General features: G+C 45.2%; 2 protein-coding genes across 5 annotated transcripts; both read right to left on the reverse strand.

Moving 5' to 3' along the window:
- Window positions 1-27,765: 27,765 nt before the first annotated feature.
- Window positions 27,766-32,431, reverse strand: phlda1 (pleckstrin homology-like domain, family A, member 1). Of its 2 annotated transcripts, none has more exons than XM_040153477.1 (2): window positions 31,815-32,431; window positions 27,766-30,249 (listed from the first exon to the last, which is right to left on the reverse strand). In XM_040153477.1, the coding sequence occupies exon 1, from the start codon at window positions 32,299-32,301 to the stop codon at window positions 31,840-31,842; it is 462 nt and encodes a 153-aa protein (XP_040009411.1). In that variant the 5' UTR covers window positions 32,302-32,431; the 3' UTR covers window positions 27,766-30,249; window positions 31,815-31,839. The 2 variants fall into 2 exon arrangements, with proteins under 2 accessions (XP_040009411.1, XP_040009402.1); XM_040153468.1 differs by having other exon boundaries at window positions 31,801-32,431.
- A 1,024-nt stretch (window positions 32,432-33,455) lies between these two features.
- nap1l1 (nucleosome assembly protein 1-like 1) lies at window positions 33,456-57,770 on the reverse strand. Of its 3 annotated transcripts, XM_040145657.1 has the most exons (16): window positions 57,638-57,770; window positions 50,826-50,864; window positions 49,728-49,816; window positions 47,291-47,393; window positions 44,446-44,587; window positions 42,649-42,741; window positions 42,129-42,257; window positions 41,807-41,878; window positions 41,572-41,711; window positions 40,900-41,045; window positions 40,736-40,755; window positions 39,940-40,062; window positions 39,672-39,704; window positions 39,465-39,515; window positions 38,170-38,206; window positions 33,456-35,391 (listed from the first exon to the last, which is right to left on the reverse strand). In XM_040145657.1, the coding sequence occupies exons 2-15, from the start codon at window positions 50,840-50,842 to the stop codon at window positions 38,201-38,203; spliced, it is 1,164 nt and encodes a 387-aa protein (XP_040001591.1). In that variant the 5' UTR covers window positions 50,843-50,864; window positions 57,638-57,770; the 3' UTR covers window positions 33,456-35,391; window positions 38,170-38,200. The 3 variants fall into 3 exon arrangements, with proteins under 3 accessions (XP_040001591.1, XP_040001581.1, XP_040001572.1); XM_040145647.1 differs by lacking the exon at window positions 38,170-38,206 and having other exon boundaries at window positions 35,294-35,391; window positions 42,661-42,741; XM_040145638.1 differs by lacking the exon at window positions 38,170-38,206 and having other exon boundaries at window positions 35,294-35,391.
- Between the last annotated feature and the right edge of the window lie 14,319 nt (window positions 57,771-72,089).

The raw sequence follows: 72,089 nt of genomic DNA on the forward strand, positions 1-72,089 counted from the left end.
GTTTACCCGTATTTGCACGTGGACAGCGGCCGCGCGTTCACTTTTATACATCAGAAATATCTCGTCTCCCTTTCCTAGTCCCACAGGACTAAAGCATTGGTGTGTACGAGCAGGTGGTGTCTGCTTTGGCCTGTGTGTCTATGCGGGACATCGCTGAAGACCTGCCTTTGTCACCTCCTCATTCTCTCACCTTGTCCTTTCATCTCAAGCAGGAAATATGACTTCCCCAGATCCCTTCTCTCTATTCAGGCCAACCTCATCGCCAGGCGCTCGCCGCCAGTAGCAGTCGATCAGAAACCGTTAGCGTGTCGCTCTCCTCTGGGGAATTTGCCACACAAGTACAGCAGCGACCACATCCTCATAAGTCACGGCCTTCCCTGTAATTCTGTTGCAGGGAAAATGGCAGATTTACTGCTGCTGTGTGTCTGATAAGAAATTAATGAGGGTGATAAAGCAACTGTAGGCCTCCGTACTTCCTGAGTGATCAAAGGAGCTTCAGATGACTGCCCCGATGAGTCAGAGGGAGCCTTCGTCCTCACTGTGCAGCACGCTCAGCGTTTCCATGTGTCTGTCCGCCATGCTTGTCCATTTTGGGGGAATTTGTCTCATAAAGACAGTTCTGTGGAAGAGTCAGCGCTGACAACAAAAGACACACACGTCCCTGTACTCAGTATAATTTATGAGAATCTTCTATCTATACTCTTACTTTGATTTCATGTCCGGTTCAGTATCCTTTCTCCTACATATACAATATTCCTGTCTGTACACATCTTGCAGCAGATACACACATGTTTCGACCATGTGGCACCCAGTCCCCTGCTCCCTGTGGCGTGCGGTGCAGTGGCGGTGGCGGGTGAAGACTCCTACTGGCCGCACGTTTCATGACTCCAGCTGACAGTAACTGTAAACACATGCTGCTTCTGTCTTCACGGAGTCACAGACAGACAAAGAGACTGATACTAGTTTAAATAACAACCACTTCTCGTCTTTCTTCCCATTACCTTCCCGGTGGTCTTGAGTTCGTGAACAACTGCTAGTGACAGTGATGTGGAGCAGCTCATATAAACCGTATATGCTGGTGCACGCTGAGCTCTTCCTCACGGTACACTGTCAGTTACTCGTAGTTGATGAAATGAATTCTAGGTTTTGTGACAGTTCCTGTGATGCTGGCTGATAACCGAGTTTAATGTTGCAAGTCTGAAATTCAACATCAGAAGCTGAGCTCAAATGGATTTTCTAAAGACTTGTAACTGAAGTATTATGACCAAATCCCAAGCCCTTTCTGTTGCTATCAGCCCCAAGCCCATTGGTTCCCACTGAAGATGGAAATCTTTAAGAACAGGTCAAAAACATATCATTTTAATTACTTCAAAAGATTATGTGTCTGAAACGGCTGGACACTTTGGTTTTTAGCATGTTATTCAAGCAGCAATGAAGATTGCAGTTGTTGGGGGCTATTTTCAGCGGCAGATCAATATGCATTTCTTGGGCAAGTATTTCTGGCAGTAGGAAGGTGTGTGTAGGACTGAGTCTAAATAAACCGCAGTGCGTGTGTTCATGGCGATGAAGGAACACGTCACCTGGTGCAATGCTGCGGCTCACGGATGTGTTGTAAATAGTTTTTGGAAACAGTGGAGCTTTGTGGCATAGAGGAATAAGACACATCAGGATTTATACACTCACACGCGCGCACACACACACACACACACACACACACAGACACACACATACACACACACACACACACACACACACCCTGTTAAAGGGGCATTATGTAAGTATTAAGTTTAAAACACCTAAAATTTAGATTTTCAACAGAATGTGAAGAAATAACAGTTCTGACCTTGTGTCAGAGGCGTCTGTGTATCGTGTTGCAGAGGTATCTCCTGAAGTTAGCATGCTAACCAGCTAGCCCCGGCCCGTCTTGTAATACCACTTTTTAACCTCAAGAGGTGATAGTGAGTCACGGTAGCGTCCAGTCTGCCCTCAGTCCAACGGGAGAGGATGAAGAAGTAGTAGCTGTGATTGGACTGTAAACCCGTGGTGCAGTCGTCCTCTCTCGGACACATTCCTCCACCTTTCCATGAGCTCGGCTACTGATGCTGCTGCTCCAGCTGCTCTTCCTCTCCCTCGCCTTCCTCCACCTCTCGGGGCTCCTCCACCACTACATATTCCAGTCCTCTCTAACTGGGCAGACTGGGCGTGAAATCCTCGTTGTCATCAGTCTAACAACGACTGAAGAAAACAGCCTACCACTTACATAACGAGACCGCAAGGTAAACCTGTGTTGAAAACATTACACCCGTTCCACGCAGGTTTGGCAACACGTCAACAACTACCCTGTGCTGAATTTATTCAAGCTAACGTTAGCTCGGGGTGAGGGTGAGGGCTGAAACTTGGCTGTGATTGGCCAGTGAGCCCGGTCCCAGAACACTTCGAATGACAGGTACACCGAGAGAGCTGGTGAAAACTTTTTTTTGTTTGTTTCTTTGGACGGTCCGCTGGCCCATCGATGCCCACCGGGATTTGCCCTGGTCTGCCCGATGGCCAGTCGGACGATGGCACAGGGAAGAGGAGGGGGGAGGAGGGATCAAAGACTGCATTTCCTTGTTTCTTATGGCCTGTTCCCACTAAACCCCTTCAGATGTGGGAACTGGGAGGGTTGCGTCACACAACCTTTGTTGACTGGCCAGGTGTGCGGAGGTGAGAAGGTAGGCGGGGGAACTTCTCTCTGAAGCACTCTTTTTTCATTCTCCACACAACTACTTCTGTCACTTTTTGTGAGTATAACACCATGACTGTTTTAGAGGAGAGAGTCCTTTTGCACTGCTTTGAAGCGTGGCCGTTCTGAACAGATAGCACCGCTGTCTCAAGCCTAGCCCAGCCTTAACGCTGGACTCTAGACTATCGCTACAGGAGAACTGTGAGAATCCAAATGCGAGAAACTTGGCTCATTATTTACCAGACTAATACCAGGACGATGTCTTTTTAGTTGCCTAAGATTTGCATGAATATAGCAGACAGGTAGGTCCTAGGTCCTCGGTCTGCTGGTACATCTGTTTAATCCAGTCCCCAGCCAAACTGCTGCTCTCTCCTTCCATCTCCTGCTCTTCACCGTCCTGATTCTGATCACGATCGTGTTTGACAAAAAGCCAAGATGAAAGAGTGGACGCGCTGCTTCTTTATTAAATTACCCGGCTCGGCTCCACTCGGCCCACTTTGCTTCACGGTGGGCTGTGGTGAAATATCGATCGGAGCGAGGCCTCAGATGACCGCTGCACAGATAACAGTAACTAAATGATGGATCTTTCAGTAGGTTCCCTGAGGAAGGCCTTTAAAACAGATCTCTGCTGTCTTGCAGCCAGAACTAACGGCCTCGAGGATGTTAACTCTTATCTATGATGTATCAAGCTGTACGCGTGACTGCTAGCAAAGTGCTTTAGCCTGTGTTCCAGCGCCCCGGGGTATATATTCTCTCCGACTGTTCAGGCTGCAGACGGCTTCCTCAGATCTGCTTTTTTCCTCCCTCCTCTTCCTCCTCTCTCCTCCCCTTCTCTACCTATCAAACGCTGCAAGCTCCTGTGCTTCCAGCCAACACAAACGCCTGCTTGGTATTGATGGATAGAGACAGCTGTAGTGGAAATACAAAACGTTTCAGTGTGCGGACACACACACACACACACACGCACACACGCTGTTTACAGAGGGTGCAACCAGAGCTGCGGAGCAGGTTAACAGCTTTACTTCCCAATTAGCCCACTCAGCAGAGGAAATGGCTCTAACTGGCCTTCTGCTTCCTTTCTTCTCGGTGGATGCGTGCGAGTGTGTGTCGGCTCTCTCTGATCTAATTCTGAAGTGTTCAGCATTGCTGTCTGACAGCTGCCCACTGGCCAGTGGCTGTCACATGTTGCCTTCACTTCCTGTTCACGTCAAAGCCTTTCAGAGAACTAACACATGTCCGGGGGCCTGGATGGGGGGTGGGGGTCTGTGTATAGCCTGTGGCACACACGGTCACACAGTTCTGCTGTAGTTAGTGAAGCAGACTAGTACTTTTTTAGTAACATCTGAATGCAGTTAACTCTATTTTCTCCTTTAAAAATGCCTCTATTTTATTTTATGTTTAACTTTTATTTCATAGGGTCACATTTCAGTGTTGAGTCCTCCACCCCAAACCCTGTCAGCCTATCACTTGTTCCCAGCTGCTCCCGAGTACAGCTGCGGTTATCGAACCAGTTAGCTCCTGTTAGCTTGTCAAAGCAATAGGCCTTTCATAGCAGGCAAAGCACAGGTGGAACTACTAACATTATCATCATCACTACAATGTAATATAATAGTAAGCAAAACGTCAATAACACAGCATGTACATTAAAAGCGCCCTCAGAGGGGCAGGCCTGAAAGGGAACACTGCAGCCCTGTGACAGACTGCTGACCTGTCCAGGGATTACCCCGCCTCTCACCCAAAGTCAGCAGGGATTGGCTCCAGCCCCCCTCGCCCCGACCCTCGGAGATAACTGGCGTAGCTAATGGGTGGATGGATGGAAGGACTTACATCGACTGGGAGGAGGCATTCGAGGGGGCAGGCAAGCTCTGTCAGTCGCAATCAGGCGCTGACGTGTCAGAAACAAACCCTCCAGGCTGAGGTTAGTCTGATAATCCTCAGCTGTCCAGGCATTTTACCCACTAGAGTCGAGTGGACATCAAGGGATGGGGACAGCACTTATCACCTCCACAGAGCCGCTACGTTTCCTGGGGGAAACCCTGCATCTGGTAAATCCCATGCCCGGAGATTGGAATACCCATATACACACACGCTGGACATACAGGGGCATGGTGGAACTAAATACCCAGGAGCCCCGGTATGGAAAGGACCCTCAAAAGGCCTGGAATTGAACTATTTTTATGTTATTAGCACTATGAGTAATCTATTACTGTTGGCTGAATAAACAGTTTGCCATTTGCCATTCATCCTAAAACAATATTAGAGCCTCTTGGGTTCTGCTTCAGGTTCTCTAACAACACACAGATGCATGTGTTTTCTAGATTGAAAGGGGACTGTGGCCCACATTCTTCTGCTACCCCACTGCACACACACGCCGCCATCCGACTGCCTGTCAGGAAACTAGCTGCACCTGCTGCTGCGAACGCTGGCTCTACCTCTGACAACACGTGAAAACCCCATTAAGCTAATAATCGCCGCCTGTGCATTGCAGGACCGAACCGAGGGCCAATTAAACAACATCCAGTTTAGCGTCAGAACTGATGCCACAAGGCACATCACGAGGCGCAAGGGCGAAAGGAATGAATACGGTAACTTTACACGGTTAATTTGAAGCAATGAGTGCAGTAAATTTAGGCCGTGTCTAAATGAACATACAGCTGCTCCTCGGCTGCCAACACCGTGGTGGCTCCTCCCCACCAGATTGGCCGGAACTTCAGTTACTAACTGCAACAATAAGTTGATGCCTTTGTCATTTGAAGGGACCTATTAATTCAATTCAGAAGCGCAAATTATTTATTTGAGGTGACAAATTACTGCTTTTGCACACTAATTATCAAAAATTGTACCATTGATACCTGGTGGGCTGAGTAGTTTGCAGTCGTTTCAGCTCCCTCTGATAATTAGTCCGACGAAAATGGACTGAAAGAGATAAAATGTCAGTGTGAGTATGAGTCACAGAGCTCTGACGAACTGATTTTTTGACTGACAGTATTTGTTGGTGGGGTCTGCACCTGAACCGTGTGGTGAATATATTTATATTTCCCAGGAAGAGCATAAAACACCAGCTGTCGCATCCTTTTGTCTGTGGAGTAAAAACTCAGAGACCAACCAAATTTAACTGATATTGCATAAGCTTGAAAAACGTACACACCGGGGAGTCGAGAAGAAGCTGGAATCCTGTAACAGAGCAGTTTTGTTTCTGCTGAACTCTCCCCATCGCTCCTCCCACCCAGTTTTCTCCCTCTCTTTCCTGGGGGTATTCTCCTACCTCGTGAGGATCCCAGCCGCCCCTGTGCTGTCTGCCTGACAGTGTTCTGTCAAGCCCCGGCCTTGTCTTCCTCCTCTTTTGTTGCCATAGAAACCGGCGGCCGTGGAAAAGTACTAGTGAGTGGATTGTCTGGGAAAAGGACAGTGTGAGGTAGCGATAGTCTGCCACGCCACACTGCGAGAGAGCTGCCAAAACAATTCGAAAAAGAAAAAGAAACGGGTTTTTTTAGAAGGAAAATGCTGTTTTCCACTGCCGAGGCCAGGTTGATGGGATGGTGTCGGACCCTGATATTTCTGCTGGTTTTAGCCCAATAAGCTGTTAAGTGATAACAGCAAAACATAGATTCATTAGTCACACAACTTCCCCAAAGTCACAAACAATTTCAAAAGAGATAATAAACACAAAAAAACAAAAAACCCACATCTTTTTCAGAAGAAGATCCAGGAACTGTGGGAAGAGCAGAAACTACATGTGCATTTTAAAAGTTCAAGTCCATTCGTGCTTGTTTTGTCACGAGGCCACGGCAGAGCAGGAGGAAGCTGTCAGTGTGTTACAAAGATCTGCATGTTCAGCTCCTCAGTCTTCTACTCTAACATTTATGGCCCTTTGAAAGGAAGAGGAGGTTCCATTCCTGTGGTAGAAAAAAGGGGCGAAAGTCGCCAGACGGTCTGGGTGTGTACAAGCTACCCTCGATTTACTCACCTACACTATGTCCTTTGAAAGCCAATATGAAGCAAGGATCCCAGCAAGCTAACCTTCCAGCTTTTTTACTTTCCCAGGGACACTAGACGCCTTTACTTGCTTTTTGTCATCCGTCTGCAGCAGTGATGTTTCAGTAACGGCCCACGAACTCCGACAGTCCTAATCATTTTAATCTAAAGCGGTCGGTGTTCTCTGCTCATTCGCCAGTTTTCCCGGCAGGTGATCTGACCAGCAGAGGGGCGGGTAGAGCCACACAACCCCCGCTCCTGGAACATCAAACTCTGAACCACAAGGCAAACCTGATACACGCCAAGCAAAAGCCAAACTATACAGTCACATTTTAGCTCTGCCATATTTTGTGACGGTAGCAGGTTTCCAGCCACAGTAGATGTGGGTCTTTTTTTATGTATGGGGGGGTATTGTGAACTTATTCATCTCTGTCGTCTATCGCTGTGTGAGCAGAATTCTATCATGGGACTGAGATGTTGGTAATATTACTCTTCCTAGAAAATCCCTACGATGCATTTTTAAAAAGCAGTGGCGGCGTTTGATCGCTATATTCATCTGCTGAAAATGACTGCACGTCTGTCTCTCTGCATTTCCAACAGGTCCTTCACACATCACAGCTGCGGCTAATGAAGAGTCAGGCGTAGCAGTTGCCAAATCCTGACAATTAAGCTTGCCAGTGCTCAGTAACTTGTGTAAATCAGTCTTACCCGTAATTAATTACATTAGCTGCAGCTGTGTGCTCATGCTATGATGTAGCAGTAAACATTGTTAGAGATTTACAATATCTGTTAAGCGATTTGTGTGGTTTATTCATTTTTTAGGACTTTACACTCCAGACAGCCTCCTGGGGTAAAGCAATAGCCTGACATCGGGAAGTGCATATATTTGCTGGAAGAAGATCACCACTCTGTTAAGTATATGGCCGTAGCATGCAGTCCGTTAGCTTAAGGGGAACGTCAAAGTCTGTTTCCGGGTGTTTCCGGGAGTACGACTGCATGTGTGTAAAAAGTAGTAAAAAGCCTTTTGTGGAGAGCTGCGTGAATCTGACAAATGTCCTCAAGTGTTGTGACTTGAGTCAGCGTTGGTTGATTTACAGATTACATCTCGTTTGTTTAATCTGTACAAAAAAGTTCCTGTAAAAATGAGCAGAGCATCTGCGCTTCAGATGCGCTCGTAGGCAGATTTTGTTACTAGTGGAAAGGCGAGGTGACGTACTCTCACACTCGCTTTTCAAAATCCTACTTTTGTACTCCTCACTCTTAGGGTTCAGTGAAAGACCTCTGAAGCCTGTCTTCTAGCTGTCCATTTACCAAAATCCAGACGGGAGAAGCGCCGAGATGATCAAAACCTTCGGGTGTTACCACGCACCCACGGCATCTAGGCTTTACAAGCAGTAGTGAGTGATTTGCTGACTTCTTTTTGCCCTTTTTGCCTCTCAGACAACGTACAGGCTGCCCTACCTTGTGTGTGGAGGTGGTCGGTGCTGTATCCAGCTTGTGAGGAAGCCTGCAGACAAAAAAAAGGCTCATACTCTGCATTTCAAGAACAATTTAGCCGTTTTTATTGAAAAATTATGTCCTTAAAAAAAAAAAAGACACCAAAATAATGGTAATTTTATTATGTGCCCCACTCTTCCGAAACCAAACCTACACCCGTGATCTTCTAATCCAACTCTGCCAGAGAGCAAATAAGTGGTTTCAAAATGTCAATCAAACTATCGCTTTAGCATGGGCAGTAATTTCATCCGCACCCAGGGTGTTGCTTGAATAGCGTACTCCTGCTACGTGAACTTTCACAGCATATAAAAGAGGTTTTGGAGCTTTAGCCACCGAAGCCTTTGTAACTCAACAGTAGCCATCACAGTAGTCACGCCTCCATGCGCTTATGCTCACACTGCAGCCGGCGGGGCTTTTTTGGCAGGAATGCAGTAAAATCGAAGCTTGAGTATTAAGTACCCGGTCCGTGATCCCACTGAGCTGAGTTCCAGCTGAAAGGAGCGCAAACAAACATTTCTTCACAAAAATGGACGGAGAGTTCGGCATCAGTGCGGCAAGCCTGAAGGCAAAAGTGGATTTTCGATGATTTTCAACTCCTAATACATCATGGTTTTGAGCATTAGCAAAAAGCACATCCCAACAACAAGCTAGTGAGCTAACGAAGCTGAAACTAATCATTCCCTTTAAGCAAATCAGCTCCTTTTTCGAGACGAGGTTATCAGACTAATAGAGAGGTACCTGACTGGAGCTAGGTGTTACGAGTCGTCCTCATTCATAAAAGCCGGTAGTGACAGGAAACTCATCGGCGCCTCACAAGCTACACATTTGTTATGCAACCACACGTCTATTTAGGGCATCTTCAGAGAGGTTTGATCATCAATAATGAATGGCTTGCCCCTGTTTAAGAGTGGGCTGGTTTAATCTTGATCACACGTTCACTGTGGCTGCAGCCTGAGAGCTGATTTACCAAACACTAACTGTACCATAGAAACTGTAGTTGTGCCCAGAGCGCACACAAACAGCTACCCTCCGTGGAGCTGTATTTACAAATGTGCGAAGTTGTGATGTAACTGTCAGTTGTCCTATTTTTCATAGCGAGCGTTTTCATTTTACAGTGCTCTCTTGCAGCACACGATCACAGAAATAAACAGAGTAGATACAGCACAGCTCTCTGGTTAAAGTAGCAAACCACAGACAACACGACAATGTAATCGGATATTTCCAGCAGCAAAAGCTCATTCAATAATGAAACAGTAACTGTGGTGAGTAATTCAATTACCAGTTACTTGACATGGCTGAAGAGACCAATCCTGGAACCACGAGTTACTGTGCAGAGCGGGCTTGAAACAGGCATCGCAGGTTTATTTCCTCCGGGGACGCTCGCAGTGTGACCTCTTTCTATGTAGGGAGACTGGTGCACAGACGGTCCCTGGCCGAGACAGACTGTCGGTGGACCACCTTCCTCTGTCTGCTTCTACAGGAGTCATGGTCCACCCGGAAACTCCTCGGAATCAAACTCGGGACCAAAGGAAAACCGAAGCTTCTCCACCATGATGGGGTAAACATTGGATTTATTCTAGGACTTAAACATAGGATGAGCTACGTACAAGTTTGCATTTGTTGTGTTACATCAGACGTCCAGAACCTCAGGGGCTACCGAGGCCCGCTGGTTTACAGTCTTAACATAATTAAATTAGCACAATTAAAGTCGAACTTTATTCACCCACAGCAGGGAAATTAAAAAGTACTCATTTGCGGGGTGATATGCACCCAACTCTACAGGACAATATAAACTGAAAAGATCAGGATTTAAAGGCCACTGCTGCATTGTCAACAGATTTTGAGGCCCTGTCATGGAATGGGTTTTTAAAAACCTTCATAATTTCAGTTGATATTTTGCTTACATTGTGTATATTCCTACATACACTCACCGAGCACTTTATTAGGAACACTTGCACACCTCCTTATCCTAGCAGGTATCCAATCAGCCAATGGCGTGGCAGCAGTGATGCAGTGAAAATTCATCAAATCCAGCAGATCCAGGTCAGGAGCTTCAGTTAATGTTCACATCAAACATCAGATTGATGAATGGTCCCCGCCATCTTTGTACCAATCACCTATTTGGCATGTCGTGAAAGACGGCAAGCTATGATCAATCATGGTCCAACGCGTCGTGTCTCAGTCCAGTCACCCCAAGAATGTCCAACTCTATGATCACCTCATCTGACAACAGTGTTGTCTAATCTGATCCTGGCCTTCAGTTGACCAAATAATCTTAACTCAAGGTCCACTTACTAGCCCTTTTGGAAGCTTTTAACTGTATTTAATGGTCTTCGGTGGATTTAATTTACGTGTAGTCAGAGCCGATCCTGACCCCCCTGGGGCCCTAAGTAAAATTCTGCTGAGGGGCCCTCCAACCTGACCCGCGAGCCATGTAAACCATCATCATCAACTATAAAATGCTATTTACACTATCGCTTGGCTGAATGCCTGATGGTTGTTATTTACTGAGAGTTATTCATCCATATCTCCCAGTATGCCCAGTTAATCAACATTTTAAATGCAATATTTGATCAATAGTCAGTGTCAGTCCATCGTTTTCCACCTTGCATTGGTCCAGAGTTGTACCTGGGAGATTAGCTAATCATTGCGCCTATGAGGAGCTCCATCACGCCCATGTATTGTCAGGCCTGGCCTCCACAGAGGTTAGCGCCGGGAAGGGCGAGTGTCATTTCATTCGCTTGTTCACGTGAACGGGAACGCTTGTTCACATGCGATGCCATCATCTGTTCTGAGCTGCAGTTTCTAAACGCCGTTGCCTGCTGGGGTTAATCGAACGTAATGAATAGTTGTATTTAACCCTCAGGTACAGAGCCAGAGAACACAGCCCTGCAAGTGGCTGCTAAGTAGGACACAGACACACCGAGAGACTCACTGTCCATCGAGGTTAGAGACACAGACAGACCACGAGAGAGAGACGCACCCTTCAACGCATCAACTTAGCGTTACTTTTATTTTCTGACATCAAACCTGGAGTGGACAAGTTCACCTGACTGCTGTCATGTTGTTTTTTCATCTTTTTGTGACCAGAATGACAGCTCCCCTTCTTCCCCTCATTGAAGTTGTAAACCCTGACACCAGCTTCGATACGAGGTGGGGGCGGGGCCCTTGCGTGATTCGGGGAGCGCCGCCCAGCTCTGCTTCAAGCTCTCTCCTGGGACATTTCAAGCCGCTTTGGAGCAGGCCCTTAGTTCGCTTATGCGTCGGGCCAGCTCTGCATGTGGTCATTATATACGGGGACGTTGATTAGAGCAACTTTAAGTCGTTCTGAACTCACTCGCCCTCCAAGTGTATCCCTCTCTTAAATTCTTTTCCAACCGTCTGCACGGGCGGCTTTAACTTTCACTGTCATCCTTCCTTTTCTTCACACTGGACGGACAGCTTCAGCTCACCAACTGTTCAGCGCAACTCAAAACTTAATGACACACTCCGGCTCAGCCTGTGCGAGCCTACTGCACAGTTTATGGCAATAACCAACCAGTTAGCTTGGTGGAGAGGTACAAGGAAAACGGGCGGAAGAAAAGTATCCGGGTTCACTGAGCCGACTCCTCTCGAGCTACTACTCAAACAGTGTTGACAGCGGCAGCAGCCCTCACGGTGACAATCACAACATTTAAATTCACAGTCTCTTCTTCACTCTCGTATCGGCTCCGCTGTCTCCACAACGCTCATAAATGTGACAGGATCGTTCCTGGGAGAAGAATGCGAGCACCTGTCTGTGACACAGAATATTAAGAGGAAGGGGGTAAGAGAGCGAAAGGGAGAGATGAAGAGATGAGAGGAGATACCGGGGGCGGCAGGATTACAGAGTGAGGAAGTGATGAAGTGTGTTGGATTACAGGGTGACATTGAGAGAAACCTCTCTGTCCCTTTTTACGCCATTCATCTCTACCTCTATTCACTCACACCGCACTCCCCGCTTCCTACACATCATCCACCCTCTGACCCCCAGCCTGCCACCCCACCACCAGGGTTCCCCGGACGCCTGGCGGCACCGCACGAGCGCCCTTCAGAGTGTCACAAACATTTTCCCAAGGCGGGCATGAATGAGATCATTGTCCTTCAACGCAACGCTGCACGGCAGACTGCAAGGGACGGAGTGCGAGAGGGGGAGGGGAAGGAAAACAAGGAGGTGAAAAGAAAATGAGAGGAGGGCTGACAGGAGGAAATGAGAAAAAATAGAGGAAAGGACAAGGGTAAGAGGATAAAAAAAATTACACAGTTGAAGGAAGGGATAAGAGGGCAGGGAAGGAGATAAATAGAGGAACAAGGAGGAAAGTAAAGAGAGATGGCAAAAAAAAAGAAAAAAAAATGGTGAGAAAATGAAACAAGAAGAGAGACAAAGGGAGAAAGAGATCAAGGAAAGGAGGAAATGGGAAATGAAAAGGAGGAGAGACGTCAGAGGGGAGAGAAAGGCAAAAGGGAGGAACACGTGAAAAATCAAGGAAAACAGGTTAGACAAGAAAATAGGATACAGTTGCAAGAGAACAGGGGGATGAAAGGTCAAAGGAGAAATGAAAAATGAATCCAGACATTATTTTGAGGAGGAGAGAAAAGGGAGAGAAGGGAGGATAGGAAGCAGAGGTAGGTGTGAGGTCAATGGACAAAAAAGGAAATGGAAAAGGAAGGAAGGAAAGGCAGGGCAGAGAGAAGGTGAAAGGAAGAAAGGATGAGGATGATGAAAGCAGAGCAGGATACTGAGCTTAGCTTCCTGAAAAAAAGAAAGAAAACTAGAGAACAAGTGGAAAGAAAAACAGGATTAAAATAGGAGACGAGAGAGAGCACAGAGGGAAAGCAAGAGAGAGGAAGCAGTTGAAAAATCACTCAGAAACTTACATTTGGCCGCCATTTTATTTAGATAATGCGTTTTTTACCAATACTCCCGCATTAAGATTTATAAATATATATTAAAAAGTTGATATGAAGTAATAGATAGTAACACGTCCAAAGTTTGAGCAGGATGACAAACTTTATAGGTTCTTTGCCCCTGAAGAAAAATACTTACATGACATGTGGCGTTAGTTGTGGTTTCTTCTCTCACTGACCCGATATCTTGAGCAATAAAACGTTTTCTCGTGATGAAGGAAATCGTGGTTTTCTACAACCTTTTTTTCATCGTTTTGATTTTCATTTCATCGGTTCTCCGATAAAATGTTCATTGCTTTTACAACGTCCTCTAGACCGAGATGCTACGATACAGCAGCATACACAGATTATATCCACATCCTCACCGACAGACGGAGACGCCTTGTCGACAGGAGAGGTCAGAGGAGACTGGCCAGACTGGTTGGAGCTGACTGAAAGGCTGCGGTAACTCAGATGACCACTCTTTACAACCGTGGCGAGCGGGAAAGCATCTCAGAGTGAACAACACGTCCAACCTTCAGGCCGATGAGCTACAACAGCTGAAGGCCACGTCGGCCCCCTGTCAGCCAAGACCAGAAATCTGAGGGTCTGCAAACTGTGGCAGGTATTTTACAGCAGACAGCCCGGGCAGCGGTTCTACTCTTCGCCGATCGTATGACGGCTTGTGTTGTGTTGTCCTGTCTTTTGCCAGGGTTCCTAGCTCTCAGCAGATAACATGGTGAACACGATGTTAGTAATTACTAAAAGGAACGATGTGGAAAATATGACACAGGCTGGAAAAAAAACTGGAATTCCCCCTTAACAATGGCAACATCATGATCAGAAGGGAAGCACTGATGGGTCAGATAGGCAACACACACACCCCCGTGTAATATGTAAACACTGTCTTATATGCCAATGAGTTGGAAAGGGAAGAGGAATGTGCTTGCAACAGCGCTGCTGTCACACACCACCCGACCGAAAAAACACAGCCACCGATATCAGCGAAATATGAAGTCAAACAATAAAGAGCTGAATCTACTTCCCTGACCTTCCGTGCGTCTTTGCCAATGAAAGACGTCCATTGTTCCCAAATGATCAGACAACTGGCTGAGAGGAGGTGGTGCCAGTGCTGCGTGCTACAGCAAAACTCCCCCCTCCAAAAGTCCACTTCTTCCTCGAGCACAGTCTTACATCAGAACCACGTGACTCTCGGTTAATGAGATGCCACTGATTCCCACTGGAAAAAAAGGAAACCAGTCAAAGCGCTGGTGGTTCTGAGGTCAGCCGTCAATCGGACCTCAACTGACCGCTCCTGTTTCTGTTGATGGTAGCTACTGTTTTCAGAGAGCACAAACTAATGTCACCTCTGAACATTGGTTTTCTGCTTGAGTGCGGCAGAGAATTTCACGTGATATCCTTGCGGTGTTTTTCTCCAAATGAAATTTTAAGTTTGGGTAGAAGGATATTTTCAATATGGAAGTAATGGAAGTAGACTGATACTGCATATGAATATCCTTGACTCTGACGTGAGGTTATGTCGCTGTTTACTCAGAAAAACATCATCATGGAGTACCCTGGATGAGGGGGAACCTCTCTTTCTCGGTCCAGCCTTGAAGGCTTTGTTTCTGTGTATGTGGACAGGATGCCTGTGCCCTGTATGCTGAGGATTTCTTCCTAACAAGGCCTGACAAACACCTGAGAGCAAACCAGCACAATCCATCCAAAGGGGGGAAACGTGCTCTACTAGAGGCTCTGTATTGTGGAGACGAGTCCCAGGGCTACTTGGTCAACTACTGTGGCTGGCAAGCTAATGGCTAAACACGCTGGCAAGTGGGCGACGTGCCCCGTGTTGCGCTTCTCGTGATTGCAATTGCATCTGAGTCACAGATGTGAGAAGAAAAATAAATGATCTGCGAACGTTGAAAAGCCCAGACGGTTCTCGAACAGCACTACTACTCTTCTGTAGACATTTTCCGAATCTTCAGGCTCTTCTAACCATCTGGACGAAAAAGTACTTTGTCTTCTGCGCAATAAAAAAAGATTTTAAATCACATTGCAACAATATTTTCTATCCAACCGGCCGGAGATGACATAATCTCCTTGCTCATTTTACAAAACCAGAAACATATCTTTGGTATTAGAACGCACGACTGTACGTAGCTATGTATGACAATGAACACATACACAGTAACATGAATATAGACAAGTATCCGTGATGACAATGTTTTCATTTGTTTCACCTCCTAAAAGGTGAGCAGGGACGTACAGTGCGTCGGTTCCAGTTACCGTCTTTGTTTGTTTTAGTGGTGAAACTTGACAAACAGATATAAATCTTTCTCACTGCGAAGTGGACAAAAAAAAAAATCTTTGTGGATTCTGGAAATTTCTTCATAACAGCAGAATGTGCTGTTAAACAACCAAAGATTGCCACACAGACAGTTTGCTGTTGGTCAGCAGAGCAAATTCAGGTATCAACCAGCTCACCGGACAATTCATACAGATTGACTTGGCCCCCACAAACAAATCCACTGATTGCACAATTTTGTAGAGGTAAATCGATTTGCCCCATGATTTTGTTGCTTTATACGCTGATGTTACGGGGCCTTAACGGCGAAGCCCTTGAAGAACATATTTACATGTTAAAAGATCATGGATATCCATATCAATATCCATATAAAGTCAAATAGAGCCTGTAAGTTTTCAAAAATTACATGAACTTGGGTGAGTCACTGTATCATCACACAATTAGTCAGATGAAAATGTCAGTGATTATTAACGGATTTTTCCCATGAGGGAGTCTTTAAAAAAAAAAGGGGAAAAAAAGGTAGATGTGGAGGACAAAAGGAAATCAGTCCTGGGGCTGTTTTCTTCCCTCACGTTGTTTAGCCTTGAAACATGCGCATGGCAATGTCACAAGGAGGCGTCTCACTTTGAACACACACACACACACACACTCATTTTATAGTCTTCGCTGTAGGCTGTGAAAAGCCGCAGCCTTACTACTGTTACACCGGCCCAGCTGCTGACTCACTGGGTCGCGGCTCATTGACATTCCAGGTGACTGAACAATGTCCGCGTCCATCCAGAGGATATGCTAAACGTACGGGAGCCTCCTGCTGGGAAAGGTAATGGAGATTAACTGGAAGCGGAGAGGACTGAGAGGAAAATGTCAGGTCTGTTGTTGCCTTCCAGGGACAGAGGTTGTGTATTCATACAGATTTGGCAAATGTCAGGTCAGCTACTGTTGTCGCTGAGCCAGCACAGCCTAAAAGGACAAACTGCCACATGATCTCCGACGTCCGACTCTGTCTCACCTAACACACACACACACACACACACGCACAGTTAGAGCTCGCCTTTGCCCATTTTGTCTTTCTAGTAGTCACATCAGTGACATCGTTTTCTCAGAAACATCAATAAATAAAGCAACAAGACATAAAGCTGGTTCGCTATGTGTTTTACATTCCATGAATACACCCGTCCACTCGAGCGTTCCTTTACCAGTCTGTCACCAGCTTTTAGACCAGATCTTCAAATCCACATTCTGGAGCATCCTGGCTACCGTTCCTGTCTGATTCCTGTTACTTGTGGATACGAATCTGGTCACAGGAGGAGATACGAGTTGTCTTCTTCCTTTAAAAATGTACCTGTTGGTGTGTTTCCCGTTAGCTTCCACAATGCACAGGTACCGTAGGTGCTAAAGCAACCCAGGGGAAAACAAGTCGGATGAGCTGTGACATTGCCGCTACACCCGAAGCTCAAACAGTCGCGGACTCACGCCGTTCTCTAAAGTGAAAACGCAACACAACAGAAAAACACTCCCGTCTCCAGTAAAACGTTGGAGACACACAAAACAAAACAAACGGTGCAGAAACTACAAACATCTCCGCAGCCACCAAGCGATACATCCAAGACAAAAGCGACATAAAACTCAGAAGGACATCACGAGACTTAACGCAAAGTCAGCCACTTCCTGCTTGAAAAAACAAAAAAAACTTCACGCTCGGCCAATTTTTTCCTCCTCATGAAATTCATCCAGTTCAGAAGCTTTCATTTGATCCAGAATCTATATCAAGCTGCAGACTTCACAAGCGAACCTCCCTGCGGTTCAGAACAAAGGACTGGGCTTCTCTGAGTCTTCTCAGGGGCCACTCTCCCTCAGGCCACGTATCAGTCCAACCGAGTTTATGGAGCTTGGGAGCAGAGCTACACAGCATGATGGGAAACTCTATGGTCACCGTACAGACTCAATTTAGGACAAAAGGAATATCACAATCCGAACTGTCAACATTTGAACAGTATTTCCTGCCCAATCTATCCAATGAATTCAGTTCTTCTCAGTTTCTATTTTTGCACGATGTGTAAAATGTCTCCATCGTGAAAATCGAGTTATTACAAGAAGCAGGAAAAGGTTCTTTCCAGTCCAAAAGTAATGTAGTAATGCAGCTGGCTACGTCAGCCACCTGGAGTTACAACAGCCCCAGAAAACGTGACGTGAATCGTTCAACTCTACGCACACACACACACCGCAGTTTCCAGGCGTCTCCTGACTCCAGGCGTCCAGCTGCCCTGACCGACTCTTAGTGAATCTGACAGTCACATCTACGAAGGAGACTCATTCTAACTCTCTCAGCTCGTGTTTGTTGACAAAACAACATCTCTGCGAACGACGTGCGGATACTGGCCCTGCCTGCCGGGTAGCTAACGCTAGCTAGCCATCTGTCTACAGAGATCAGGCATCAAGACATGAAGACATGAAGAAACACAAGCAGCGGGAGACGAATGGCTGGACAGACGTCAAACTGATCGGTAAACCGTATGTCTGTGCTCTACTTCACTGAAGTATCTGCTACTCACAGTCCATAGCTGTATTTTGAAGATGCGCAACGACAGCCTTGCAGGTGGGGCGGTTCTTTATTGTTCTTTCTCAACCGTCTTACACATGAGGACCCAAAAATGGCTCTCAGTTATTCTTTAGTCTGGCTGCATTTTGCAGGGAAAAAAAAAAAAATCATGAATGGCCCCAGCTTGAAATAACTTGATTTTGAGATTTTAATTCAGCCCTGTTATGATCATCAGTCAGTGCGACAGTCACACTTGTCTTATGTTGGCTGGATGAAAGAACGGCACAAAAATGTCACAAATTTAAGCTGAGGTTTTTGGAAAAGCTGATTCACTTCTTTGGGGCTGTAGTGAGAAGTGGAGGGACGACTGCAAAACATTAAGAAACAAAGTGCAGCAGGAAACATCGAGCCGATCATTGACTTTACAGAGTTGCCACATAGGCGCCATGTAAACAATGAAAAGAAATGAAGTGTTTACTGAACAAACTACACCGTAAACCTGGAAAAACGACTGTTGGGTCAGTTTTGAGTGTCTTGATAAACTAATAACCATGTTCACCCTCCCACGGATTCCGCTGAAAACACTACGCTACGAAAGGAAGCAGCCATACACACAGACACAGTCCAGCTGTGGCTGAATGGTAACATCTCATGCACGGTTCCCGCCTCCAATCAGGCAATTTTTCACACCGAAGTGAACGCTGCGCTCGCTGCGTCCTCTCCTCAGACCCAGTCACTAATCTCAGTCCACGTGGTAACAGGCCCAAGAGTCATGCTGAGTGAGATTCTCTCTTTCTATTGCATTCGAGTGCACCTGAAGCACAGAGAGGGATTTTTATGAAGATGGGACCTTTTCAAGACCTCATCTTATTTTATTCTTTATGTGCTACTATATCGACTGAATCAGAAATTTGTCCATTCACTTATAAACATCAGCATGGATTTTTTTTTTTGCCCCCCGGGGAAATTGTTACTGAACCTCGAGTCATGTGGCTGAGTTACTGTGCAGTCTTAAAAAATGCGAGTCAGAGCAAACTGGGAAAGATGACATGTGAAAAATCACCTAATTGTGAACGTTTGCTGGCACGTTCCAGGAAAAAGAAATGTACAGCTGTCGAAAGGAGAAAGGAACAAGCGAGCTGCACAGTTAGCTGCCAAACCAGTCCTGGCTAGGGCTCCATTTTCCAGATCAGTTTGCCTGAGGTCCATTTGCATTGTTTTTAACTGCTGTTTAGCTCCTGGGAGAAGATAAATCCAGTGTAACAACGGCATTATCTCATGCAAAAGAGGAACTGAGCTTCTCACACAAACAGAGCGAGGTCAGCTATTGGCTGAGAGACAGCTGTCGCTGCCGGCCTATCGGTGACCTTAGGGGAGCGGGGAGGAGGCCAAGTCTGCTCAGCTGCCTTCCTGCTGTTGTCACTGGCAGACACCATATCACCTGTTTGTGTCTGTGCGTGTGTGTGTGTGTGTGTATGTGGGGGCCTGTTTCACTACATTCAGGGGGTCCGAAAAATGGGAACCCACTATACTTGTGGGGTCCGACAGCTTTGTAGGGCCAGAATTCTGGGCACCACTAGTTTAAAGGGCTGTTTTATGGTTAAGACTCGGTTTTAGGCTTAGGGTAGAATTAGGTTTAGGTCAGGGTTGGGGTTAGGCATTCAGGTGAGCTTGCTAATGTTAGGATAAGGGGCTAGGCAATACAGCATGTCAATGACGGGTTCCTACAAATATAGTAAAAACGAGGGTGTGTGTGTGCGCGTGCGTGTGCTTCCTTGTCTGTTTGGCTGCGTGCGTTTGCACAGACTGAGTGCATCTGTCTGTGTATACACTCAGGAGTCTGCAGCTTACACCACCTGCATATTCACACTGATAAGGGAGAGGATATTGACTATGTCAGTGTGTGCAACAGAAACACAGCACGACTGGTCTCCTGGTTGAATGGGAGGACATGTAGGTCATAAGTACACTTTTCTTCCCGGGTTTGCAGACCTCATGTTTTCTAACTGCTGACGACAAAGGAAATTTCGGGGAGGGGGGGGGCATAAAAACAAAAACAAAAACAAAAGCAAACAGACGGTGTCTAAGGTGTTTGGTGTACCTGCTGCACTTAGTTAAACAGCCTGAGGACTGCATGCAAATCCACACCCGCTCTGCAAATGGAATGAGATGTTTTGTAAGTTGTTGGATGGTAGTTAATGGACACTTCAACACAAGTTATCCTCCCGTTTTTTAGTGGCTCTCACCCTGGATGGGTTCAAGCTCGTCCCTTTAACCTGTTCAGGGAACTGAGCCGTAATTTAAATTTAGCAAACACTATTAAAATCTGATTCCCGCCCACAGTGGTACTATGTGTGATGTAATGAATGGATGATGCTAACTGGCGCACAGACGTTCTGTGAATAGACTGTCCAATCAGGGCTCACCGTAACTAGCGTTACGTAGGATCTGAAGACTTTGGATGGTACTGTCAGTGTTTTAAACCTCTTCTCCAAAACCAAAAACACAAGAGGAAGAGGGTCAGGATTGAACAGCGTATATCCGCTCTCTCTAATTTAAGCTGCAAACATTAGCATACCCGGCTAACTAGCTAGTGTTATTTCCTAGGCCAAGGAGCATGTCATCCATTAACCGTGTTATATTGTGGAACTACAGGTTAAATCCGGGCCATCCCTGAGGCTATCAGAGTTTCGGCTAACGTTAGCTGCTCTGGATGTGGATTCGTTCACTCTGCAGCGACCCCAGCCCAACTCCTTACCCAACCCAAAAAGGGAAATGTTGGAACGATGCTCTTCTTCTCTAATACTATGTCACTGCGAAGAATGTAAGGGAAAACACTGAATTATTGTAATGTGCTATATTGCCAAGTCTTACAGGAAGAAAAATGCTGCTCCGTATTTCTCTGTCTTCTACATGGATCAGCTGTTGACTTTACGTCTGGGACATGTAGCTTTAGCCTCAGTCTTTTAGCATGATATCATTTTATGGCCATCACATGCTTATTTAAGAGCCTTTTAAAGCAGCCTCATCATTTAGTCTGCCAGCTAAATCAAATCTACCAGCAACAATTGTCATTGTCAGCTAGAAATGAGAAGCTTCTTCTTCCACTTCTGTGTGAAATCAAACACCCATAGTTTAAACAACTCCTCAGAATTTGGAGTTGGTAAATCTGCCAGCGTCACTGTGAACTGCATATGTGCCATGTTAGAATGGAAAGCTGGACAGATGTAGCAAAGGTAACTGTGTTTGGCCAGAAACTGAAATACTGACTGGAGAAGGTACAGGTACCGAGGTGATTTCATTCAATCTAACCATCTTAAAATTCGCCTAAAAGATCCCAACATACGTTCTGTGTAAATACGGGATTTTCAGCTCATACGAGTGATCATCTAACTCACAGAGAGAGGCTAGTAAGGAAATGTATTCTCATAAAGTGCAGTTTTACAGTCAGCACAAATGTGTGTGTGTGTGTGTGAGAGAGAGAGAGAGCGAGCGAGAGGGCTTCGTTCGGGAGTTTTCAGAAGCCGCAGAGCCCAAGGTGACATTTCTGCCCTTATCACCAACTTCCTGCTCTAATCGCTGAGAGAGGCTGAGCCGAGCCAGCTGACCGGCGCTGCCGGGTGCCAAACAACCTCTGCCGGGTGGTTTGGCAACAGGTGCTGCAGTGTGTGTGTGTGTGTGAGTGTCAAGAGAGGGAGGTGGTCTAGGACTAAAGCCAGCGAGCACAAAGAGGGTCAAAGGGCAGGGAGATCTAGGAGAGCCAAATTTACAAACACTCCAGACACTGCACAGGGTTGATGCTGGAACATTAACAGGACAATAAAATCTACTTTTTGTGTAAACTGGAGAGGTGGCATGGCTGAAAATAAATGAACACGTTATCGACTTCTTTTATCCGTTGAAACACGTCATCAGGCTTTCTAACTGTAACACCGGACACGAACCCAGCAGAGGCTGGAATGGGTATTGTCAAAGTGGAAGAGTGGCCATGTCAGTAGGTTGCTAAATTAGCATGGTGCTAATCTAACTAGAACACTTACTGTCCAGTTATCGTGAATCAAATCTGTCAAATAAAGGCCTTTTGCTCGGGCTGTATCGTTTGAGTTAAAACATGGCGACGTGGCCTCCAACGTTAGTTCAGACGTCTGCTCAGGTTTAGCACCTAAATACAAAATAAGGGACCTGTAATGACGCTTCTGAATCCCTCCGGTGCAGTCTGCTACCCATCAGTGTTACAAAGACTGACACGGCCGGAGACAGATTTCAGAAAATCCATCTGTTGGACAAAAATGTCTGATCTATTACTATCCCAGAACAAATCCACTGTGCCTTCTGGCTACATTAGGACACGTCTCAGTTCTCCAGTCCATCATAAAAAATTTGGGAAAAAATCTTGACTCAAAACATTTACACAAACTCTTTGGTGGGAAAATGCATAGCAGATGAATGAATAGCAGAAATAAATGTTTAACAATATGTCGATTTCCAATTCCCCTTTTTTTTCTTGTTAAAGCTGCTTTTTTTTTTAACTACTTGGAGGCAGCGAAAAACAAGCTGAGGGCAACAGTGACACATTATCACCTTATTCAGTTGATACGGCAAATGTGCTAATTTACAGCTCCGGTAGACACAGCCCAGCATTAGCTTTCGTTTGGAGTCATGTGTCCGGCTACCGGGAAAATCTAAGTCCAGTCCTCCCTCTCCTTTTAGCTCCGTTTCTGGTCTCCACCAACCCCTGTGAAAAATCTCAGGCTCTTCATCTGCTAAATACTCCACTATGTTCGTTAACTTAGTCTGTGTTTCGGTGCTGGGCAGGTCAGAGCTTATCAGAGCTTTTTCACTAAAAAAAACAAAAGGAAGCAAAAAAAAACAAACAGCTGTCTGCTGCAGCTTGAAACAAAGTTGATGAACCATAGAGCAGAACAACGTGCTGAAAGGAACTAAAAGCTAAGGGGAACTGCAGTCAGGTGATGAGTCTCTGCGTTTGTCACTACGAGCGGTACAGTTACTGCATTACACAGTCTTTTGATTCGCTGTGGTTACATATTGACCAATGCAACTTGGGAGAAATGCAGCTTTAATTACCCTAGTGAAGCTAGTGTCGATTAGCTTTCAGGGCCTAAAATGAGTTTATCTTTGTGAAACTGTGCAACTAATCTCCTGTGAGAGCACACGTAGAACGGGTTATTCAGAAAATAAGTCCAAGAGATGGTTATGTAGCCAGCCCATGAGCTTTTTGCTAATGCACGTCAAGTGGAACGAGCACTCTGTATCATTAACATTAGCCTCCTCCTCTCCTCCCACTGCCCTTTTGTCAGTGTAACATTCACTGGCCAGGAAATCTGTGATGTAACTCAAGCAGTGAGTTTCAATGTGATACACATCCATTTGAATCTGGCAAGAAAACTGAAGCCAAAACAAGTCATTGCATCCATGCATCACAGAGACGGAAAATGGTGATCGTGCGCAGCCGGACGGCTTTGCCTCCAAGACATGTTTGCATAGCTGAAACTCCAGACTGCTCCCACACACATACGCAAAGAGCGAATTGGGCAAAACGACAAGCTGATGTTCTTTCCCCAGCTTGCCTTGCTCATCATTTTCAGTTTTTTTTCTTACCATTTGGGTCATTTGCTTAGAAAGTATAAAAACACACAGTTTATGTGCTACTCAGCAGATGGCTTAGTGTTCCTGGATTTTTATATCCCAGCACCACACTGCACGGCCCGCTCATGGCTGAGTACATAAAGTGTAATGGTTTAATGACGCTGAGTGGTTCGATGAAGATCTGAAGTGTGAGATTATTCGTTTTATGTTCCTCATAATCCTCTACGGCTGAATAATGAAACTTTCAGTTAAAAAACAAAATCACTCATTGGAGCTCTCGCTAGAATCCAAACTTTATCAGAAATGCACACAAAGGCACAAACAAGTGGGCTTGAATTGTGACGCACAGCCTGAATAAAGCCCCACAAAGCAATCTTACACTTATCTGTCTTTCGCCCACACAGTTGGAAGAAAACAAAACAGCTCTGCTCTCCGTTCTCCGTGCTGATGAGCTATTTCACTGTCTGATGAAACCCGTGGAGTCGGGCTGACGCCAGATGTCCCGGAATAATGGGCCTCCCTTTGTGGACCTGTTATCCCCTCGCCAGGCACTTTGAATAAGGAAGTGATGCGAGGGGCTGCCACATCCACATCTCCGAGTGATCTGTGATTACGGATATGACAGTGATGTGGCTTGATAAGAGAGGCAGCTCAGTCCCTGTAATCTGAGTAAGGAACATCCTGAAGATGATTGTGGCTTTTATACAGCAGTTAGCGACACCGCATTTCCAAAACAGAGAGGACAAATATAAGAATAAAACCAACACAAACCAGACCATTCCCTGGCCGAGTCCCTGGCTCCTGCAAAGGTCGGCATGGCAGCCAATCAAGCAGATGGAAATCGATACGTCAGCAGAGCAGGAGGTCACCTTTGACCATCAGATTGCTTGGCTGAAATTAGATTTGCAAAGGAATATGAATAAATGAATCACGTACAATTTCACCGTTTCAGCATGCCTGCACTTTGGTACACATCACGGCAGCAGGCTTGTTTACTGGATCCTAGGACTGTTTCGACACACACTAGATTCAGTTGAGCTGTGTTCAGTATGTTTAATGAAGGAGGTGTGTACTGAAGCAATGCGCTGTTTCATGGATCATACGGCGCGTTAGCAAACCGTTCTGTACATGTTTAACGTTAATCTCTGTATCACAGTATCTCACCGACGGGTGTGTAAACTACAAAGCCACTTCACAGCTTTAAGTGATCCATAACCATCCGAGGCACTCTGGTGCTCCACTGCTCATCATGTCGCTCGGCCTAATCAGACGCAATGGATCCTGGGAAGGCTATTGATTACCAGGAATATCCGGAGATTTATAAACACATGAATGCAGCCCTGTAAAATCGACAAGGCGCGATGACCTTCATGCCCCCCCCCCCCGGCATGCATTCCAACGGTCTGTCTAAGGTCTAGATCATTTTTTACTCACCGCAGAGCTGAAGATCCAGGACATGTCAGCCCTGCATGCAGCATAAGTCTGTCTCAGTCCTGTCTGTACAGATCGGAGTCCAGTCCTGGGGGGGAGGTCTGAAGAACTCATTTATGAGACATTGAGTGTTGGACATCGAGAAAAAGAAAGATAGCGTTTGATTGAGGCTTTGTCTTATGTCACCGACAAAATGCCACCGGTCAGTGAGGAGCTTATGTAACCCACTGCGTGTTTGTGTCTACAGAAGACGAGGACACAGGCTTGGAGAAGGAGACCTGTCTGTCCACATAACTTCATCGTCGTCGTCTGCTGTTGCCCAGACACCAGCCGGCAGACGCCTGCCATCCGTCCAGAAAGGCTGCTACCAAGCCGGTCAACCTCTTTAACCGCGGAGGGATTTTGTGTTGTTTCGATACAGTGTGCATCCATTCTGAAAACATTTTGTCCCCTAAAATCCATCAGGCCACAGCTGAAACACACAGGGTTTTTTTTCCCGCTCTAAAATAGACTCTTGGCATCTTGCTGACCCGGTAGTCTCCTAAGAAGTCTGACCATGTGACTTCTGATGAAGCATGCTGGCAGCTTCATTTTAACAAATCCCATAAAAAAACCGGATCCAGTTATTGGTTTATATGATTCCTCTGAGCCACAGATGCTCATTGTTTCCAAAAACTAGGAAAACCACATCAGTGATTCACCCTGTTGCACTGGGTGAGATGTTCCTTCATCACCATCAACACACACACACACACACACACACACACACACACACACACACACACACACACACACACACACACACACACACACACACACACACACACACACACACACACAGTAGTTTACTTGACTCAGTCCCAGGCACACATTCATGCATCCTGCTGCTGGAAATACTCACTGCAGCACCAAATGTGGATTCATCCGAGGCAGAAAATAGTCCCCAACAAAAGTTTCAGTAACATTTATTGAAAACCACAGTGAGAAGCTGCTCTAGGAAATGACTGGGCTGCTTTTAAGAAATGAAACCACTGCTTTCCGTCTTCAACAGGAACCGGAGCCACAGATGGGGTGGAGAAGTCAAAGAGTACCGAGAGACGGACGAACACATTGGTGGTTTTGGTCTTTCCATGGATTTTGTTAAAAGAAAGAAAAATATACAATATCAGCAGCCTTATTCTTTACCAAAGCGCTCACTGCCGGACTGATTCAATATTAAATGTAAGAGCAGGGAGAGAGATTCTTCTGTACTACAAGATAAATCATTTTTAAAAAGAACTATTTCACGTGCAGACATCTTTGGTAATACTCTTCAGGGGAGACCCTACAGATCTGGTTCAGATGCTCCTCCAAAGTGACTCATGGCCCCGTGTCATCAGAGGTTTCTGTGTCTTCCTGCAGCTCAAAGAGAGGTGGTGGTGAGGAATCGGTTGCCGGTCAACCTACATGCCAGTGCGGAGCCGCAGGGGTGCCGTGCCGTGATGGTCGAGAGATGTCAACAACAGGAAAGACTGTAACGTCAGCATGTCCCCACTGATCTTCTCTCTGCTTTGTAGGACAATTTGAAGACAAAACTACCACACAGAGCAGAAATGAACCACCTCTTTGTTAGGCTGAAGTGCAGGAGGAGATTCGGTAACTGGACCGTTCTGTCTAAATAATGTCTTTACATTTTTCCTCCTAAGTTTTGTGTTGTTTGGTGCTAATTTGACAGAAAATAGAAACACGGCTGTGAGACGTGTATTGCAGTTAGGTGAAGTACAATGTTGTGTTATTTGAGCTTAAAGCCGGTTGTGGATTCCCAGTGGAATCTCCTTGAAAGAACGGCTCCATTTTAACCCCAGTAAAAGTCCACTCATCAATCATTTATAACTGGTGACTTTATTCTTCACATATGTTGAATTGTGTGCTTGCCTGCACAAAAAGTGCACATTTTGCAGGTAATTGGACTTAATTAACTGGACGTGTACCAACCAAACATGGTCTCTGTTTTACCTACAAGTGTTGCCACAGTGCAAAATTTCATCCTAGAAAACGATTTATTGACCCGTAAGCATTGCCAGGGATTTCTCTTTGTTTCCTCTTCACAAAGTCGTCAGTGTAAGGTCAGAACAGGACCATAGGAACCAAAACGTGTCAAAAAACCCATTACACACCAAATAATACGAAGCTTCCTGTTACAAAGTAAAAGCTGAGTTGAGCAACACGACGCAGCCGTGTTCAGTTCAGTGCACTGGCTTGGTCGCTGCTGGTGGCTAATGTTTGCAGACTTTAAAGAGACATTGCTTTGCAGTCAGTGTGCTAATTATAGGACTCTCCTCTATTTGTGTGCTATTACGCTAACTTTTACCATTTACCACGATCATGTAGTTGCCACATGATCCGCAAAAGTCTCTAGGTAGTCTTGCTTATAATGGTGGTGTTCAAGGACTTGAAACATTTTTAGCTCACACTCGAGGTCGGGTCATTTGCTAAATGTCTGGAATGTAGATGCATTTCCATAATGGATCCTAAATGCACCTGTGTGACTACTTCCTCTCCGGCGGCAGCGACCCTGTGTCAACACGGATGCCGCCGTGTGGCCCACGTTTAATTGAATTAGCTTGGCTTTGGAAGGAGAGTAGCCAGAGCCACGTGTGTTTTTGACATTACAGACTGGCAGTTTATCTGAGCGGCAACAACTGGCAGTGAAACCCAATTCCCCACGCGGCTTCTACTTTTAGATCAGGAAACGGGGGTGAGTGGTTCAGCGGTTTTAAAACATGAAAGGCTGGACGCCGACAGAGCAGCAGCTAGTTACACAGGTCATCTCATGACCCCACCGAACTGCCGCTGCGTCAGAGGACGGACAGAAACCACACGAGACACCGGCCTGTTTGTTTTTTTGATTTTTTTTTAATGGAATGTATCTGTTCAAGGTATGAAAATAGATCTCACGTTGAAATAAGGAATCTGACAGTGGCTTCTAAGGGCAGAGCTAAAACCGTGTGTGTAATGATGGCAACAGGAAGGTATGTCAGAGAAGCATCACACCAGTTGCATTAGAGAAAGGGCACAGCCATTAACCTGTGTGTGAGATGACAGCAACGCAGAGGCATGTGTTGGTTCGGCCGTGATACACTGGCAAGAGGGGGAAGCAGCGGGAAGCACTTCCAGCAAACAGGAAACAACGTGAGCCGCAGTGAAATGAAATGTTTCCTGACAGCAAGACATCCCTCCATCACGAAATGTAGGAAACGGAGGCGATTTCTGAGGCTGCCAGCCGTCACATCCACCAAACGTCGCCCTGTGTATCACCACCTTTTTCACATGAAAATCCTTTCATGCCTTAAAATATAAGATTTGCAGATTGGAGAGACAGTTTCCTGAACACTTCTCAGAGGCAGAGCTGCTACAGAGACAGAAGTAATCGGACTGGTTGCAGTAAAGGTCAGTGGATTTAGCCAAAGAGTCAAATCCTTATTCTGTGTACCAAACTTAGCGGGCCCCTGCCGTTTTGTAGCCCTGGGACATTACACACTACTTGAGAAAGTCATTTAACACAACGACTTGAGCCGTCGTTTCCCGAGAGGTCGTGAAGACACAAAAAACCTAGCAGCAGCGCTACATCTGGCGTCGTGAATTCACCGGGTCCCCAGGAACGGCGCTGGGATTTGAGACCGTTTTGGCCCAGTGGCCGCTGTTGGAACTGCGGGTTACGCGACACCCACTGGCCAGAAAAAACATACCTCTCCCCGTACACAACAACTACAAAAGAAACAGCTGTAAAACGATGGTCACACTCAGACTTTTTCTGAGTGTCACCATCACTCTTCAAATGGCTCTTTGTGTTAGCACAACTGAAGCTGTGTCATCGAGAACTGTCCATGTGTGCAGGGAGTCGGCAGGAAGCAGGAAGTTAGTTGGCTCGGCAAAGAATGGCTCTAATGTGCTTTAGGCCCAAAAAGCATTTTCTGCACGCGAGAAAACCTTCTGGAATCAATGGGGCGAAATCTCCGGCTCCGCTAAAGACTCCGTCACACCAGAAAGTGTCGCGGCAAAACATATCTGCTCGTTTTCACGAAATACGCGCCGCCGACACGGCTACTCGTGAACCACTGCGGGTAGCGAGCTAAACGCTAACCTGCTAGTGAGCCAGGAGCATGGCGGTGCTAGCCAGACGCATCGGCTGCGTACTGTGACTGATTCGGTAGTTTGCTAACCGTCGGTTAGGAAGATAGTTAGCGCGTCCCATCAGCGCTGTGACGGTCGGCCAGTTTATATGCTGGCGAAGGGATGCGAAGTAAAAATAGATGTGACAGCTTCTCCTGTTTTGACCAGGAAGCATAAACTCGAAGAAAGTATCTTTAAATTTCAGTCCGACGGGACCGCGCCAGAGAAACTGCGGTCGCTTGTCTCCGCCCGCTGGGACCGAATGCAACCAGTCAAACTGCCTTTAGGAGCAACTCAGCTTCTGAAAATCGCCAGTATAACAACGTGTGCACTGTGCGTGTCACTTCCTCACCTCGGTGAAGCGAACTGAGGGTAATGAGCTGGTGTCCGACTCAGATTTAAGACTAGAAAAGAAAAGCTTTTGCATCTACGAATGCAGCCAAACGAAATGATGGAAAATGATGGATGTACACAATGAAAACACTAAGCTGTACTGTAGCAATTCATCAATTCATAAATCAAGCACTTAAGTTGCGTATCGGTCGAGCAGGTATCTCATCATATACAGCATCTGTAGTATTTTAGTAGAGTGTATTCTGAGGCGTAACACTGCACGAGAGAGAGAGAAATGTCATGAAATGATTCTTTGGTTCAGTTGGACAATGAAAACAGGGACGATGACACATTTCGACCAATAATGAACTGACCTGACGAACCTACGGGACCGTCCTAAGATAACTATGCATGACAGCTTATTCCAGATGGACAGATGAGTAACTGGGAGGCTATGAACCCCGGGGCGGCTACTTCCTGTTCCACTCTAGCAACAACCACACTGAACATTCGTCAACAACAGAACATTTTTTTATAGAAAAGATATGTACACGTCTAATAAATAATCGCACGGTAGAACACGGCTGTTTTCTCTGTTTGCTCTCTGTCCATCAGTCTTTTGTGAAACAAGTCTCTGTTTTGAAAAGGGACGGGGCACTGGTCTGTGGAAACCATTCCGTGGAAGAGGGGTTCTCCCGCAGGATGGAGCTCGATGGTGAAGCGGCGGGGGCAGACGCGGCCCGGGTCGATATTCGTCCTCCAGCTCGGCGTCCAATTAACCTGCGGACACAATCGATTAGACAGACTGCAGACTGGCGGAGCCCGACGCAGGAGGCGCAGGGAGCCTGAGGCCGCTTATTTCAGGCGCCTGGGTCTTAAGCGCGGACGCCAGCTCACACCGACATCATGCGAAGGCTCAGTTTATACATGACGGTTTGGTCTGAGGATTCGTTGAAAGGAGAGAGGAGCGGGTTTTACTGCTCAGTGGGGCTGTGGCCAGAATCTCAGAAACTCTGAGGTCATGAGTCAAAGGGCCCCCCCACCGGGAGAGTCCGGTCAGACACCAGAAATGCAGTCTTTAAAAATGTTGTCACCCATTTTCTGTAGATGATAAAAAGTGTCTACACGGGATTAAAACTGAACCCTTTTTTCTCCTTAAAAATGAGAACAAACACAGTCTAACATACTGGATTCAGCTTAAAGAGACCCACGGTGTGTGTGTGTGTGTGTGTGTGTTTTCACTGCTGAATGCTAACCGCCCCAGTGTTGCTCAAATCCCAGAATTCTCGGAGGACATGGCCACAGTCCTACTGATCTTCAGGGAAAACGTGTCTCCAGTGTCAGACTGGTTTAACACATTGGTTTAATGTGGGAAGGCCCTTCAGTTGGTTTTCCTGTTTTAGAGTCACGTTACGGTGTCCCCCTTCCAGTCGCAGCTACTGTACGCTGGACTTGGTTCGGGACCCGTGTTTACACCCCGTCTGGTGACCGGAGCCTGTGGCTCATTACAACGACCGAAATGATCATAATGAGCAGGCAACGTTTGACTTGGCGGGAGCCGCCTCGTGACAACGATCGGCGTGTGCCTCGGAGAGACAGGTGCGTGGAGACCCGTCGTCGAAGCGAAGGCTGGAGCGGCTCACTTCAGCCCGCACGACACACCCAGACCAGGACCGGGGAGCGGGGCTGAGCTGCCGCGTTTAGCCGCGGGAGGTCTGAGTCGATGTGGGGGTCCGCGTCCGTGCAGACACTCCCCGGCGCCGGGGATCCTCCTGACCGCGCTGGATATCCGCGCGCAATCTGTGCGACTTTACGCTCGATCTGGAGTCACTGACACATTTTGGGAAACTTTTCAAATGTCGCACTTCAACCTGCTCGAAACACCGATTGGGTCGCGTACGTCGGCTTTCAAATCGACGCTAAACACACGCGCACCTCACCGGCACCGCGGGACATAACCAGGCGACCATTTCATCGCCGCGCGTACAGCCGGTCGTCGGGGGCGCGGAGGAGCTGTCCCGCTGTGGAATACCCACCACGCTTTCACCCCCAGGAGGCGGGTCGGGGCTGGGGGATAGACGGGCCTACCGCGGGGGCTCGCAAACTTTTCTTTACGCCAAGATAGATCCTCGGTCGGTCTGATTCCGGACCCCCCCGGAGGAAGACCGGCTCAGAGTCTGATCCGCGAGGGAGGACTGTAACCTCTGATGGGGGCAGACGTCCTCACTCATGGCTCGGATATCCAGGCGACAAGACTAAATCGAAAAACGCGTCGTTAACTCGCGAGGGGCTCCCCAGGCGATCCCCGGACCCGGGGAGCCCCCCTCTTACCGCTAGTGGCGCACCAGTGTCCGCGGGACTCGCCGCAGGTCACGCCACGTTCGGCGCGCTGCGGACCGTCTTCTGGCCGGGCATCTGCACGACCAGCAGCTGCTGCTTCTGCCGGGTGGACTTGACGGCCAGGATCGCCTGCCGGTTCTTGTACTGGACCATCTGCAGGGTGATCTCCGCGTTCCAGCCCTCGTCCTGCGGGCACCTGAAGTCGATCTCCTTCCCCTCCGTCATGACCACCGTGAAGTAGACGTACTTGCCTTTGCGCTCCACGCAGTCCACCGTCTTCATGTTGGCGAAGTGCAGCTCCTTGACTTTGCCCGCGTCCCCGCCGCCGTGGTGCGGCTGGTGGTGCTGCGGGTGGTCGTGCTGCTTGGGCGGCAGCAGCAGCACGCCGTCCTCGGTCAGGACGCAGTGCTTCTTCTTCCAGAGCTGCAGCAGCCCGTCGCTGCGCTTCTCCAGCAGACCCTCCTTGAACACCTTCCTCCCGTTTTCCAGCATCTTCACCAGGACGCTTCGGGCTCGCACCTCCCCGGCGGCTCGACTGGACGGACGGACGGACGGACGGACGGGCGGGCGTCTATCCCGCAGCGGGTGAAGGCATGAGACGCTGCTGTGCCTGCGTTGGTGAGTAGTGTCGGTCGTACTGACGAGCCTGCCTGCCTGCCGCCTGTCTGGCTGCTGGTCACAGAGTGTGAGGGGGGGGGGTGTTTGCGGGCGGGAGGGGTCTGGAGACTTGCACCGCCCCCGTGAGTGGCACCGGCTCCAGAGACGGAGGAAACAGGAGGAGCCCGGGTTTCGTTTCCACAGCCACTTCGTTACTTTAGGCTTTTAAAAGGAAAGGTACTGTCCACGAAATGAGCCCCGCAGCCCGAACGAGTGACTCGTGCAGACCGCGTCTCCGAGCGGGGACGGGTCGGGGTCCTCCAGCGCAGCGGGGCGGTTCGCTCTCGCTTCAACTTCACGGGGAACAAACTGCCGGCGGACGCAGTAATTTTCCGTCACGGTAATCTGACGGTCGTAGCTGCGACTCGAACGGTTACAGACATCTTACTACAGGACAAGCACGATGCACCGTTGTGGCTTCGAGTCCACCCGCGCCTCGCCGACCAGCAACGTGATGCTGCCGCTTCTTACACGACCTCGTCCTCATATGAATCATAGTTCACCGAAGAGGGACCTTCACCGGACTCCCTTGACTTTTGACACCTTGCGCACGTCTTGGTATTTCTCTGCAGCATTCCCCTCTTTCCTCGAGGACCGATGCTGATGTCAGGTTACTCTCTATTGTCCCGCGGTTCTCGTCCTGGTTTGCGCCTGAGAGTATGTGTGTGTGTGTGTGTGTGTGTGTGTGTGTGAGTGCGCGATCAGACTGGGACCGAGCCCACCTACTGGCTCTCGAGTGTTTGAGTGGTATTTGATGTGGCCGTGATGAATTTCATTGTCAACCACATTCCCCGTGGAACATCTGTCAAGTGTGTCAGTTGCACGATCTCACGGCAACGGCGCCCCCTGCTGGCACGATGCCTCTTCCGAGGAGGCATCTTTAGAGGCTCATTTCTATAAACATCATGGAAGAACAGACGCGATTATATTTGTAAGAGTGAGGGGAAAAAAAAACCAAGAAACCAAACTTGACCAAAGAACAAAACGAGTCAAACTGTGAGACATGTTTAACCAATTTATTCATGAACATACACGTACAGTTATTGAGTACATTAGTATTTTTGTAGCATAGCATTTTGCCTTGACAACAGCTGCTCAGAAGGACCCTACAGAACCCTGTCACATCCTTTTTCCAATGAACATGATTCGAATACTCCCTGCAGAACGAGAAGTACCCTGGCTCTCCACCGTGGACCCCATGCTGCCCAACACAACCGACGCTCGGCCGTTTTCACAACTACGAAGGCATTAGGAATGGACTGGGAAGGAGGCAGGCTACAGTGTCTTCTTGGTCCCCCTCCTGGCTTTAAATATTGCTCTGTCGTGCTTCTCTGCGGCCTTCTGGGTAACAAAGGAAGGAGGGTTGGGGTGGGGGAGGGTCGTGGGTCACTGGCCTCAGAGTGGCCTTATCACGCTTCCCCTCTCTCTTTCACAGTGATTAAAAAAAAGAACGGAGACCTCAGGGGCTAGGCTGAGGTCCACGAGAGTCACCTGACCAGTCACAAATTGGCGACACGAGAGGTAAATGTCAAACTGAAGAGAAAAGGGGGTTTTGGTGAACCTGACATGTCCTTGGACACTTGAAAACCTGGTCTGGCCTTTCCTCGTCATCCCCTGTGCTACGTCTGCCCCACCCCGTTCCTCTCTTAACTGGCCAAGTATGCCTCCCCCGATAAGAATGGTTCTGAACTGCGTTACCTGACAGCACAAGTCGAACCCGCCCCGGAGCGGGATTACAGCACCGTCCCCGTGCCCCTTTAGGCAGGGGGGGGGGGCGTCAAAGTGCTGCCCACTGGGAATACTTAGATAACCGATGACAGGACGCCACTGGTACACCACACACTGGTAACAAAGTGCTAGAGAAACGCCCTGCCACATCACTGCGAGCCTACGAGGAGCCCGAAGCACCGGATTACTGGGGCCAAGAGGCCCGAGCTGGCCCTCCTGCCAAGCGGTCTCGTGACGCCTGTCCTCGTCTGAAAAAAATTCTCTGGAATGTTCAAGAGACTCGACCAGGCTGTACTAAGCCCTGGGAGCGACCTCTTACGTGACAAAGAGGTCAAAGCAAAACTTCACTTCTGCTCAATTTAGATACGACTCCATCCGGTCAAAGAAAGGGGGACTCCTTTTGAGAGAGGTACGCCGATGGTGCCAGCCAGTCCGCTTACTGGAATGTATCGAGAGTGGAAGGTGGTCGAGCACAAATGGCACAGGAAGCGGCCAGAAACACCAACTCCAGATCCCACGCTCAGCAAGATTAGATAAACTGGAATGGACACCCGGCTGCCGGTCACCCATCTGTCCTCCATCTCTAGAGCTGGAAATGCTACAGTGCTTTGACAAGTGCTAAAGGCCCCGCTAAGAGTAAAAAAAGAGAGTCACCTGGGACAACCAGAACTTACCAACCTGGAACTTTGGTAGGAGAAAGAGGAGGAAGGGGGGTAAGGGGCTGGGGGGGTGGGTTGTTTATAAATTGACGCCGCCGTGATGCAGTCTAAACCACAGCTGTTGTCTAAGAGCAAATACAACAAAAGACTTCACAAGAACCCAAACTAGTTTAGCGGTGAAGAAACAAGTTCATGCTTTTCGAGGGAGAGTTTTTTTTTTTTCCTGTATTCTATCTATTTTACAGAGGAGGAGGAAGAGAAGGAAAAACAGGTCTAGTAAAATACTATGTATATTGAGCCACACAGCTCCCAGTATATTACCATGAGTTTTTGTAACAAAAATCTTGAAACCTTTTTTCTTCAAATTCTCTACCAAGAAAAATACAAAACATTATAAGGCGGTAAGTAACTATTTTAAATCTTTTTTTTCCTTTTTTTAATTTTTTAATTTGAGAAGCCGTTACAGTGCAGTTGATCCTCAAGGCAGCCAGGCCAGGCTTCACTGCTGCTTGCACTCAGCTGGGGGGGCTGCATCCTTCTGTAAGAAATCACAGAGACGGGGAGGGGGGGTTGTTAAGACGAGCGTCGCTCCAAACGGGGACAGACACACGCACACACACACACACACACACACACACACACACACACACACACACACACACAGTCTGTCGTACCAAAATCTGATCTACACACAGCCAAGCCACTTCAAGACCTCAAACATTCAACAAGCTTCTACAAATCTAAGTACAGTCTGCAAAGTTTCACGTCCAGACTGTTTTGAACACACAGCTAAAAACAAACAAACAAAAAAACAACACGGACATGAACGAGATGACTGACACATTCACACTGGACAGACCATGGTAACTATGGGTTGTCGTGAGAACACGCTTATCTGTGCTGTGACTACAGAAGCGTTGTGGATCATTTGGATTAAGTGACCAGGTAGAAGTGCTACAACCGCACCACCTTTGGGCTACAAAGACTTGGTGCAGGTGTGCAGGGTGCCAACCATGAAGTGCAATGTCCCCGGGTCTCACCCCTCCAGGGACCTTTGTTCCATCTCTATCCCTTACTTTCGGTCACGTCTCCATTGTTGCCATCTACTAAGGCAGACGGCCCCCAAACAACTAGAGTGCGGGTGATTTTTTTGGGGGCATTTTCGCCTTATTGATAGCAGCAGTAGAGATACAGCGAGAGGGGTAAGGCATGCAACAAAGGTCCGCCGGCCAGCAAGTCGGCAGCTATGCGGTATGCCCCTTAACCATTAGGCAACAAGGACGCTCCGGACCGGAGGTGTCTTTTAAGAAAAAAGAACAAACAAACAAACCCAGGACAACGTGTTAGTATAAACACTGAGGCCCGTGAGCCACCGGGGGGCGCTCCTATTGCAACCAGGCAGTCGAAACGCTGCATACAGGCTAAGGGGGTACACACACTGGTGTCATGGGGACTCTGGTATGAAGCGGCACTGCGCTCAACCTGAATTTTTTTTTTTTTTTTTTTTTAAATATAGTAAAGACATCTGTACAGCAGATCCTGAGAAAGTTGTTTTCTTGTTTTTTTTTTCTCTTTGCGTTCCTTGTGTTCCTAACAGTAAGATCAGAAATCCAGACAACAGACCCCGACCACCGCTGGGGCTTTTGGCAGATAGCAATATTTGACAGCTTAAAGAAACCGTGACTGACATATCAGCCAATACGAGTTTTCAACATAAACAACATGGAAACTGGACATTTACGGATGAAAAACAGAACTTGACAGCTCTCTAGTGGACAAACTGAGGCGGGGAGTTGGTGGTTATACTTATTGGCTGACATATAACACCAGTACGGATCCACCTGTGAAAAGTCCACTGATAACATGGGATGGGCCAATGCATTGGTCGAGCGCTAATCGACAACAGTGCAGTCCAGATTTAGGTACTTCCGATCAATACGTGTGGCTGAGAACTTACTGAACCACATTGTCTGCATGATTAAAGTTTTTCAAGTTTGCTTGCAGAAAACTTAATTTTGAGGTAAGAGATAAATAAATGGGAGTGTAACGGCTCATTTTGTGGACCCCTTTTACGAGGATATCGTGAAAGAGGAGATAACTGCATATTTGGAAAAGGGCTTTGAAACCAATGTCTGCCAAAAGGTGCTTATTTTTGTTGTTACTGCTACAGGATAATAAATGTCAACACTTCAAACCTCAGGCCACTGAGCTTAAATTAATTAGCTGCCAAACACAAAGGAAACACTTCACTATACAGGACATAAAACTGCACAGACAGATAATTAAGACGCCATCATATTTGAGGTCGGGTGTCCTTCAGGGAGACATTGGACACTTCTAGAGGTGATGGCAGACTGCAGCTGCTCAGGCTGCTCTTGATGGCCTGGTGCCACACTGACTGTACAATGCAAGGTCGTTTTCGCCACTGTGCAATACATTTGGCTTTTACCGAACTGTTGAAAGTTGTGAGTCCAAATTTGTGTGACAACATTTTCCATTTTACTTTTGTATTTCGGTAAAAATTTCGGTGTAATATCTCTGCAATTCTACTGCAAACTGGAGTGTAGCATCTGTTGAAAGACTTATCTAGACTTCTTGTTTTTTCTTAATTTCATCTGCTGTAAGCAACCAGGGTTCTAATGAAAACAACAGAAAATAGGCTGTTATTGCTGAAAACGACGGCCCCCTAAGGGGCATATAAAAAAAACTTTGTTGGCATTTCTTGTATTGTGGAAATATGCCAACTATTGGTTAGGCCTTATTTCAAACCGATGCAGCCCTCCAAGGCCATTATCCCAGCATTAAAAGCTAATCTATAGAGAAAAGGTAGCTGAACAGAACTAATGTGCACAAGAGAGGAGGATAAAACCATTGACAAATGGACCAATGATGGTTCAATGGGTATTAAAACAAACATCCACAAATAAAGCACAGAATTTATGGCAGACAAATCCTCATCCTGACAAAAAACTGAAAAACTAGCCTGCATTTGTGGACAGGACGGGTTCAACATGGTGGAGAGAAAAAGAAAAAGGGAGGGCTGGACTATCTTCAACATACAGAAATGATACAGGTGCAAATGCAGAGCTCACTATGGGTTAAACTTCAAAAAAAACCAACAACAAACCAGTGGGTTAGTAAATCAGGAGGGTGCAGCACGGCGGCATAGGAGGAGAGGGTGCTTAATGTGTGGGGCGGGGGGTGCAGAGAGACGGATGGACGATGGAAAAACAGGAGGAAAATAAATTGAAGGAGGTGGGGGTTGAAGGGTGGGGGTGTGATGGTAGTAAGCTGACAATTCACAAGCTTTACCTACCAGGATAGGGTTATTTTTCTACAGTCACCACTTAAACCTAGTGAGGAAAAATTTAAAGAGTAGCTGACAAAAGATGCAAAGTGACCGGAGATGAAGAAACATTAATGAATAGGAGAAAAACAAAAGCAAAACTAGCAGAATACAGAATGTCAAAGACGTTTTTTTGTTTAGCAAAGAAGTAGCAGAGGTCATGCTGGTTCATATCTCGTAGTGTCGAACTAACGAGCTGCTCCAGTCTGCTAAAAAGCCCCTAAACTAAACTCAGGCCAATTCAGTCAAGTAACACTTGACAAAGGCCCCAAACCAGTGTGTGTGGATAAGATGAACATTTCACATATAAATGTACACAAACTGAAAAAAAATGTAGCAACACACTGTGGCGCCACACTTTTAACGCATTACGTACCAAGAGATTTTCATTTGTCTTACTGGAGCTTGCAATACGTTTGTCCTGTACACTCTGCTTATTCACAGCTTTTCAGCTACTTGACCTGCATCAGGAAAGCAGTCAGTGAAGAAGCAGAGCCTACAGAGGCTACAGAGGACAGGGCCTGTTATTTGTCTCAGTAAGCCTCTGCAGGTTTGCACTTCATTGTGTGCGCTTTCGTTCAAACCAGCTACAAAAATTTGTAATATGTTTATTGTGCCAGTGCTTCCTACACAAATGAATGTATCTAAATGAGACGAGAACATTCATATCAAAGTATTAATGTGCACCGGTGTCCTCATCCTTCTGTGTTAGGCATACTGGATCTGTGTGTCGCTCAAGGTTAAGTTTGAGGTTTTAGTAAGAACATGCAACAGTCAGACGTAGCTGACCGGTAAAAAGGAATGCTGAAAATACAAGTTCGAGATCCCGTTAAGACAACGGTGAACAAAGGGAAAGTGTTTTTTCTGTCTTAGTCTGGAAGCCAAATTAAGATCACGACAACAAAATAAAAGCTGAAGCAAACCAAAAGCTGGTGTAAAATGAGATGCATTTGACAGTATGTATTCTGTATGTTGAAATCTGACACGTCAATTTAGGGCAGCCGTTCTCCACCTGCAGCTCAGGACACCCAGAGGGCACCGAATGTCGTACCGCAAAAAGTGTTCTCACCGACGCAACAACAAAAAAAAATTTCTGAGAGATCACTGCGGCTCTCCACGGCCTCCAGTAAGACTGGGAAGAGCATCCTGAGCCAACAAAGTTGAGAACAGCTGAGTAAGGTCTTTCTCAGGATACCAGAGATCTTTAGAGGGAGGGTGTGTGTGTGTGTGTGTGTGTGTGTGTGTGTCGGGAGGGGTGATCTCACCTTGGGATCATAGTCAGGGTCGTTCTCCTCATCAGCCTCCTCCTCACCTTCCTGAACACACAGCACACAGTAACTTCAGTCTACCGGCTTCCCTCAACACAAACACTTAGCCATGTCTATCGCAACAGGAAAACCACACATCTCTTGTACATTGCGGTCAGTCATTTTCACAATTTAACTGTGCTAACTGCCCCGAATTAATCTTACCTCATCATCCGCCTCCTCTCCCTCTTCGTCGTACTGTAAGACATAAAAAATGTGAGGATTAGCTAGAAAAACCTTTATACACACTTAATGTTTGTTCCCCGGAGAGATTTAACAGTCACATGTTTCCGGTAAAGAACACCCAACTGGCGAGGAATCTCGGACGAGAACAGCGGACAATGATCTTGATTACTAAAATCCGCGTGCAGTCCAGCACTCGTCCAGTTTAAAGAAAGTTCAGCCAAACTTGAAATTAGAGGCTGATACTCACATCGTCGTCATCATCCTCTATGGCCTCCCCTGTGAAGTAGAGAACGGCCCGAGGCACGATGCGCTCACGGATGAAGTGGCCGATTTCAAAGTCGGCAGCCAGAACTGCCTCCGAGTCCTCATCCTGAAAAAAGAGACATTTTACTCATGCATTCCCCGTATTCTCCCTTGAATCTGCACTACATAAGATTTGAATATGAAGCATCACGGGCCGAACGTTAAAGTCCACTCTGATTCAGCAGTTCAACGCAACTACTGGTAGTCAGTGTGTGTTGGGAGTGGAGTAAGTAGCTATAGTAGCGCGATGATTTTCTTCTACACTAAATCGTGCTTTGATATTTTGATTGATGAATGAGTTTTTTATACTTTCACACAAGCACTTCCAAACATCAAGGAGGAAGAGTTTTCCCCAACCGTCCCTGCACGAAAAGGCCCCGTCACACAACAAAAAACAAATCTTCACCAAGGTTTAATTCTCCACAAGTTGATTTTCACGTTGCACTGAAATGAACTAAAACCAGTGGTTAATCTCAGAACTCTTGGTTTGGAAATGGATTGTCTTTAAGGTGCGTAAAGTGCATCTAAAAGTGTGCGAGTACTACATATGATGTCGTGTATGGTTTTGGTATTGGTACTGTTCTTCTGCAAATTCGGTGGTACTTCTGTAATCACATCCAGCGAAGCTGTCAGTGTTTATCAGTAAATCGTCAGTCTCATGTAATCAGTGCAAACATCCCCAAAGCGCCAGTTAACAAAATTATGAAATAATAAACAAGAAGAGAAGTACAGTAACTTACCAACTCTCCATTTTCTGGGACTGTAAACAACAAGAGAATAGATTGAGTCGGTCAAAGTGTACAGTTGTTACAGTAAAGGTGGCACAAAGAGCTAACTGATCAAATGCAGTATCAAACCAGCTATGTTAAACTAAACTCTCGTATTTCTGCCCCATCACTCTTACCCTCGGGTGGGGTGAAGAAGTTGAAGAAGGAGTCGTTGGGGACCGTTTTGGTGACTGTCCTGACCGTGCCGCGACCCTTGTGCTTCTGTTTCTTCTTAATTGTTTTCAACGTGACGTTCTTGCCCTTTGTCCAGTCAATCGTGCAACTGTGGTGAAACACGAGGAGGAGGCAGCGGGAGAAAGCAAGGTCAGTATCCAACATTTTAAATGTCAAATCTAAAAAGACATCTTGGATTTATTTTGGGAATCCAACCGGTGAGGTCATCCGTATCCACACAGAAATGGTGGAGGGAAGGGGAGGAGAGAGAGAGAGAGAGAATGGTGAGAGGAAATGTTTGGCACAGGTCACGTTGGTCGCTGTGGGGGTGGTTTTATTAAATAACAGGCCATGAGAAAAAGTGAGGCTGACATTATACACAGAACAATAGGCTCTGACAGTGTGACATCAACTGAACAATGCTCCTGAAGGTTGAATTTATTTAGAGTCAAAGTAAGAAACACTGCAAAGCAAATAAGTGGGAACGACTGAAAAACAACTGTAAAAAAGAAAACCGCTAACGTTTCCTCTCGCCAGAAAAACTCTACACAATACCGCACCACAAAAGGAGTTTAACTGAATTGAAGACATACAGGACTGAACAACTGACCCATGAAATTAGATGCCGTACTCACCCCGTGCAGCACATGATCTCTGGGCCGTCGAAAGAGAAGGGGTCGTTCTCGTCGGGCTCTGACCTCATCTTGTAGGTTTTGACCAACACTGTGTTTGTGAAGAAGTCGTTGGGCTCAAAGTGGAACTCTAACGTGAAGCTCTGGGGAAGAACCACAGAGGTTATCGTGACATGCGCCTCATTAAGAACCTTAACAGACTGGTTTAAGCCGTGTCCACGAGTGCCAGCTGACTCACCATGGGCTGTCCTGGATCTGAGAATTTTACTTTAATATCTTGTAAATGTTTAAGGATGGGCTCGTCATGTTCCTGAGGGAGAGACAGCGCCACAGCATTAGATCATCCAGAATACCAAGAGGCACAATGTGTTTCCGGTTTGACTGATGGCTGGGAATATACCACTCTTTTCTTTTTCTTTTTTTTAATATAAATAATACACGTTGCTCTAATACAACTTGGCCAGCAGGTGGAAGCAAACCCTGATTTTTCAATGATGTAAGTACATTATGTCTGTGACCCATTTTCTCTGCCTCTCCAGGAGCCGTCTGGACGAGCCTACCTGCAGCATGTCGCTGAGCAGGTCCACATTTTTGAAAACTGTTAACCAGAACTCAGGGATGCCTTTGGGGTCTTCCTTCTCCTCGTCCTTCTTCTCTTCCTCTAACTTGGCCTTCTCCTTCATTTCATCCTGATTGAGGGAGACATTTTCTCTTCAAAATAAGGCTTGCTCATCCCCTCTCTTTTCACATATTACACTATATAAATGAAAGCTTTTTAACCACCTACACCCACAAAGACAGCACACAGCACAAAACAAAAACAAGAGAACTAGCCTGCAATTATTGTTGCAATTGATCACTACACTGATTTAATCAGCTCTACTGGCGCTGTGATTTTAAATTTGACTCCTCTGCCATTTATTATTAGCTGCATGCAGTGTTCCCATTTTGGGAAGTGAAACTTATTCTATTATAGCATATTAAAAAAAAAAAGTACATGCATGAATTAAAAAGGGACAAAAGCAGAAAGCTAAGTGTTCAGTCAGACAGGAAGCATGCAGGTGTATACGTCACCTGTACCTGCTTACTTACTGTCAGCTCTTCCTCCTCATCTGCCTTCCATTCACATTCCTCATCTGTGGGCTCATAAGCTGCTTTCACTATGTCACTTCTCTGCAAACAGCACAGGATAAAGTTAAAGTTTGTACCTGTGGCTCTCCATTATTTGTGTGTTCAATCATATGATGTGATTCTTATGAAAAAGGAGAAATGACAACACTGGCCATCCTTGGTTTGTTTACATGAAAACAAATACACCTGAAAAGCTGCAGTAGGGGCCTGGGTGGATCGTCTATAAAATGGCTCCTCACAACAAAACTGATCACGATCACGTTTGAGAGCAGGGTCAGCCTCACTTGATGAGAAAGTCACACGTGTCTTGCCATGATCTGAACGTCTGGTGTGCCATACTGAACAACAGCATTGTCAATTCTGCTGAGTCATGAAGTGTAAAAACTGCATCTTTAGCCAGTGGAACTACAGCAAGTGTCAGCTCTACCTTAGAGTCTTTCATTTTCAGACCGGTGACAAGGCATTTACTTAATTTGTTGATTTTTGGTTACTTAATGGGCCTCAGGGTTAAGACGCTAATGCACTGGATCTAAACGTTTTATCTTTACAAGGTTTTCTAACAACTTAAGCCAATATATATCTCCATTTCCCTGTTTCCTAGTTAGAACAATGTGATAATATTTAAATTTGCTCATTTCAGTCTTTGATATCAGCCTGTTCAACGCTGGCTCGACTGTAAACGATCATGGAATCTCTCACATCAGTCTGACAAATACTCTTGGGAGTCTCAGGAGTCCCTCATTTCACTGAGACCCCTGAGAAGATTTAAAGAGAAGTCTTGCATTTTAAGGCCATGGAAACACTCAATTCAAGTTGTGCTGAAATGATTACTTCATTAAGGCATAGTTAATAGACAATATTTATCTGCAACAAATTCGATAACTATTTAACTCATTTTTAAGCAAAAAGGTGAAACAATCTCTTGTGCCATCTTAAACGTTTCTAGCATATCAATCTTTGCTGCTTCTCTTAATCCGCTATGACTAAGACTTGTCAGTGGACACAATACCCGAGACGTCCCCCCTTAGGGTCTGGTACATTATGATAAGTATTTCTCAAAATTTCTGGGCATTTATGGACAGAACAATTAATTAATTGGTTTTAAAAATTAAAAATAATAATAATCCAGAGTTACAGCCCTAAATTCAACTGTAAACAACAATCAAAAGCAAAGCTACTACAGGAGCATTTAGACTTTTATAGTTACAAGCCACATGAAGTTGTGCTTTACAGTAGCAGACTGGATCGTCCGTTTATCCGAGCTCATCCCTGGTAAATCTCAAAAACAGAAAGTCCAGGCTACAGTTCACAAAACAACTATGGGTCCAAGACTTCATGCAGTCATTGACTGCAAAAGGATTTTCCACTAAATATTAAATGAGTCTGCTTGACTTCATGTGTACCTGACCAATTACGTTTCGAACATGTGTTTAAAAGGGCTGTATTTCCCACACAGTTCTTTCTTTGTTGATGTAAACCGACTAAAATTAAAAGGTGACACCTGGCACTTTAATGTAGTCTCCATTATTTTATTTCAAATTGAATGTGCTGAAACACACAAGCTGTAGAGCAAGAAACATGTAATTGTCCAAATACTTACGGTCTGGACTGTTCAGGAAAAAAAAAAAAAAAGTGCACACAGAAAAAGACTTTGCATCAAACACAGATGTGCATAAAAATAGCACAGCTGCAGAAATACAGGGTAAATACTCAAAGTCAGGACAAAGAATGTGTTAATTGACGTACTTTGTCAAAGAGGGGCTGGTAAAGGGCTGCATACTTTCTCTCCAGTTCATGTACTTCTTCATAGAACTTGGCCTCAATGTGGGCACATTTGACCTGCAGGTTCTTCAGAGCGTTTACACGTCTCTTTACAACCTTTGGTAAACTGTGGGATGACAGACATGAACAGAGAAGATGAGAGCGCATCCTGGAATAACCCTGGCATACTGTGAAGTTTTTCCACTCTTCACGTCGCCACAAATGGCTACAATCGCTGCACTTCTGCTCACTCATGCAAAAGTAATCTATAAACTGTAGAGCAGTACACACAATATCAAGTGAAAACAGCTAGACTTTTTTCTGTTGGGGTTGTGCAGCCCTGTATGCAATCTGAAATGTAGAGACAGAGTAGATGTAGTAATGGTTTTTTCCTTTGCTTTCAGGCTTCTAAATTTAAAAACACGGGACAAAATGTGCTAAATGGGGAGCAAATGGTACCAGAGAGGACCCTGCCTCTGAAGTTAATCTGCTGAGAGCTTAGAGCAGAGCAACACACTGCAGAGGAGCAGCCTCCCAAGATGATCTCCATAAGTCAGGGTGGCCTTCCAAGTACGCTCCTTTAAAACATACAGAAACTATGCCAAGAACAGGTTTTATTTAGATTTGCTTCACCCAGCAGCACAGTGAAGAAACTGTCTTCTTTGTACACATTTATTAGTTCATACTTGGGGGACTCATGGCCTGATCCCTGCTCTGGATAATGTAGTGGGCTCCTCAACATTACAACATTTAAAATCTTTAGAAAGGACATTTCCTAAACTCCTTTAAATGTCATGCTGAGGAACTCAACGCAATGAACAACCGGGGAGTATAGTGATTCGCCACCTTCACTTGAGAAACTAGGTGTTTTATGTGTCAGCCCTGAACGGTACCAGAATGAAAGTTGGTCTTCTGTTGATTAGATAATACTTGCACACATCTTACAGCGTCTGCTTCACAAACTGCTTACAAGTAGGGCTAATACTATTGATTTATTAATTATCGATCATCAGATTTTTTAGGACTAATCATTTAAGTCAAAAAATTGTCAGATCGCTTGTTTCGTCTGACCAAAAGTCTAAACCCCAAAGATATTCAATTTATACTGACTGCTGGCAGAGAAAGCAAATCCTCACATTTGAAGAGCTGAAACCAGAGACCGGTATAGTTGCTTGAAAAATGATTGAAATGATTAAATCCGTTGTCAATATTATTTAACAGTCACTCAACGAATCATTTCAGCCTAAACGAGATCAGCTTGTTTAGGGGATCAGGGCCAACTCAACTTTAGGATCGATGGCAGTTTCTCTTATTATAACCCATACCTCTGAATTTAATAATTACTGGTTTTAAATGTTTTTCATCCTTTATTCTGTTATTGTAGTTGAATTCTCTCTCGATTGTGTTTATAATTGCAAATGTCCTTATTGCACCCATGCAAAATGAAAAGGACTCATTTGTCCACCTTGTACATGTAAAAAGGTTGAATGAATAAGAGATTGTAGTTAATGAATATGCCATCAGTGTTTTCTGGTGGGCTGGATACCAACTTTAAAATAAACTGAAAATGATTTAACAAATTAATATTACCATATGAAATGAAGTTTTATAGTGCAACAATAAAGTGGAGCACTTTGCACAGTGTCTTGATTCATGTCCTAACTTTGTCACGTTTTCCCAGTGGTCAGAGAGCTTTAGTCAGGCTGCGGAGTTCGCTTTCTCTGCAGTATGGTAGATTGAACCACCTGCACTACCCTGGCAAGGGAATGCGTGTTTGGTCCCTAGAGCTTAGATGGGGAAACCGGTGAGTTTGTTGGTCACTGCCAAATATTTGACGAGTTGATCTAAGAGCTGCTTGCTGATGGTTTTTGCTGAGGAACAGTGGGCAGCAAAACCCTGTAGCCAAGACACACGACTACATTCACACAGCATCTCATCTCTGACCGTACCTCTGCTCTTAGGGGCTTTTTTTTTTTTTTATCCTTCCAGCTGCTGCCTTCAGCTCATCCAGTAGCAGGATAAATTTTAAACCCTAGGATTTTTTTTATGTATGAAGTATTCACAATTTGAGGGATTTTGACACTGACTGACTAAGTATCCATCCACTAAAGAAAATATTTAGGGCAGCAACAATAGGTAAAAAGTATTGTTTGCAGTCAAACAGAGAATATTGGCCTTCATTCACTGATAGCCTGGTCCCTGGACAATGTACTCCACAGCCTGTAGAGCCCCATGGGGGCTTTTTAAAGACATCATATGGGTACGTATTCAGTTTAAAGGCTTTGGTGCTCAAGGTCATGTGAACGCCAGTAGAAAAGTAGTATTAGCCATTTCCCTTTTGTTTTTGCATTTGGCGGCGGATGGACAAGTGCAAATGCAGCCAGAAATTGGCAGATAGATTTGACTCCAGTGACTTTGTCTTTTCCTGTACTCTCAGGTTGCCTCTACCACCCTATATCTTCTATCCTTCAACTGTGGCTGTGAATTTCAAGCTAAATAATGGCTGTGTATCAAACAGGCTGCCGACTGGCTGCCCGTTAAGCTGCACTGTCCAAAGTGATGTCGGTGAAGCTGGGCATGTTTCACACTGCATCCAATAATACACAAAAATTACATTTATTGGAATGTTATGATGGGAAACTGAAATACTGTACTGTTTTGACCACAAAAAAGTTCTTAATAGCCTTTTGCCAAAAAAAGTTTACTATCAGATGCAGTTAGGTAGTCGACGGCGAATAAAAGCACTAACATCTGTGAACTATGCTGCAGCTGATTCTGCCCTACGACAACTGTAGAAGGGCCAAGCGGAATAAACGTGTTGGTCCCTCACCTCTCCATGTACCCTGACGGCGAGCCGTTCAGACCATCCAGCCTCTCCTGCAGCGCGGCCAGGATCTGGGGATTCTGCATCATCTGCACAGTCAGCTGACGAGCTGAGGACAGACACAGACACGTATGCAGTCGAAGGTGCAATATGAAGGCAGACAAATCAATTCAGGAGTATGAAAGGGTTCTTTTGCTCACATTTTTATGAGTACATCTTTGGGATGGGAAACACCAGCTGCACAACACCACCAAGTTTACTTGTTCTACTCAGTAATGTGACTCAATCCTCCCTGCAATACCTGAGCCGTCCTGAGGTATTATGCACATCTCAGCATTGTGCGTTTATGTGTATGTGAGCAAGGTGCTGCAGCGTACGAGAGCAGTTTCTTGTTCAAAGCGTTCCGTCATCTCTCCATTACCTGATGTTTCTTTACCTTTATTTGAACACATTTGCTTCCTGCATACTTTGTATGTTATACATTGCAAGTAAATAAGAAACAGACTGAATAAAATCTGGCCATCAATGCGCATATTGCCAGTGCTGCACATACAAGAGCTGGCAGTCAGCAAAAAAGGGTGCTCTGCTTTTACAAAACCAGACAGGTGACAGATGGTACAATCCAAATGTCCCACACATTGCTTGTGCCTATCAGAGCTCAGTCAGACTGCTGCTGGTAGGTGAGAAGATTAAAGAGATTGGAAGTCACTTTTCTCTGTTGGCACTTCTTGGGCATTTTGCTTGTAATGTGTTACCAGCTAGAACAGATCAGCTGTCCAAGACTCTGCATCCAGTCAAATAAATACATCCATGCTTGTCTAAAAATCACAACACAAGATCCTGGCTGGACGCTTTGATACCAAATCCCGCTGTTGGTGGAAAAATCAATGAGGGTGAGCAGCCACCACAGGAGACAGGTACACCTACGATATACCCCCTTTGTCCTTGACCCCTTCTTCCACCAAACTGTCTGTTGACCACCAAATACTTCCTGACCTTCACCTAAACACATTTTGGAATATAAATGGCTCTAGCACTGATCCTCCACCTAAAATCTATCATTCAACTATCAAACACTTGCACTCTGTAGGTCTGAAATGTAGCTATAAAAATGTTTGTCATTTGCTTCTTCACAAGAAGCTATAAATAACTTGAATTCAGTCAGTCAGAGTAGATTTCAGTTTACAGAACTGGAGTATGCTCCTCATGCACTGCTCCTGACAAGCCAACTGCAGTTGTGCCTTGTGAGCTAAAATAGCCTTGAAACTTTGACATTCCTGTGACAAGGTGACCACGTTTAACACAACAGACCGTGAGTGAAGAGTTTTATTGTTGTGGTTTTTTCCCCCTCCATCAATACATTAAGATAAACGATAGCAATGGGATCAAATTACCACAGACGCTCAAGGAAAAACCTATTAGCATGTTCACCGTTAATACATGTGCAAGGTACACAGCATGGTACAAACACTTGCTAGGTTAAGGGCTTGACACAAGTAAACTTCCCAGTGATGTTGCCAAGTTCCAACCACTGAGCCATGCATTTGTAAGGACAGCATGTATGCATCGCTATTTTCAAAAGCGAAAAGCAACACAGCGAATACAGTGAGTTAACTGGAGGATGGGAGTTCCTGGATAATTTACACTGGAGGTGGCATCAGACATGTTTTCACCTTCTGTTGGGAACAATCAGTTCATTTTTTAAAATCTACAGAGCTGCGATTTGCGGCTCCTCTGAGTTTGTTACTGGTGTCTCACAGCAGCCTTGATGCTTGAATGTGAGAGATGTGAGTTTTCTTAACGGGAGTTTGCACTGCATGTTAACGTTGGCAGGCTGTAACTGTGTATTACTCACGCATTTCTTATCTCCCTCAGCTCCCAGACCTAATGTACGGCTTTTCCTGAGAGTGTGTTCGCAATGACAGATCAGTGGTAGGCAGCCAGAATGAGCATTCTTGCAAGTCTGGATTTTTAAATACCTTTCAATCCTGCTATAAATAGAAAAGGCCAAACAGCCATCTATATCTATCCACAATGAGCCGGGAGTAGGCCAATATATGAGAAGCCGTCTGAATCACTTATTGAGTATCAAAGGATGCATAAACAGAATCCGGATCCTAAAATAAAATGGATTAGCGCCTCCCAGCTCTTAAATGCAATTCACAATCATGTCATGCAAATAGCTCTGCCCAGTTTAAAAAAACGGGCAGAGGCACACGGAGTTCAAACTGGTATTTTAATACCGGAATACATTTTTACACACCTGCAAGATTCAACATTCATTCTGTAAGTCAAGATTTAAAAACATTTCTTCAGCTAAACCATGTATTCCACTTTGCAGACTTCACATTAACACTTTAACTTGCATTTTAAAACAGACTTCCGATAACTATACTCAGATTGCTGACAGCTATACCATGTTACATTTTTCGCAGAGGCTCACCTTTGCTGTTTTCATCTTCGCCGGTCTCCTCCTCTTCCACTTCCTCCACATCCTCCATATCTGCCGGGTCCATCTCAGCCTGGTCTTTGCTGCTCGGGGAGACACAGAGGGGGGAGGAAGGCAGAAGGGAAGGTCAGCCAAAGCGCAGACACTTCAGAGTGTTAATGAATTAACACTGTTAATTAACACTGGCCACCAAACCACTTCTGGCATGTGTAGGCTGAGGCTACCAGCCACTTAAGTGGGCAACCAAATATTGAACTCCTTTTTAATTCCATAACATGATTGATTAGTGAAACTGAAAAATTAAACTGGGCAATGTGTTCGGTCTTAAAGTATCCAAGAAAAATTCACATATTCACACCTGAAGTTTTCCAGAATGAGCACGAAGCATGAATGATCAGAAGAGCACGGTCTTATGAGGTTAAGCGATAGCTGCAGCCCTACTTCAGTATCTCGCTGAAAGGATGTATTAAATGTTAACTGAGGGAGGGGGAGGACAAAATTCTCTGCTGTTTCAACCAGCGGAGAAAGTGTAGCTCTAAAAAACTCCAGCAGTAATTAAAACTAGTCTCTTTTTTTTTTTTCCACCCATGATGCTTTCCTAAGCACTGAAACATGACACCTTACTTTAAGATGCATTGCAAAAGAGCTCAATACTGAACTCTGCTCCCATCTGCAGCTCACAATGAAAATCAATGGCAAACAGTAGAGAAGTGTGCATGAGTGAGTGAGAGAGAGACACTCCAGGTGGACTGATGTTAAGGTCCATCACTCAGTGTTGAGATGTCTTCTGTGTGTGTTTAGTGTACCAAACCGACGATGCAGCCTGAGCATGGGCAGCACATCACAAACCAACTCAGTTTTAGTCAACAACTGCTTACATCAGGGCCTATTGAGAGACAGCCTGCTGCGCCGCCCTCTGTGGCTTTACTCATGTGGTAGATCTGACCACACCCACATCGGTGATGTCACAGCAGGCGTATCCCTTTTGTAAAAGCCCCCTGGAGGCTACGTCAGCGACCACAGATGTAGGACCAAAAGAGGAAGAGGAGACAGGTGGCGGAGAGGCTAAGTGTTTACAGTAGATGTACTTACTTGTCGATGTCTGCCATTTTTGCTGAGTGTCAACTGATGCTAAAAAGAGAAGAGAAAATAATTAGCTTCAAAATACTGGGGGACACAAGCTGGTGAATTGTTCAGTAACATTTGACAGTCACCAGATCTGGGTCAAACAGCATTTACAAATAACTCCTGGTGCTAATTTTAAGCGGCTTTAAGCACTACAGGGGTGATGTTAAAGTTAGCAATACACCATAAATGACAGTTAAAGCAGCTACATTTTTATAAAGTTTAAAAAAAGTTTTAATTGTACTTTATAATCGCACTAGTGCCACCTTGTGCCACTGCAACTTAACCGGAGTTTAGTTAATTTAACTTAATGGATAAACACTAATAACCCTTTCCCTCATTAAAAGTTCCACCTAATGGCATTCACACTTCTCCACAACCCGAGTGGATCATCAACTACTTATAAGACAAGATGCTGGTGTGCACATCCAGCACCGGTTGGGTTCAGGTGTAGAATAAAGTCTGACACTGTTTAAATGCATTTTGGTCACACCGACCTTCAGAGAGCAAAAGCCACGGCATCAGCTGATTGTAGTAGGCTGTAGTGGCCAACTGATTCCCATGAAGATTTCTGTTATATATCATACTCTGGATATGTGGCAATCCAACCCCTTCTGCACCAGGAAAATCACCACAGAACAGATACTTTACATGATTTTAATGTTACATAACCTAGATTTTACATAATGGCTTTAAGATCCTTCCACCCCAACCATTTTGATGGAAATAAAAATGAAAATGAGCATTACAAGTAATCCTACTCCCGCAAAATACTGCTGTGTGCGCACTACCCCCATACAGGAGGAAATGCATATGAAAAGGAAGCCTATGCAGCAACATAACACTTCACAGCTGCATCCGATGAAAGAGCAGAGAACTTCTCTTTAAAACCTCATCTATCAGATGTACAAGAGACTTAGAGATTTTTTAAACAAATGGGGTTGTTAAAATATCGTCTTATCAGCCACACAGAAACATTTTTTATGTACACTTCACCTCAAATAAAGTGTGCCTCCCAGTATTTCAGGATTTATATTAAGGGTATTACAAAACATTTTCTCCCCCATGTTGGAAATTCAACAAATGTGCTACAGGAGAAAATAATGGTTCAGAAAGGCCATCAAGATGGGATTGAAGTTTAGACTTTCAGCTTTATTTCAAGGGGTTTAACAAAAATATCACATTGACCATTTAGGAATTTTATCCATTTTCATACATAGTCCCCCTTTTTCACAGGCTCAAAAGTAGTAAGTAATTAGCTGTATCTGAGCAGATAGTTTAGAACTATACACTTCAGAATTCATCCTGCTGCTTCTATCAGCAGTCACATGATCAATAAACAGCGGTGACCCAGTTCCATTGGCAGCCATACATGTCCATGCCATAACACTACCTCCACCATGTTTGACAGATGATGTGGCTGCTTTGGATCATGAGCCGTTCCTTTCCTTCTCCACACTCTTCTCTTCCCATCATTCTGGTACGAGTTCATCTTGGTTTCATCTGTCCTAAGAATCTGATCCCAGACATGGGCAGTGTTTTTTTTTTTTAGATGTTTTCTGGCAAAGTCTAATCTGACCTTTCTGTTCTTGGGTGTTACCGGTGGTTTGCACCTTGTCGTAAACCCTCTGTCTTTACATTCATGAAGGCGTCTCCTGGTTGTAGACCTTGACAGTGATACACCTTCCTCCTCCAGAGTGATCTTGACCTTTCTAGATGTTGTTAAGGGTTTTTCTTCACCAAGGAAAGGATTCTATGATTGTCCACTTTAGTCTTTAGTCATGTCTTTCATGGTCTTCCAGTTCATTCCTTCTTTTTAAGAATGAACCACATTGTTGGTTTGGCCACTCCTGAAGTTTCTGCTCTGTCTGATAGGTTTGTTTTGTTTTTTCAGCCCAATGACGGCCTCCTTCATGTGCATCGACACATTCCCATGAGCAGCTACCATATGCAATTTGAACATGTGAAATCAACTACACCCTTTTATCTGATTAATTTGTCATGAAATAATGAGGGAACAGGCCAAACCTGGATATGACATTGTCTAGACAACTGTCCGATTACTTTTGAGCCTCTGGAAAATGAGAAACTATGTATAAAAATAGCTAATTCTTAAATTGTTCATGTGATATTTTTCTTAAACAGCTTGAATCAAAGCTGAGAGTCTACACTTCACAATTGTGTCACTTTTGAAATACTTATGGACCTAACTGTAAATCTGCCAGAAGAGTTGAGTTGTGGTGACTTCATTTTTGGAACAAACTATTTCCTGCTTTCAGAGGACAAAGAACAAACACCCTGGATTTGGATAAGTCGGGCCACATGCTTATAAAAGAAGTCCCCGTCTTGGTCCAGACAGGATCAACCCTGGCTGTGACTCACTCACCCCTCATCCACTCCCAGAGCCTTCTTCCCTTGAGAGGGATGGATTACCACTGCGTTCTTTTCAGAGAGGCAGACAGGAGAGACTTGCATTGACAACAGGTACGCATTAGGCCTGTGCGATATGACAATATACATCGTATGACGATACGAAAGCGACTATCATTTCATATTATGCTGTATCGTTTATTTCTTTGTGTCGCATTTAACACTCTTTCCATGTGGTCATTTATTCCATGAATTTACAGAAAATGTGCTATGTAGTGTGAGATATCTAATTATATATATATATCTCCATCACTCCCTCCACACTGGCCCATCAATAGTGCGATGACCCAAGCCAAAAATTAAACCGTGGAATGAGTACAGGAAAGACGATAATCACAGCCCAGCATAGCAACACTCTGCGGCAATTGAGCATTTGTCCCACTAGTGCCCACTTGATGTCTAAAAGAGGAATTACTCTATTTCTTTGCACTATACACATAACAACATTTTATGACATATAATGTAAATAGATGCAATTTATTTCCACAAAAAGATCTATTGTTAGTAAGTTAAAAAAAAAAAAAAGCTTTTCTACTTAAAATTAGCTTGTATCTGCCTGCTTGGATTTGAGGGCGCAATAAACGGCATAGGTACGGCTATGTACTGACACACACACACACACACACACACACACACACACACACACACACACACACACACACACAGGAGAACTTCTTGTAGTAGAGCAACTAGCTCAGCTACAACACAGGCACCCCCACAGCAACTCTCTCAAAAAGGACCATAAATGTGCTTCTAGTAACTGTCAAAGCTCCACCAAACTCCCTGGCTTTTCCAGAAGAGAGTGACAGGAGCTTATCGTGGCTGGTTAGCTCCGACGACTTGCTTTGTGTCACTGTCCGTGCTAAACTAAGCCATGGTCGGTCATTTGGTCCCTACTATGTCCCCTGACGCCCCCCCCCCCACCATCACATGCTATGTAGCCACGCCTCCTTCAGTTGTTGCTCCCTCAATCCTCTGTTGCCTTTTTAAATATGCTGCGAGAGACAGAATTGAAGGTGTGGTTGAAGGCTGTAGCGGATCAATTCACTACATGTCTACGCACAAATTTGTTGTTTTGGACTGTTGGTTGAACCAAACAACAATCTGAACCCATCTCCTCTGCATCTTTGAAATGATGATCAACATTCACACCGTTATCTGACATTTTAGAAGCAAAACAATTAATTATTTAATGGAGAAAATAATCGACAGATTAATCAATTATGAATACTAGAATGGCACTCAGTAGAGCACATACCTCCGCCAAGGACAAACAATCCTACACACATCTATCTAGCTCTTATGATAGAAAAATAAAAGGAAAAAGGAAAGAGTGTGACAACATAAATTATTTATTTGTCATAAAACATAGTAAGTAAAACTGTGTGTAATGCAGATTCAGCATTTGATTTCACTAGATCTGGATTATTATCTGGATCTGCACCAAATTGTACAAACTCATAGATCAACACCATAAATCTCTGATTTTTTACATCAAGATTAGACATTGTTTCCTGATAAATTGACAAAAATGTTGAAAAATGCCCTCTCACACAACATTATGGAAAGGGATTAAAAAAAAAATAAAAAAAATCCCTGGATCCGCACCAACATCTAATGGGTTCTTCCCTGACCCATGCCCCATCCCTCCATCGCATTTGGTGCAAATGAGTTCAGTAGTTTTTGCGTAACCCTGCTGACAAACCGACAAACAGATATGGGTGAACACATAACCTCCTTGGCAGAGGTATTATAGTTTAGACCACATCCCCCAGCCCTAATCCAGAATCCCCCTCTCTGGTCAGATAAAATGTTCAAATTGCACCTCCTGGTGGGAAACTCATAACCATAATCCCTGCACCACCTGAAAGTGAGATCTGTCCAAACTAGTTTAAGGACAATCTGAATGACATTTCAGTATGGCTGAGACTAAGGCAAAGGTTCCTAATCCTGGCCTGACTGCCACCTTCCTGCTGGTTTTCCATCCTGTCAAGTCTTTAATTGCATTCACCTGTCATCCCAGAGGTAAATCAGTCCCTTATTAGATGGCAACAGCAAATTCCCAAAGCCCAGAACTTAGAACAAACTTAGGAGGGGAAAAAAAAAAAAAAAAAAAAAAAAATCAAATCACCCAGAGATGAAACTGTTTTGTTTCTTTTTTTATAGGGGACTACCAATTTAAACCAAAACCAAAAAGACCTTTAGGTCATTAGAATCTTAAAGAATGAGCAGGAAGAATATCCTTTCAGCAAAGCCATCATGTCATCACCATCCCCTTCTCTCTCTACATATACATACATATATATTAGCCGGCCTACATTCAGCTAACACAGCAAGATTATTCAACTACAGAGCTAATGTGACAGTTCACTGAGCTCAGAATAAATTCACATGACAGATCAAATTGTTTCCTCCTTCATAAGGGGATAACTGATACAGAGAGCTGACTGTGTGTTTACCTTGATTTGTGGCTTTCATTATGTCCCATTTCTCGACTGAGAGCTTCATTCTGTCACTTTTTTTATATGGTGATACATTTTAAAGCTTCCACTTTTTAGTCAACAATGGCCCAAGTGAATAAATGCACAAGCATGACAGAACACCAGCCCATGTGCCCCATATCACACTACAATATCTATGGTAAGATGACACCCACCACCCCAGCCATCTTGTATTCTCTAAAAATGCCAAATTATTGATGGGAAAGTACTGTAGAAAGCTCTTTGCAGCAGCAGCAGCAGCAGCAGCAGAAGCATCACAAATTCTGCAAATATACTGTTGTTGCGCAAAATGTGTTGACAGGGGTTTTTCAAGTTGGGGGTCAATACTTGCTTTTTAAATGGACAGAAATAGTTACAGGTAGACAACACAACGTGGAGAAAGTGCTCCATGGGGAGACCAGGGTCCGCCATTACCAGTGCATGTAGCAGATGCCTGTGAGGAGCTCTGAGGGCATTTGTCATGTGTTGTTGCTTAAGTTCCTAAAATACCTGAACATGTTTAAGTATCTCTGTGCAATACGTTGTTTTATTTTTTATTTTTTTCATGAAAGTAAATCAGAACCACAATCTCCCAACATCCGATTTGTCCAAAGTGATGACTCACAATATGAGACATCTCTGACAATATCTGGCAACATCAGGTCATGTTTAGATTGGCTCGTTACTGCTGTGAATGTTTACCTTTGAATCAACTCACCTCTGTCAAAAAGGCCAAAAAAAAAAAAAAAAAAAAAAAAAAACCCCACCATTAATACGACCATCAACGTTTTCTCGTCCCTGTGCGAACACCGTTACCCACATATGTAACAGTTGTCCGGCAGAATGACCACACACACACACACACACACACACACACACTTTTTCCTTTCTGGCACAAGCCTTTTCCTCTAATCCTGCCCAGCGACCACGTGTTGCATGCTCAAGTCTAGCAAACCACCAATGACTAACAAAAAGCCCTGGGTGGGTGCCCGCCTGCCCGCCTGCCTGCCTGCTCACTCTGAAAGCCACATTTTAAACTTCTTTTGGCCCAAGCAAGCCGGCGAACCTGTTGAAACGTTGACCGTCCGACGTCAAACCCCAAATGGCCACTCGCTTCCCCCACAGACAAGCCGGCCCCTGGCTAGTAAACAGGCTAACTCTAGCCGGCCTGCCCGGTCTCGTCAACGCACTGCCTCGGTGTGTCCCGCTAGTTGAGCTAGCTTGCGTGCTGCTAGCTTGATGCGCACTACTTGGGCTGTGCAAGTGGGAGGCACAGCTTCGACAGACACGGGGCTCTAGCTACAAAATACGGACCAGCTAGGAAGTGTCGCCAACGCTCCGGCACCACGGTTTCGCCAGCTTTCGTTATGTAATATCGCCGGCTACCCGGTTAGACCAGCCGCAGTGTGCTGTATCCTAAAGTCCAGAGCCCCATCCCCGGTCCCCCACCCTGGGTATCATCCTCCAAAAAATAAGGTCAAGTCCAAAAATACAAGATACAAGACACGTGTCAACAAATGTCGAAAAACGCAGACAATTACGGGAATTACCCGACGACTCGTTGTTTCTATCAATGCAATAACTGTCAGAAGAATCCAGGGGGAGCGGGCATATATGATGATCGATGTTTTATTATTTTTTTAATCGCGTGTAACGTTAACACACATCATGGTGGAGCCAGTCTCAATGGCTGCTGCTGCCGCCGCCGCCGCTGCTGTCTGACTTGACTGGTAGCATTAGCAGAGCAGAGCAGAGCCGCCTTCCTCTGCCGTTGGATTGTTAGAGCAGCAGATATTAAATTTAACTTCCGAAACGACGCGCGAGTTCGGGGCGTTGGCGCCGAAGCCATTTCCAAGTCCTGTCCCTTACCTTCTCTCTCTGGCCGGAGGCTGGACAGGTTAGGCGGCGCTACGCAGTGAAGCGGTCCCGGTGAAGAAAGAGACTCCGCTCCGATGGCGGTAAAAGGGAGAGAGATCCCGCCGCCTGCGCTCATATACATCCGACGTCATCACGTAAACTGGCAGTCACCGAGGCAACGCTGTTGATGGGAGGAGCGGCGGCGAGGGTGCCCCCAGGGGGGCGCAGGGGCCGAGGGCTCATCATCACCGCCAGCGCCATCCTCTTCTTCCTCCTCTAATCCCTGGTTTACTCTCTTTCATCACCTAATTCCTGTTTCTCACTCTCATCTTCTTCCTCTTTCACCGCCTTCTTTCCTCATCATCACTCACCTGCTCACCTCCAGCAGCAGCAGCGTAGTCATCACCGTCGCCGTGACTCTCGCCGTTACAGCCACCGTGCGCGTCTTCAGCATCATCGCCATCTTCATCATCCTCAGCCATCGTCACCGTCCAATGACACTTCATGGATCCTTGCAAGAGACTCCCAACTTCCATTCGCTGCTCCGACCCTTCTTTACACAGTGTTGCCTTCGCATTTCCCCTTTTTGTCATTTAAGAATCAGATGAAACGTTTTTTCTACACAGTTTAGGATCATCAATGCTGCCATCACGTTATGCACTTGGTGTTCACAAAGGCTCTGGCTAGACATAATGACATCAGGCTGATTCAAAATGGTCATTTGGGAATTTGCAGCAGACACCGAAATTAAAATGACATCCTCAGACATTTCTGACAAATAAATCAGAGCCGAGTTTGTCACTGGGAAAACAATCTGCCGCCAAATTTCCCAACAACGGCCCCTGCTGACATCCTCGATGCTCCAATCGAGTTACTTCATGATCCGAGCACGAAGGTTCATCGCTGACCTTGGGACAGCGGTCAGCTCCATAGGACGACTTTCATCGGCAAACGGATATCGGTCATTTTAAATTCAACATTCAATCCAAGATGCCGTTTTTATAGTTGCATAATTGCATCGAATTGACATTTCTAAGTGTCTCGAGCGTCGTTTTATTCGCCTGTGATTCAGCCGGACGTTTATGATGATGGACAGTGCCAGACCCGCCCGAGGGCCCGTGGGGCTGAAGATGTACAGGTTATCCGGGTTTTGCATTCGGCACCATTGCGGCGGTGGCTGGGAAATATGTTCCTATGTCCGGTCAGTCTGTGAGAGGCTGCGACCCCGCTCCTGCCGACAGATACTAGAAGGATCAGCCTGATGATCAGCCCGGCTCCTGTCTTAATGCGGTGTCACCTGTTGACAGCCGACCTAGGGATTAACGTGGGAGTGATCACACTTCCAGCTCACTCTCTCCTCTGATTTGTCGGGTTTTATTCAGTCTAGTGGCCAGTTACATCAGAACTAAGACTTTTTTATTTATTTTAAATCACTCAGCTGTTCAGGCCATGTGATTGTCGGGCCCTTCTCTGGCAGGGGGAGTCTGGTAAGTATGTCAGACATGCAACACAAAGAAACATAAGAGCGTCAATCCGGACTCGCTTCATTTTGTTCAGCTAAGATTTCCCAGCATGCACCTGCTAGCGCCAGGCTGGCAACGTCCTTCCCCCCACATCCACCAACCTCTCTATTTTGGAGACATTTCTTGTAGTTGTTGAGAGTGAAAATGGCTCATGTGTTCAGGTGTCTCACAGCCGTCGTTTGGTGCCACCAGAGTTTAAATTGCATTTTTATCACTTGTCAAATCTAACAAAACCAACGGCGGAGGGTGTTGCAGAGTGGGAATAAACTGCTTTACAATGTGTGTGTGAAAGCCAATCGCTGGGAGTCCTATTGATCCAGAATGAGCATTTGTGTTCAGTACGCCACAGTGCGAGAGAAAAAAAACCCTCAGTAGGTTTCCAGCACAATAGATGTCTGCTGATTTGTTGATAAATGTAGAAAACTCCCAACCCACATTCCAGATGAAATTGTCAGCGACGAGGCGTCTCACTCATACAAAATCTTTTGCTCTTGACCCCGAACGAAGCCAGAGGCGAAGACTGGGAGGATTTGAGTGTGATTCATCCATCAGGCAGCACCAGCCTGAGCGCTACTAACACCGGGCGTGCTGCTCAGCCTCCACCCTCTCTGAGCAATAGCTGGCACGACCCCAAAGGTCAGGTCTGCCATCCAAAGCCTCCCCACGGGAGGAAGCCTTCTCACGCGTGCCATCCGTGTCGGAAACTCGTAGGTGAATATTTCCCCGAGTCATGCAGGCCAGCGGCATAGGAATGGACAGCGGACCAGATGACCGGGGGGGGTTCAGGGATGATTTTCATTATAGTTCATTACAGCTACACCTGAGAGCTGCCAAGTATAACCACAGTGTGCTACTGGTGGACGGTGAGCGGCTTCACTGGTCCAGCTGGGAGGCTGGTCAAGGGAACCTTGAATACAGCTGCTAATGATAGCAAAAAAAACGTGTTTACAGAATCTTATATTTGTTATTTTTAGACATGTGCAATTTACAACAAGCGCCAAATTTTTAAAAGAAGACAAATCTCATTCTGTATCAGTAAAACAAGCTTGGCAGTATAAAATGCAGTTGGTGTTCACAAAGGCTCTGACTAAACATAATGACATCAGGCTGATTCAAAATGGTCATTTGGGAATTTGCAGCAGACACTGAAACTAAAATGACATGCTCTGACATTTCTGACAAATAAATCAGAGCCGAGTTTGTTACTGACAAAACAATTTGTTGTCTTTTTTATTGTTACTAGCTCTTAAAACTTTTATTTTTATAATTGCGATTTTCCCAACAATGACCCTTGCAGACCTTCTGCGTGACAGACCTTTCGATCCGTCACCACAGGAAAAGCGCAGATGTTAATATTAACATTAATGATGTGGCTTTAGCTGAAAATTGACCACTGTTGCCAAAAGGGGTATTTACAAGCCAATGGTACATTGAATTTCCCCTTAATTTCCCAAGATTCTCTGTAGTCAGCAGCTTTACAGACATCTTTGCTGTGTTATGGTGCGTTTAAGGCAGTAATTGGGAAATAAATGACATCAGTCAAGAATGAGGGGGGGGGGTCTCTATTTGAACTTGATCTCCTAGGGTTTCTTAAATTATTTAGCTATGCTGGTGGCGTGGCTCTGTGTGAGGCAATGCCAGTTGGTAATTTGGTCAACCGCTAAGATCGACACTGAAGTATCTCCACAGCTATTGGAGGAATTTGCCATGAAATTTGGTACCTGAATTTAATTTCCCCTCGGGATGAATCATAATAAATTTGGCCAGTACTTTGGCTGCTGACCACCTGACACTCCCATCAGCCCCCGGGGTTCCTTATTACCTCTGCCAAGGAGGTTATGTTTTTTTAATGGGTGTGTTTTCGCCTGCATTTTTTTTGTTTGTCAGCAGGATTACGCAAAAAGTAACAAACCGACTTGCAGCGAAGTTGGTGGCGGGACGGGGCCTGGACCGGGGAAGAACCCGTTACTCTTTGGTGCAGATCTGGATCATTTACTATGAATTTGAATTATTTTCTCTGAAGTCCGGTGTGTGTTGTTTGACATTGGCGTTGGCGGAGGTCGCTGCTCTACTGAGGGCCATTCTAGTATTTTGACATAGTTTGGATGTGATTTCATGATGATGCATGATGAGTCGGGTGTGAAGTAATGTCACTTGAGTCTGTGTCGGTTGTGTCTGAAGACCACAAGTCTGAAAATGAAACAAAATCTGGGTTGTGGAGCTAGAAAGAAGTGAGCTCTTCGTCTCTGCTCGAGGCTCGAGGCTCCAGGCACATTAGCCGCTACTGGCATAAGACACCCAATTTCCAACAGAACTGTCTCCAGTTGCATTGTGGATGATGTAGTCGGCAGCTTTTGACAGTGAAGAAGAATGACTGTGATAAAAAGACATTATCTCTGCTTCTGCTGCACTGATTTTGATCCATTTTTCAATGTTATAGCAGAGCTATGCTAAATCAAAGGAGTACTCGCCTGCAAACAAAAAATACAAGGGCAATCAGAGTTATTAGTGACAGGCACTAAAGAAAAAAGAAAAAAATGCCACTCGTACTATGTCAACAGAAAATCGAAGGTTTCAACACCCACATCGTTTCACAAAAAGATGAACTCGCTCCTTGCCTCTACTGTTACAATGAAAAAAACCACATGATCTCACAATAATAAGTGTTACTTTTTTTGCTTTCTGACTATGAACATCTGCAGGTAGTCATGGACTTGAATCAAGCTAGTATCCTTATTGCATTCATAGTTTGGATTGACTCTAGCTCAAGCTGTGTATAGTTTGATGGACTTGAGTCATTTTAATTCACATTTCTAGCGAGCATCGTCATCCCAGACAATCATTTTCTTTTACTTTGGTGAATAACTATCCCTGACACCAAGTTATACCCAAGCATACCTATTGTGGAAAATGGCCGAATAAAAAGCAGAAGACGCTTTGTAAGAAAAAGTGTAACTTCTTGCACCTTCTTACCCCTTATCCACTTCACTACCACTCATTTTGTGAGAGCGAGCAGTTGTCAGTTTACAGCTTTTTCAAGTTGTGGACTTCTCCCTACTGAGTTTGCATTGACGGAGGCAGCCTGGACTGTCAGCAGGATATCTGATAAGCTTCAAACTGAACTGGATTCTGGGAGCAACAGTGTGGGTCATGCCACTTTATTTAAATGACATCCAAGTGCACCAAGCAGAAGACGGGGCGGTTTTAGAGGCTATAGAGTCCCTGCTCAGAGTCCTGCTGCATGGTAATGAGAACTGGGTGCATGCTAAAATGCAGTACATGCAAGCCTCAAAATGTCAAGGCGGGTTTATGTTTGGAGCCACTGGCACCCAGTTCTCCACCGCTGCAGTGGAGAACTATTCCTTGGTTTGAATGCCACAGCCAGGATAAAAGTAAAAGAGAGGCTGACAAGAAACTGTGAGTGAGCAGGGCATTAAGCCAGAGTTATACAGGTGTTGGTGGCATCAGTGGAGGACCGTAGTTGTAGTGGGAAAGCTCGGCTGGACAGATCTCGATTATTCCTTCCTCTCTGACACAGCAATAGAAAATCAGTCTAGAAAACCTACAGGGAAAAATGTTCTCCTCCTTTTCTTTTGTTTGTACATTATATTTATGTTTTTTTCTTTTGTCAGAGCTTTTGTTTCAGCCCTGACAACAGCATATGATAAAAACCTATTTTCTCCCATGAGCTGTATCAGACAAAGTATAACTGATTTGCTTTTATTGATGCAGATCTGGTGCATAAAGAGAGTGGATTCCAAACTCTAAAACTATATATACATGATCGGGAAATCCGTGGTAATCTGGAGAAGGTTTGTATTTAAAGAAAAAAAAAAAAGCCACCTTTATGACCCGTGACCAGGTGCAGTGGCGAGTTTTAGTGTACCCTGATGGTCCAAATCAAGGCCTTTCATTTGGGAGCGATATTCATGCGGCTCCACAGCATGAATATAAAAAGCAACAACATCGGCAGAGCGTGCCGTCTGAGGCGCTGTCGTGGAATCCACACTGTTCTCGCAGAGTTTCTCTAACTGCAGAGTTAATGCACAAACACACATGTTCCTCTGCCCACATACTGTCCCTGCCTCTTTCCTCTTTAGATGATTTGTCCTCGGGGATGGTGTTTTAGTGACCTCTGGGCTCTTTGAAAGGATAAAATCACACAAAATCCACACATTTAGGATAAAGACATTTTTAGTTGCTGTAAAGGAATCAAAGGACTGCTCTGAGATCAGCTAAGGGCTGGTTTTCACCAATTAGGTTGCAGGAGTGGACAAACGGGGAGCCCGAACCATTTCATTTCATATCATTTTTTCTCTTTATTAAAATGTTTTTCTTGACCTTTCAGTCATTTGTAAATCTACCAGACCACCAAACTTCTGATTGGCTTTGCATTATCGCACAATGTGTTTGCTCACCCAAGTTTGTCTCTTGTAGCACTGCCTGTGTGAGGAGATGATGCCGGAAGCAGCTGACACAGTTTGGTGTCCAATATCATCTTGCAGCTATTAGTCGTTTAAATCAGCTACAGCATTACTACAGGCTTGTTTGAAGCACCTGGATGTGATAGCTACTTAGCATTTCCAGCTGTGGCTCTGATTGTCAGTGGCGTCGCCGAAGCATCATGTAGTGTTACGAGCTATAGATAGATGAGTGGCAGATATGTTTCATATGACCTACAGCCAAACAGCTCTGGAGCCAGAATTCAGAGACGTTCCTCCTGAAACTTCTCCCCCCCGTCAGTACATCCTTCTCACTGGGGAGGAGTAACGTAACCATATTTGCACACTGTCAACATGATACTCTTCGTTTGATGCACAATTAGCTGCAGAGGCTAGCAGGCCTGTCTCCCCTCTCCGTCGCAGGGTGTCCTCTCTTTGTTAACAATGCAGAGGGTTGGTGAAACTTTAATTTTCAACTTGAATGCATTTGCAGTAGCTATCTGGTGTGCATTTCCTCTCCTCGCGCAGTCAGGTCACTGTCACTGTGTGCAAACAAAGCGGAACTATTCATACACTTAAAACTTGATAGCCCTTGTGAATTGCCATGAACAATGCAATAGCGGATCCTAGAATGAGATGTCCTGACTGAAATACTATGCTCGGGGAGGGCTGTGACATTTCGGTTAACATTTATAGGCCTGCCTAATTAATATGAGCAAGGGTGCGTTTCCAAACCCAATCCACTTAGCAAATTCAAATTTATTTCCCAATTACCTCAAAACAACTGCTCTCTTAATATGCTTGACTTGCTCTTTTGTCAGCTAAATCACTGCTTTGCTTCCCTGCATGGCTCCTATCACACACGCAGGACCACGCAGTCCCTTTAAAGCTAAAATGCAGCTTAATTACCAGGGAGTCTGGGTTGATGCATCAGTTTCGTAGGGCCATCAGGAAATGCTCACTTCTGATTTGTAGATATTCTACTGGTAGAGTTCGTTGTCATGAGACTGATTGCAGTGCTATCTGTACGGCACATAGAGTAAGTTGAAAATGACGCCTGACAAATCACATGTGCATCTGTTGTATGTTTTGCTTGTCTAGCTGCGTGATTGTAGGGATGACAATGTTAGCTGGTTGCTCCAACATCTCGATCCAGACCGTAGTATCTCAACAACAGTTTGAGTCAATTCCCATGAAATTTCTCAAGCTTTTAACGTTTTATTCTTTTTAATTCTGAGGGACAGAGTAGTTAGTTAGTTAGTTTAAAAAAGTCAGCGTTGTGACGTGCTCTTTGACACCTCGGTGAACTTTGCCCCTTGCTGATGAATCAGCAGGCCCTGAGTCCCGTGGAAAGCGATGACCCAGAAAAAAGAGGTGACACTTCGTTATCGGAGCTCTCCTCAGTGAATGGTGAGCCTCTGACATGGCTGCCCACACTGAGAGGTTCTCTTTATGTTTGTGAAGATTTTCCCTTCACCCACACCTCCCCCTATCCCATTGGCGTGCACCAAATATACCACAGCAGCTCATAACGAGTTCTTGGAATTACGTTCATCGGTTTCATACAGGAGAATCCATAATGTTCCAGATGCATTACGTAGCATTTAAAGGATTGCGTGTGTAAGCTTGATTCTGCCTCTGCACAGATTAAATATACATGAACTAAACCGAAAGTTGTTTTACAAGCTCTACAGGACATTTTTGCTCATGCACGATGTGTCAAACTCTGCACCAACATGAAAGTTTTATGGACTAAAAAGCCTAAATCTGCATTGTAGTTAACACTCTTTGCAGGCCACAGATAAATAGCATGGCATGAGATTTGTGAAAAACATGCAAACAGAGGACATTTTGCTAAGAACATACACAAACCTTGTGCAAATCTGATAAGCGTTGAAATATTTAACAAGCAGGAAGCTCGTGCTCAACCCAGTGTACGAACCTGTGTCCGAGCTCGATGAGGTCATGTATTGCAACTGAAATGTGTATTTAGCTGTGTTTTGGTGAATCAGTGATCGTTTGGGACATACCAATGATGCCGGGAAGAAGGAGATTATTCTGCAGGAGTGGTCTGAGAAGTTTCTGTGGAGATTTTCATACATTTTGTATGATCACATTCCCCATACTCCACGAAAGATAGAGCTACAAACATATTACAGCGAGTTATAATAAAAAATGTAACGAAAGGAATGCTTACTAACTTTTTCTAGAGATTTCAACCAGTTTTCCAGTGGATGGAGTTTGCTCAGTTGTCATGGAGCTGGTTTAGTTTAATTTTGATCATCTGTGTCATTTGTGTTGTCTGATAGCCTCAGACCTCTATGGAAGTGATAATCAAGAAGTGAATTTTTCTCTTGTTAACATCGGAATAACATAATAATAATCCAGAGCCTGGAGGAGGACGGTAGCAACTGCTGTAGAAGCGACACTGTAATAGGTTGGATCATGGGTACAAAACAGAAGAATATTTATTTATATGAGCTGGGCGGCCAGAGCCTCCATTAGGAGGAGAAATGCCACATCCTTCTCAAGGGCACCCGGCAGAGCAGCGCAGGAAGGCGTCCTGCGGCCATCAAACTGCAAATTGCCACACAGAGCCCCCCGTCCGCACTGTGAGGCTCCCTAATGGGCTGTTTAATGAGACCGGCAAATGCAAATGGGACCTCAGTTGTGACTCTCGAGCACCCTGGCAAGGTATTCGGCTTCAGAGCGTGTGGGGGTGAATATTCTACCTCGGCAAATTTCCATTCAGGAGCAGACATAACACTCGGCTCCAGAGAGATCACTGTGGGAAGCACAGAGCGATGTTATTGCACTCTCATAAGCACTGCCGTCACACTTGTCATAACTGAAGACTCACAGGCCAGTTGATCAAAAGCAAGCATCTTTCAAAAACGAAATACTGTTTTTCTGTGTGTGTGCGTGTGTGTGTGCGTTGTTTCTCATTTGTAATATTTAGCAGTGCTAATTCTTGACACAGTGATCCACCATCTGCTCACAATCTGCTCACAGACTCAACCCTCTGATTTCTCTTACCTGGGACAATAGGCCCCTTCATTCTCTCTACGGACCACAGTAAGTGCCTGAGAACTAGTTACACAAACATTTGGGACTGACTAAGCAACAATCCAAGGTACATTTTCAAAATGTATTAATTATGTATTATTATTATTTATTAACAGTCTATAGTCATGCTAGGCTAAATGCTAATATCAATATGCCGACATGCTAATGTTTAGCAGGTATAATGTATACTAAATTTATCTGTTTAGTTTAGTGTGTTAGCATGCTAACATCTGCTAATAAGCACTAAACACAAAGTATAGCTTAGTTTAGTTTGATGATGGCGCTAGACGAAAACTCCGGGATCACCAAAGTCATTACAACTCATCCTGAGGGGAACATGAATGTCTGAGCCAAAGTCCACGGCAGTCCATCCAATAGTTGTTGAAACAGTTCACGCAAAACCCACAACTATCAACCTCATGGTGGCGCTAGAGGAAAGGTTAAGGTCGTCCAATAGTTGCTGAGATATTTCAGTGTTGTTGAAAGAGGTGCTACGCTGCTAGCATGGCTAGTACTTAGCTAATCCGTTTCATAAGAACTGTGTGTTGAGTGTGTGTGTGTTTGTGTGTGACGCAACCAAACTGATCAAACTGATGTGTGTGTGTGCGTGTGTGTGCGTTGTTTCTCATTTGTAATATTTAGCAGTGCTAATTCTTGACACAGTGATCCACCATCTGCTCACAATCTGCTCACAGACTCAACCCTCTGATTTCTCTTACCTGGGACAATAGGCCCTTCATTCTCTCTACGGACCACAGTAAGTGCCTGAGAACTAGTTACACAAACATTTGGGACTGACTAAGCAACAATCCAAGGTACATTTTCAAAATGTATTAATTATGTATTATTATTATTTATTAACAGTCTATAGTCATGCTAGGCTAAATGCTAACATCAATATGCCGACATGCTAATGTTTAGCAGGTATAATGTATACTAAATTTATCTGTTTAGTTTAGTGTGTTAGCATGCTAACATCTGCTAATAAGCACTAAACACAAAGTATAGCTTAGTTTAGTTTGATGATGGCGCTAGACGAAAACTCCGGGATCACCAAAGTCATTACAACTCATCCTGAGGGGAACATGAATGTCTGAGCCAAAGTCCACGGCAGTCCATCCAATAGTTGTTGAAACAGTTCACGCAAAACCCACAACTATCAACCTCATGGTGGCGCTAGAGGAAAGGTTAAGGTCGTCCAATAGTTGCTGAGATATTTCAGTGTTGTTGAAAGAGGTGCTACGCTGCTAGCATGGCTAGTACTTAGCTAATCCGTTTCATAAGAACTGTGTGCGAGTGTGTGTGTGTGTGCGCGCGTGTGGCCTTATTAGATTTGATTTGACCTTTTTTATTTTAACAATATTGCTTCATTCTGATTGGCCCAGAAGCAATTTTGCAACTAAGCCCCAGCCACCTGAAAACAGTGACATGAATACAGAAATCCCTAATGTGAAAAAAACTAAACTGCGTGTTCATGCAGGACCCCCCAGGTCATAATACAAAGCTGACTGAGACGGGGACTTTAAGGTCAAAGGTCATGATTAAGGCTTATATACAGGCCACTTCTGTACCAACATAGGCTGCAATTTAAGGTCATAATTCTCAGCGTCAGTGGTTTCTGTTGTTTGGTTCTGCAGGTGGAACTGACGACAGCACTGTCACGAGCTGCAAAGATGTGACTTGACATCCTCTTAGAAGCTGTAAGGCGAGACGCCCAACTGATGAGCCAAATTTAAATATTAATGGCAGCTACCGGCTTCCTTTAACTCTTCACTGGATGGTGGATGCTCTCCAGCTTTCTCTCTCCTCTCCTTCCCACCGGGAAAAAAAATCATTATTACCAGGGTGAAGGCAAAATGCTGATTGCTGACTGAACGCAGCAGGAGGCGATGAGGATGAGCAGCGCGGTGTTGTCTCAGTGATTCAGTTTTACCACTGATATTAGCTGCGGGGCTAAAGTTAGCTCAGCTACTATCACGACAGACCCTAATGTCTGACTAAACTGTCGGCAGCTGAGTTGTGGCGAACGCAGGCAGCAGATTTCTACGAGCAAATCGAATGCAAGAAATAAAAGGATGATGCTGGAATGCAATGCTAAATCGGAGAGTTCTGATAGAGTGTAAAGAGAGCGAACAGTAAATTTTCTCAAAGAGATAAAATTACAAAAAGTAACGCGGGATTACATACACGCATGACTTCCTGTCAATCCCTTATGTGTGTGGAGGAACCTTTAAGGCTCAGGGTTAGATGAGACAGAATTCATTATGTCCTGCAAGTAGGAACCCGGACACAGTCCTCACAACTCTTGACCATCACTGGCCGCCAGCAGCAGCTCACCTGATTCAAACGTCCAAATAATCGTGCGGTCACTGCTTTGCACGTCGAATGCTCGAGGGTGCCTGATTGGACATATTGTACGGTTTCGTAACAGCAGTAACAAGCAATGACGAAGACATGGCCTGACAAAAGACAGAGGTAGGTAGAGCTTAGCCACAAACTAGAGGATGTCACCAATGTTGCTCTGCCCTAACAGGTGCAACAACACCAAGAGGAGTCAGTCCCCTAGACGATGTCCAATCACGTAAAGTAAAAGCACCTGTGTGGGGGCTTTAACGAGGGGGGGGGGGGGCCCTTTAGAGCTCATTTAATGCCAATGTTTTATTCTTTTCTAGTGCAAGGTTTACAGGAGGTCTCAGGTCGGACCAGGGATGTTAAACGCTCATTCTGTCTGCGTCATTATCCAACCAGGAGTTATCAGGACAAACCAGTGTAACGCGCATCTTTCAAAATGTAATTATTTCCTTCCCCAATTTGTCCTTCAAGACAACATTTGTCCTCTCACATCTTGACAGCTCGCACTCAGCCGGTGCCGCTGAAGCCACAAACAGAGCCCAGGCGCCGAGTTTTACCTTTTCACTCACTGCTCTGTCCTCCTGCAAATGGCTCTGCTGACAAGACTGTGATGGGTCTAATCCACCGGGCTCCTGACAGACTGGATCCTGGCCCACACTCTCTGTCTGCCACCACGGAGCACAATGGGAATTTCAGCTTGATCTGCCAGATGGGATTTTGGTCACAAACTGCCACTGCAAAACTAGTGACAGTGACTTGTGGCCATAGAGGAGCTCAAACACTGCCCGCTTTACTGTCTGTCTCAGCCTCTGCTTGTCACCGATGCCTACGTTCGCACCCCTGTTTCCTTTTCTAAGCGAGGAGGAGCGTGGCACATCCCTCGGCGGACTGCAGGACTTTAAGTTATGATGCTGATCCAGAATTCAGCATTATCACAAAATATTATGCCTGAAAGTTTCTCTTGTACACACGTGGTGGAAGGACAGATTGTGGCATCCTCGTATCCCGAGAGCACACACACAGTAACCGGGAGGAAAAATAGATCAGGCTTGGCAGGAGAGAGAGAAAGAGAAAGAGGGAGAGGCAACTGGCAGCCGCCTGCCATCCCCTGCTTATACAAGGGGCTTGATAAATACTTAACTAGCCTGTAGCACATGGCATAAACCCCTGTTGCATAACAAGCAATGGAAAAGGCTCAGAAGGCTGACAGTGGGGTGCAGGTCGGGGAGGGGGGGCCATGCTATGTAGGGGTTACAGCGACTGTGTTTCACTCCCACCCCCACGTCCTCGCTCTGTCTGTGTCTGTATGAAGCTTCCAGCGGTGGTCTTCTGGATATTATTCTGATGTTGTGTCGCAGCCTCGTGTCTCCAACTCTCTCTAGCGGCAGACGCGTCGTCGCTTTCACGTCCCCCAAAATAGAACTACAAAGCTAGTGTTGGATTTGGCTTTAAAAAGCTTCTAGTGAAGAGCTATCAGATACTGTAATGATCGCACTGAGCCGTCACTGGAACTTGATGATGATACAGTGGGTATTTCAATCCACATACATAAGCAGTAGAAAAAAGTATTTCCACTGGCTGGGTAAGAATTAAATAGAAGAAGTAAGTAAAATGCAGATGACAGATCATTTTAATTATTTTTAAATGCTAATAAAAGCAGGTACTCAGAAGCAGAGCACAGGCTTGATGTTGAGGTAGTTGTTGAATAAGTGGTCACTCATCAGCAACAGTTGCTATGGTCATTTCATGGTCATTGGTTGCTGGGAAGTATAACTGAGCAAACGACGGATGAAGATGGTGAAATGCAGTTTAAAGCTCTGGAAAAGGTTGGAGTTGGGCTTCGAAACAGCAACAGGCCAAATGAATCCAAATAAATGCTTCGGTTGCTCCGTCGCTGCTGGAAGCGTAAGCAGCTGTTTGCTAATGCTAACTGTTTGCTAACCCTATATAAAATTCAGGGTGATAATAAGTTAGTATTGTGTTTACAGCTTGTTGCGATGCCTCCAAGTGGCAAGAATCAATTAATGCAGGTTTCAGAGAAGATTCTTTTCTCAAACTACTGTGTCCAAGTATTGTTACACTCACTTACTCCGTTTTGTCTTCTTGAACTTTTACACGATGCTAGTGCTATAAAGAAATTACGTGAATATGAACATATAATCTATAGATTATACTCTTGGCTTTTCGGTCATTGTGGTCACTTTCAAAAAATGCTTCGTTGTAAAAATAAATCCAGATACAGAAACCCTAAAAACACGGTGGATATCAGGGTAAGCTGTTGGCCGAGCCGATCCCCTGTTTTACGTTTTAAGATATTTACAAATGAACTGCCCCTAAAATTGATACAGTCGCAGTGTTTCAGGAGCAGTGACTCCACGGGACGCCACGGGAACCCTGCTACAACACAGACAAAGCAAAATCACACACTGCTAATGGAGAGAGAAGAGAGGGAAAAAACAGAGGGTTCAGTCCCTCACTATCATCACTACAAAATTAGCGTGTTTCAATTATCATTAAAAGACTCCTCTCTCCCTCTCTCTCTCCCTCTCTCTGTAGGCAGGTTCGACAGTGCTTAAAAATAGCTCTACAGTGAAATGAAAAGACCTCTCTTCCAGAGCTCTGGTTTGTGCCGTCAAGCTGCTCTGTAATCCTATTCACCACTGTCACTACAATGTGTCGCCACAGTCACTGGGCAGTGGAATAACAGGCCCGCTCGCCTGCCCGCCAGCATCGTTCCTGTAAGCCCTGCTCCGCTGACATTAATCTGCGACACAAGTTGACGAGGACGACTCTGAAAATATTAAAAAGCCATTTAGGAAGTTACTTTTTGAAATGTAAAGCAATGATCGAAATCTGTGCATGTGCAGATTTCCTAACTTTACTTTACTTTTCCAGAGTTAGAGATTGAAAAACTGGGACTACAGGACGTCAAGAACAGAACACGATGAAAACATTATACAATTACTTTGGATCCCTAAAATGCCAAGAGAAAGGAAAAAATAAATTCAATTAACTGTGGTGCAGAAAATGCGCCAGTACTGGGGAGTCATAATAAAACTGTTGAGTCAAAAATATTCAGAG

The sequence above is a fragment of the Xiphias gladius genome, chromosome 2 (genome assembly GCF_016859285.1).
Source record: "Xiphias gladius isolate SHS-SW01 ecotype Sanya breed wild chromosome 2, ASM1685928v1, whole genome shotgun sequence".
NCBI lineage: Eukaryota > Metazoa > Chordata > Actinopteri > Istiophoriformes > Xiphiidae > Xiphias > Xiphias gladius.

Excerpts from the sequence above, each read along its gene's own strand:
- phlda1 (XM_040153477.1), bottom strand. The coding sequence starts at position 32,301 with ATGCTGGAAAACGGGAGGAAGGTGTTCAAGGAGGGTCTGCTGGAGAAG.
- nap1l1 (XM_040145638.1), bottom strand. Across the intron at positions 47,394-49,727 it reads CGAAGATGAAAACAGCAAAG|CTCGTCAGCTGACTGTGCAG; the intron begins GTGAGCCTCTGC and ends GTCTGTCCTCAG. Across the intron at positions 35,392-39,464 it reads ACCCTGACTATGATCCCAAG|AAGGATGCAGCCCCCCCAGC; the intron begins GTGAGATCACCC and ends GATTTCTTACAG.